Source organism: Taudactylus pleione, unplaced genomic scaffold, assembly GCF_031769625.1.
Source record: "Taudactylus pleione unplaced genomic scaffold, aTauple2 ptg001314l, whole genome shotgun sequence".
Taxonomy (NCBI): domain Eukaryota; kingdom Metazoa; phylum Chordata; class Amphibia; order Anura; family Myobatrachidae; genus Taudactylus; species Taudactylus pleione.
This window is the reverse complement of record NW_028285714.1, coordinates 9783477-9855565: the sequence shown is the minus strand read 5'-3', so window position 1 is coordinate 9855565 and position 72089 is coordinate 9783477.

Sequence of the window (72089 nt, the reverse complement as noted above, 5' to 3'; positions counted from 1 at the left end):
TATATTTACATTTATACAATTGTACTTTTATTGTGAGATTCATTATGAATAAATCTGATAGTGTTTTACATATATTTACCTTGGTGCAATACATTTTTATATATTCAATTCCTTACACACAATATTTCTCATTTTTATTTTTATTGTTTTCTATCTTCTAGTGGGAATTAGAAATCCTGGGGGATATTTATCAAAGTTTGGAGAGAGGTAAAGTGGAAAGTGATAAAGTACCAACCAATCAGCTTTTAACTGTCATTTCACAGGCAGTGCTTTAAAAATGATAGGAGCTGAATAGTTGGTACATTATCTCTCTTCACTTTATCTCTCTCTAACTTTTGATAAATATCCCCCATATTTCTCTAACTTCTATATGTTTCTTCATATTTGCTATAGCTTTGGGTGTTATTGTCTGGTGGACCTTAGGTGGCACAGTGTTTCCTCTCTTTTCAATGAAGGTGACAATGACTGTGTATCTTATATGGTGGAAGAGATTGGGCATATTAAGTGTCTTCCTCCATGTTCTTGATCAGTAGTGTTGGTTAATATGTACTGGTGATCACCAGACAATAACCAATAAAGGGCCATTACATGACCACTGTGTTTTTTGTAGCCAGTGTGGGAAAGCTATTCCTCCATCCATGAACTTTACAATAATAATAATAATAATAATAATAATAATAATTAATTATTATTATTATTAATGAACTGCAATATGATCATGCATGCTCATTACAGAATAAATTCTCAGGGGTCTTCTCAGTTGAAAAATGGGACTATCAAACAACCAGACTGTTGAATTTATGAATGCCAGAATGGGGAGATAGATCGCTTTTATTACTTTCACATTTTCTGTTTTTGGAAAGGTCTACAGTATAGAGGCTAAAGTAGGGATGTGTGCTGGACCATTTTTGCTGGCTATGGATTTGGATTTGTCTCTGATTCATCGTCCGGATTTGGATTTGCAAAACCGGCAGTGATTGCTTTGGATTTGGATTTTTACAAAAATTTACAAAAAAAGCTAAAATCACATAATTTGGGCTTTTTGTGTTCCTATAGTATTATTAACCTCAATAACATTTATTTCCAGTCATTTACAGTCAATTTAGGCCATCTCACAGCTTATAATATTGTTTTCACCATTATTGGCCAAAATTTGCAGTGAGCTGACTGGTTACTAAGCGACAGAGCAGCAGCACAGCAGCACATACACCACAGTTTAAAGCACATCTATGAAACATTGCCACACAGCAGTGGCAGAAATGTAAGGTAGTGCAAGATGGAATTGTCCTTGTACCCTCCCTAATGTTGGATATTAAAAAGGACATGTACACTTTAACAAACCAAGTACTTCAGCGACAGGGACTGACACTTTTGTGGCTAAAGTGTTTGGATTGTTTGGGCCCCCACCAAATAAGCCGCCAATCGGCTTAAGGCAACAACTCTACAGTGGCAAGATATCATCATCATTGCCATCCCCACCCTCATCAGTGTTTATATCATCCTCACACAATATTAATTCATCCCCACTAGAAACCACCATTATAGAAGACTCTGTACTGTGACGTAATTGCTGGAAAAGGTCTTCCTCATGGAATTTCCTGTTCATTATGATAAACATCTTTTCCACATTTTGAGGAAGTAGCCTCCTACGCCATTTGCTTACAAGGTTCCCAGCTGTGCTGAAAACTCTCTCTGAGTACACATTGGAGGGTGGGCAGCTTAAGTAATGCAAAGCCAGTTCATACAAGGGCCTCCAAATTGCCTTTTTTTCCTTCCAGTACTTGAAGTTACTCTGTGATTTGTCTATTTTTATGGTGTCATGAAAATAACCCTCCACCATTCTTTGGATGGTGATCGTATCAGATGGAGTTATGGTAGAGGTGTCAGTAATGTTGGGCAATTCTTTTAGACCTGACCAGATGTCAAAATGTTGTTGTAGTGCTTGTGACACTTGCCAACTGATCACCAGTAGCTATTTGCATATTTTAAGATCTGGGTCAGTTGGAAAGAAAGACACAGTACACGACTTAAACCTAGTATCAAGCACAGTTGCTAAAATGTAGTGATCAGATTTCAAGATCATGGCCACCCATGGATCCTGGTGAAGCAAATAAAGGACTTGATCTACAAGTCCAACATACTTTGCAGATTCGCTTTGTTTAATCTCCTCCTTGAATTTTCCAGCTGATTTTTCAAAAGCCTAATTAGGGGAATCACCTTACTCAAGCTAGCAGTGTCAGTACTCACTTCACATGTGGCTACTTCAAATGGTTCGAACACCTTGCACAAGACAGAAAGTACTCTCCAATGTGTTCGGCTAAGGTACATACGCCCTCCTCTCCCAATGTCATGGCTTGTTGTATAGCTATGGATTGCTTTTTGCTGTTCCTCCATCCGCTGACGCATATAAAGGGTGGAGTTCCATTTTGTTACTACCTCTTGCTTTAGTTGATGACACGGCAAATTAAACTGTTCTTGCAGGTGCTGTAATCTCCTGCATGCTGTTGCTGAATGCCAAAAATGTCCCAACATTTTTTGGGCCACAGATAGCATCTCCTGCATGCCCCTGTCATTTTTTTAAAAAGCCTGCACCGCTAAGTTGATTGTGTGAGCAAAACAGGGGATGTGTTGAAATTCACCCAACTGTAATGCTTTCACAATATTTGTGGCATTACCAGAAATCACAAATCCTAATGAGAGTCCAAGTGGGGTAAGCCATGTTTCTATGACATCTCTTAGTTTTTCTAAGAGGTTGTCAGCGGTATGCCTTTTATTGAATCCAGTGATGCACAGAGTAGCCTGCCTCAGAATGAGCTGGCGTTGTTTGTTAGATACTGCTTCTGCTGCTGTGGAAGGCAATTCACCCACCCAGTGGGCTGTCACAGTCATGTAATCTTTAGTTTGCCCACTACCGCTTGTCCACATATCTGTGGTTAAGTAGACAGTTGTTACAATGGCATTTTGTAGGGGAATAAATAGGTTCTTTTTAGCATCCTGGTACAGCCAAGGAATGGCTTTTTGGGTAAAGTGAAACCAAGATGGAATTTGGTACCGGGGACACAGGACCTCAATTAACTTTGTAAAACATATTGCATTAATTGTGGATATTGGACTCAGGTCTAATATCAGCATAGCTGTTATGGTGTCATTTATCTGTTGTACGACTGGGTGAGAGCTTTCAAACTTGTTTCCCCTTGCAAGAGATTCTTTAACAGTTAATTGTTTTGTTAAGCTACTACTATTAATCTTCTTGGTATACTTCTGGGAGGAAGATCCACCCCCAGCAGCAGCAGCAGTAGCAGCAGGCCTAGCACTCAAGGATTCTCTTAGGAGTCCTGGAAATGAGATGAGTCACCTAGCAAATTGGATGCTGGAGTACCTCTGATCATTACTGAGGATATTGTGGATGAGGGTGTGGGCATTGGGGAATGCAGATTCTTGGATCTAGTAGAGAGAAGGTAGCTAGCTGATGCTGGACTGCTTATTGTTATTTTTTTAGCACCAGTTTCTGATGTTATAGAATACTTATCATGAGCTTGCTGCAGATGACATAATAATGTGGACATTCCTAGATGCTTAATGTCCCTACCTCTACTTACTGTGGTTCCACAAATTACAAATGGCTTGACAAATTTAGTCAGGATTTGGGAAAAATAATTCCAGACATAAGAGGTGGGTTGGTCCTATGCCCAGGCATGACAATGGCCTTCTTCTTATCATGGCCTAGAGCTGCTTCCATCGGTGCCTGACTTACACAAACAATATCCTCATCCTCAATATCCTCATTAGTGCCAGCATCTGCTATGGAAATATCCCCCTCATTATCCTGCAATAACATGTTGGCATCCTCAATTTCTATGTCATCAGCAATATGCTGCTCATCCCCACAAATACAGAGGGAGCAGAAACTGTGGAAGGCAGCTCCTCTGAAAGGTCATGTGCTTACATAGCACTCATGGACACACTCCTCAGGGATTTCTGACATTTGTGTTTCTGAACGCACAGTTTGATCTACTGCCTTAGTGGTTTTTTTAGTTTTTTACACTTCTTCTAAAAGGTCTTTCATTGTCATCATGAGAGGCAGAAGATGCCTCACTGACAGGTGCAGAACCACCACTAAGAAATAAATGCCAAGGCCTGAGCCTTTCCTTGCCACTGCATTTGGTGAATGGTATATTGCCAATTTTCTGTTTTTCTGCGCTAACCTTTAGAGTTTTTTTTGTGTTTACCTGTGTGAAATCTCAATTTCTTTTATTTCAGATACCCTAATTTTTTAAAGCATCTACGCCCTTGAGCATCAGCTTTAGATGATAGTGAATGACTAGTATCATCATCATGACTGGTTCCAGCAGCTGCACTGCTAGTATTTACTTGCTGCTTCTGCTTTACACTCAGTTGGCTGTCATGATCCATATTGATGAAAATTGAAAATACACTGTGGGCTACTGCTCAATTATTCACGGTGCTTACACACACTGAGGGCTACTGCCCAAGGATCACAATGCTTTTATACACAGAGGGCTACTGCACAAGGAGTCACAGTGCTTTTGTACACAGAGGGCTAAGGCCCAAGGAGTCATGTTGCTTTTATACACAGAGGGCTAAGGCCCAAGAAGTCACAGTGCTTTTATACACAGAGGGCTACTGCCCAAGGAGTCACGGTGCTTGTATACACAGTGGGCTAAAGCCCAAAGAGTTACAGTGCTTGTATACCAGAGGGCTATGGCCCAAGGAGTCACAGTGCTTTTATACACAGAGGGCTAAGGCCCAAGGAGTCACAGTGTTTTTATATCTAGATGGCTAAGGCCCACGGAGGCCTCATGGTGCCTGTATACACGGTGTGGTACAGCACCAAAAAATAAGTTTTTCTTTTCTTTTTAAACTGTTAACTTTGTTGAAAGTTTTGTTTATTTTTGTAAACTTTTTTTGTATGCACAGCCACTTGTGAGTCTTGACACTTTAACCAGCAGAGTATAGCACAGCATACATCAGTGTGCAGTGTGTTCCCTATACACAGTCACTTTGCCAGCACAGCCACTTGTAAGTCTGGACACAGTCACTTTAATCAGCAGAGTATAGTGCAGCATACATTAGTGTGCAGTGTGCCCCCTATACAGTCACTTTACCAGTACAGCTACTTGTGAGTCTCTGGACACAGACACTTAATCAGCAGAGTATAGCGCAGCATACATCAGCGTGCAGTGTGCCTCCTTACACAATCACTTTGACAGCACAGCCACTTGTGAGTCCCTGTACACAGCAGCTATCAGTAGAGTATAGCACAGCATACACCAGGGTAACCCCTTACATTGTCACTTTGCCAGCACAGCCACTTGTGAATCCCTATACACAGCAGTGTCTTATGTCTTACCCCTTGTGATACAATCTTGTCTAACCCCAAATTATGCACCCATAGACAATAATTAATTATAGCCAACCTTGGATTATTGCAGGTGAAGGTGGTATCTATCTTTTCTAAATTTTCCCTAAAAAATAGGTCCTCTCTAATTTTCTGAAGATACTTGACAAGACTTTTAGATTGGTGTGAGTCCACAGGTCATGGTCGATTTTAGGACCCTTATATTTTCTATGAAAGGTTCTCACTAAGACAGTAATTCTGTCTTGTGGTTCTCTATGGTTCCTAGTTGTAATGTGAGTCACACAGTAGAGCAGAGATTGTACTTATGTCTGTATTCTGGTCTACACTAAACTGAGCCATTGTCTTTTGCATCCTGAGGACCTTTGTACCACTAGTAATTTTTAGTTCTACTGTATGAAGGAGATTTCTTCCTAGACTTGGGACACTGGTGACTACTCTACATGCAATTTCATACAAGCACTAATAAAAAAATAGATTTTTGTAAAGAGTAAACACATTTCTCATTGAGTCACAAGCTCCTACTAAACTTTCTCATTTTATAGTCTATACCTGGTCAGTGAGAACACTTCTTTAACTGAGCACATTAAATAACGTTTCTCAATTTATCTGCTTGTCCTCTATGATTAAGCATGGTAACTTAAATAACTACATGCATCAAACAAAAACCCTTATAACTCATGAATAGTTAATTCCGCTTCCACAGCAAAACAGTAAAATAACTAACAGTTTCTATAGTTGGAGACATACTATAACCCAATACAGTGCAAAATGTGATCATCTGAGGTACTGGGTATATTGTAGTGGTAGGACCTTGTTAAACATGTATAAGAAAAAGAGGAGTTTTTGGTTGAATTCAATATTAAATTGGAAAACCCCTTAATGTTTTCCCATTTTAATAACATTACATGAATATGTAGTTTGCAATATGCCAATTTTCATATTTGTGAAAATAACAGAATGAGAGTCACACAGGGAGTTTTTAAGCATAGCATTTACTTGCTAAAGCTCTGGGCCATAGTAAAGAACTGAATTAATGGTCGAAATAAGAGCTTGGACTGTTTTGCTATGTGACTGGTTGAGCAATTGCACACCATGCTTAAAAGACCTGCTCTTATGACTTTACCTTAATAGTCATAATTTGAAATTAGATTTTTGAATCTAATTAGTGGCAACATTAAATGTAACAAACCTTGTACAGATTAATAACATAAAGTCAAATTGAAGGTTGGAGTAATGCCTGATGTAACCTTTGCCTAGCAATGCAATAACCATATTTTTTATTCTATTCAGTAAACATGCATTGCTGTAGCACTTTTTCCATTTCTGAGATAATTGCTTGTGCATTAACATGTTCTTTATTTTCAAATGAGTTGTTATTTTGTATGCTTGCTGACCTCCTCCCAATTTCAGGAAATTTACTTATAGTTCAACAATGCATTGTGTAAGGTGTTCAGGATTCAGTGCACAGGCTTACAACAACTAATAGCTTCCCTTGATAATCAGTGGCTCAGTTTGTGGCAACCAATTAAGCATATCCTAAAACTATGCTCAATATTCTGTTTTTTTTATTGCTTTTTAGATTAATTCAAAGGGATGTGTTGCATATTCTCTTAGTGGAAATAAAAAAAAAGAAAAAACTATTATTGTTACAGATTATTAGTGCAACAGAAACAAAACCTCAGGTGTAAATATGATGAATATTTCTAAATCCTAAACTAGTAGTGTACTTGTAGTCTGATGAGTAGATACTTGCTGCTTCATGGTGTTTGGGTGGAAAGTGCCACCAGTCACAGTACAGGGATAAGCATGTTATCCCAACCAAGACAAAGTAATAAGAAATGTATTATTTAAAAGAGGAAGCTTTTATTCTAGATGTGGGATAGAAGAAGATGGCAAAAGTGCAGTTCAGCAGATGGGGTTGTTATTAATAATAATACAGTTACAGTATGTCATTAGTTGGATATTGGAGCATTATTAATAACAAAGAATATTGACTTTTGCTCTCCTTTTTATCTTTTAGCACACTTTTAAATGTGAAAATCCCTTTTTTGTAGCTAACAAAACCAATCAAACATTCAATATCTGAAGTCTATCTTTCACCAGTCCGGTAATTACTGCTCTCTAAATAACTGTGTTGTTAAATACGTAAGCTATGTGTTATCTTGCATGCTTACAGCCACGTTCGATCTATGCATACATTTTATATATATATATATATATCAGAAATTGGCCATCATATGTTGCTGTAAGTTCAAGAAGTACAAGTGAAGAAATAAAAGCTGCACACATATTATTTTCTATTACTTTACAATGTTCACTGTAGAGTCAGCTTTTCAGGATCTACATCTGTTTCAGGGTTTTCACTTGTAGAAATGACTCCATATGAAATCTGTCACACTTTAAAATTCTTAGATGACAAGTATATAAAGAGTGTAATTTTATAATAGTTTTTAATGTTGAGAGAAGAAAATGGATGTGAGATGTAAAGGTAATTATTCTGTCACTTACAGTTTAACAAATTATATAATTAGATATTCTGAAACATAACAAATTTGTTTTTATTAAGAATATCATTGAGCCATTTTAATAACGTTTACTCTAAAACCATTCTTTATGGCTGAATCAATGTCCATTTTGGCAATTTGTTTTTTAACCTGCTGGATCATGTTGTGCATCTTTAGAGAATGTATCATTAGAAGACCACATGAAAAATCCTAAGGAGGTCAATATCTGATTGGATTTTATAGCTCTGCAGTTAGTAATTTTATCAAATAGATATTATCGATGGTCAGCAGTCTTTTTGAAACTATATACTGTAAGTTTAACAGCCATTTAAGTCTAAAATAACCAAAATGGAACCCTAGCATCCATGGAGTGCAGGTTGGGAACACCTCTTCTAAAATTGCACTTTTTGCTAATTACATTTTGCTTACTCTCACTCAACTACTGATCTCTTTGCCCAACCTTTATACTCTACTGGACCGCTATGGTGTATTTTCCGTATACAAAACCAACTACTGTAGTCTAATTCGGAGGCCATGCTCCTCCACAACCCCCACTGGGATGCCGAAACCCTTAAGTCCTACTACAACTTTAAATGGCAACATAAAAAATCAAATATATTGGGATCTTCCTGACATCTGGATATGATTTATTATACCAGAAATAATTTTCAACAGCTGTTTATGAAGCTTTTAGGTGAATTTGGCCTTCTGGAAATGACTTATAATCTTATGGCAGGACAGGATCATCGCAATAAAGTAGAATATTCTGTCTAAATGGTTCTACCTCTTCTAGACCCTCCCAGTAGCAGTTCCCCTTACCCTCCTCCACAACTTTCAGAAATCTATCAACCATTTAATTTGCCAATGTGACAACCCCCCGGTTTTCCTCGACTATCCTTAAAAACCTATATCCAGGGGGGGCAGAGGACTCCCTGATTTTAAGTTATAATACCAGGCCTCATACTTTTCCCAAATTTTTTCTGCCTACTCCACCCATTGGAATGACCTTGATATTGAATCCAACTATATCAACTCCCCAGACCACTCTTCCCTGTGGGGCCTACAAAGGAACCATCATCCTCCAACCTCCCTCTAACCATTAAATTCCTTTTATGCATATGGACTTTATATTCATTTAAATTTGATATTACCTCCCTATATCCGCATCACCAATCAGCAAGTCCCTGCACACACCTGCACCACATTACCTTTCAAACACATCATTGGCCCATTATGATTACACTTATCACTCCAGCTAGTTCCTGCACACACCTGCACCGCATCACCATTCAGCAAGTCCCTGCACACACCTGCACCACATTACCTTTCAAACACACCATTGGCCCCATGAGTCACCTGATCACACCCCCACCCCCAGAAGTGCCCTACATAAGAACCTCAGAAGCATTGATCCTCTCACACCTCCTTGAAGAAGGCACCTGTGCCGAAATGCATTGGAGACCCTCACATCAAACCCGACACCGATCCAGGCTGACCTCCACTAAAGATCCCCATCCCCACCAGGGACCACCAGTGCAGAAAGCTCTCAGCCCACCCGCCTGCTGGTCCGCACCGCTCACACCTCCAGTGACCGGCTCCACCCCAGACCAGCCCCTCTCCCTCCCTGCTCCCAGGCGTGCTCAGCAACTCACTCCTGGCCAGGGGTGTCTCCACTGTCGATCCCCATTTCCACGAGCGACCGTCAGTGATAAGAGCATCCCGCACATCCGGCCGCAAGTCTGCCCAGCCAACATCGCCAGTGACCAGCTCCATCCCGGTCACACTTTGCACATGCCCCCTCCTCCCTGGCTTTTTTTGAATCAGTATCCCGGGCAGACCACCCCCCAGGGGTGGTCCAAGCACACATGCTGCAACCCAGCCTCCCAGTAGCTCACCCATCCACACCTCTGGCTCCGCACCACCTGCGGCACGACCAAGAGCCAATTTCAGCTGCATACTACGGTCGCTGACCTCCGCAGACCAATCAGAACAGCCATGCACTTGCAGCACACCAGCAACATGCTGATCCAGCTCACCAACAAACCTGCAGCTTCCAACCTATCTGCAACGGCTGCAACGTCGACCTACATCACCATAACAAAAAACCTACTGGTAGGTAAGTACTGCCAAGACTCACACCAACACGCGGGATGCTGCACAGGTGTTCCAACCCACTCTGCAAATCCCCCCACCCCCCGAGACTTCCTAGACTGTCGACCATAGGTCCAGCAGGGGTGACGTGCAAGGTCACTGAACCGCACGGGAAGGAGCCCCATAAAAGGGTCCACCTACCTCCCCAGTCTCATCACCACTCATCACTGAACCCCACCCACCTGCCCGGGATCTTAACAGAGCAGCATTGTGACTACTCAATAAAAGATTTTGCCCAAAATTACTGTGTCTCGCTGGCCTCATTTTGATCCTATTCCATTCCCCTTTTCACATTACTCCAAACTACACTCCATACCCAATCACACCCTCCTCACTCCCAAAACATCACCACCACCAGAAGAAACATTCTAATTAACACCACTCACAAACACACACAAGTCATCACCATTACTAGGAGGAAGAGCGCACTTTACCCCCCCTCCCCTATATCCCCTCTAACCCCAATATGGCATAATCCCATTTTCCCCCCAGATTACCATGTGGCCCGCATGAAGTCGTGGATAACAGTGTTCCTTAAATTTCCTGCTGATTTTAGCTCACAGGGGGGGCTCTGGCTTTCTCTCTCACACCTATTATTGCAATCTCCAACTGAACCCCTAAATCCCTTTGAATACTTCCAAATACAGCACTTTTTAGGCTACTTACCACAGGCTCCACTTCTCCACGACCACACCCACTTTGAATGACTCTGTAAACATTGCCCCATGTCTAAAGGGATGATCTCTCATATCTTTGACATGCTCATCGATGTAGCTCTACCTAATAATAATCCTCCTGGGAAATAGTTCTCGGCCCCCCACATGAGGAGGAGGCTTGGGACGACATGGGGCGGGCAATTGGTAAAACTTCTATCTCTACTCGCCTTAAAGAAACTTCTTTCAAATTATACATCTGCTGTTACTATACCCCAGTATGACTTTCCCATATGTTCCCCTATGCTTCACCCCTCTGTTGGAGAAACTGTGGCCTTTGGTGTACCCTAGCCCATATCTAGTGGACCTGCCCAGTCCTTAAACCTCTTTGAACCTTGGTTCATCTGAATATTATATTTGAGGTCCCGATTGCAAAGGACCCAAGGACCTTGCTTTTAGTTATCCCCCTCCTGATCTTAGTAAGAACTCTGTTAAATTGTTATCCCATATCTTAGTCGCTGCTAGAAGTTTGATTGCTCGCAACTAGAAAAACCCTCTCCCACCTTTCCTCCCTGCCCTAAAGTCACAAATCTGGCATATAGCGGAGATGGAAATTTCCACCTACTATCTTTACTACACAGGCCATATGTTTTTTCAGGTGTGGGCTCCATGCTTTTTGTATGATGGCACTTTGACATCTGTGATATCCACACTTACTACCCATGTTTTACTCATGCGCTTTGGATGGGCCTCCTCCCCTTGCTCTTACTCTTCCTTGACAAACCTTCCTAACTAGATACTTTCTTTAGTTGTTCTCTTCATCTTTCCAATACATATTGCCCAGGATCTGGTATTATTTATGGTACCTTGCTTAACTTGGTAGTCATGTACCCCCCTCTACAAACTCTTTGATATGCTTTTTTTTCTGTTCAACTTCTATGTTTTGGTTAATTGCCAACTATTTGATTTACACATTTATTTTAGTTAATCTATTATTTTAAATCATTAATGATATTAAGGATAATGTAAAGACCTTTTTAATGGTCAGAGAGCCCCATGTCCAGCCCTTGAAATGTATCATGTTGCACAACACTGTCCTAGATAGTATTAGAGAATAGACATAAATTTACTGGAACAAGAATTGAGCCTATCCCTCTTTCTGTCCAGTGTACAGTATCCTGTGTGACCTATGCATACTGTATGTATGTGTCCTTTTATAATTTGCAGAATCAAACAGTTATCTCCAACAACTATAAGTTTACCCACAGCAGTATTCACTTTACTCATAATTCATTTATTGTTGGCCCACACAGTGGATCATGACAGTTTTTTCCTGGGTACCATATTATCTTTGTGTTTTGCCATTCCCTCTTGACTGCCCAAATATCTGATTTAATGCTTGAAATGAAATTTATAAATTTCTTCTTCCCCATATTATTCTCCCCAAGGTGAATGAGAATAATGTCAGATACCCCACAATTTAAAGGCACCATTCTGGAAACTGTCCCTTCTAATTTCCCTTATGCTCAGCTTTTGGATATTCTTCAAGTCGGAGTGTGTTGTGTCAATGGATTCTTGCCTCTACTGTGAAAATAAAAATGACCCACTATTAAAGCATTTCAGGTATTGACCCTGCCACAAACAAATCACATCAGCATCTTAACACTGTGACCTAAGGATAAGCAAAGCATTGCCTAGCAAGGAAGGGAAGAGATGATCCCGGAGAAGATAGAATCCTAACAATGGTTAGACAAAAGTCTAATAAAGGCCAAAAGAAGAGAAATGTGTTAAAATCACTTGCAGATCCAACTAGCAACATTGCAGATATACTGTATTGGGTCCACCAAGATCCATGCACATTATGCAGTAACTCCTGCAATAACCTACAAGGGTTGGAAACTGTCACAGTCACTTAAGAACAATATATTACTGTCTCAATATTACTAAGAAGGCATTTTTACTCTGCACTGAGCTAAGAATAAGTAAGTATCAGTATAATTTGACCAAAATATATATAATTATATGGGAGAAGGTTTCTTCTCACATGATATTACAGTTGGTGGTGCATCCAGGAGCCGAATACAGTCTTTAGATAAAAAGGAAAGGGAAAAAGAAGGCTCTTTTTGTGGGGCACTCTTTTTTCTCATAATATGTATTAAAATATAACTTTTATTATGTATTTTAAAAAATAATGGTACCTTAGGGTAAATGAAAAAGTATGCCCAATGAGTGGGACTTTTACTTAGTATGCAGACATGTGACATGAACATACATGAAACACATAAATGGTATTATCACCAAAGAGTGGCAAGATACTTTTCAATATAATTAGAAAATAGGAATTCTCATGCAGGGTACATTCTTTAAATGCCTTAATTGGCACTTCAAAAATATATAGCAACAACACAGATGTTACATCCTCTGTACATAATTCCAAAATAATACACAGACATGTGACATAGACATACATAAAACATATAAATGGTTTTGTTCACTGAAAAATGGCAAAATATTTTTCAATATAATTGGAGAATAGAAATTCTCATGCAGGGTATATTCCTACTCTATGTAGGTAAATTGTGTATCAGTTATATATTACATCCATGTGTTATCATATATCTAAGGTTAATCATATCTACAATAGTAGGATCATTATCTACAATAATAGGATCGTTAAATCAACTGTGTAGGACTCCCACAAAGAAATTTTCAAGATTGGAGATATTATCTAGGTCATGCACAGTATTCTATGCCATCCATAATCTCAGGTTTATCACCTATATATATTAAATGCCTTTCTTGGCACCTCAAAAAAGTCTTATCCAGGTTTATAGCAACAGAGATGTTGTGTCCTCTGTACACAATGCCAAAATAAATGAGTAACTCAAATGAGAACAGAACTCATATAACAAAGGTTAAACCTTCAGTCATAAACCTTATGTGTGTATATAAGTGAACATGAGAAAAACACAAAACATCTTGTGTGTATAGATTGCAGTTATAGTCCACGCTCAGGTAGCATAGCACAGAGAGAGACACATATGAGGACAGAACTCATATGACAGAAGTTAAACCTTCAATCATAAGCCTTATGTGTGTATGTAAGTGAGCATGAAAAAAACACAAAACCTCTTGTGAGTGTAGATTGCAATTATAATCCACGCTTAGGTAACACAGCACAAAGAGAGACACATATGAGCTATGAGTGTATAGGGAGTCCCACATGGGGAAGATACATATTACCACATTAGTAGATCAATGAGAAAGGAAGTGGAGGTCAGCGAGTGCACCCGCCGAAGTGATCCATCCATCACCGCTGCATTGCTTGTGGAGATTGGGACGCACGTTTCGCCTATTAAGCTTCATCACCCGCACATGGCCAGAGAGTCTCCGCTCTCTGTTTAAGTACTGTTTGTTGGGAATAGTTCCCGGTTTAATGAAAGTGAAAGAGGATATTGTATTGGTTGTTCGGGACACGTAATGTGTCCCTAATGTTATCTACCTGCCTATTGGAGAATCAGATCACATGATGTAAATATTGTTGCAGGACAGTGGGAAGTGTAGTAAAAGTGGCAAGTATATTAAATATGTGTCAGCGCTATTGTCAATACGATCTATATAGGTAAGTAATATTTGATCACAATGGAAAAATTAAACATTAAAAGGAAAAGAGAAAGGTAAATTGAAAGGACACTGAAGAGTCATGGGTAAAATCAATTGGAGTTGAACCCAGTGGTGCTTATGCAGGACAGACAAGCACATAGGACCTTATTGCAGGACAGACAAGCACATAGGATGTTTTGCCAGTGCGCATGCGCACGAGGGAGCCGGCTCCCTCGTGCGCATGCGTGAGACCCACTACGACCAACAGCACAGGTCGTAGCGGGTCTCTTTCCAAAGGGGGCGAGCTGACAATGGTGATTGACAGTTCGCCCCGTTTGGAAGGCGGGCCGGGGGGGTGGCAGCCCAAACGGAGGCATTCCTATGGGAACGCCTGCCATTTGGGGGAGGCCCCACTGACATCACTAGTGATGTCAGTGGAGAGCTTCTGGCTCTGACAGAGCCAGAAGCTCTCCAGGGCTAACGACAAGTGAGACCCTACCCTAGGGTCTCGTCGTAAGCCCCGATGGTCGCGACCTTCACCCGACCATCGCGACCTTCACCCGAGCGGTCATTAGACCTGTGGGTGTTAATCCACAGCCTAATGACCGCAACAGAGGTGGGCGGTCAGGATGCAAGTGGCCGCCCAGTTTCTGAGCGACCGCTTGCATCCTCCGACCGCCTCTGAATGAGGCCCATAGACCTGTGTACGGTCTAACTATTTATGTTGGTAAGTATCAATAATTATTGAACTCTTGTTCAAAGCATAGAAGATAGAAAGAAAGGAAAATAAATGAGAAAGATTACTTGAGGAGTCATAAATAACATCAATTGGTATATATCCCATTGTTGTTTAGACATATGTGCGACAGATAAACACACAGACATGACAATTGTCCTTGATAGCAGGTAGATATAGCACATGCTGATGTAGATATTATATCCAATGCATATATGATAAAGAGGAATATGAAAATAAGGTATCTCTGCACATTGCCTATAACTACAGCTGCTGCATGTCATCTTGTAGTGTTAGTATTTAGGTATAAGTGAAACAGATAAACATACTGACATGAGAATTATTCTTAATTCAGCTGGTGGATGTAGCACGTGCTGATATTGATCTTACATTAACCAAAGCATATGTGGTGTAGAAGGAAAGTAGACAAGTCTAAAATTAGGGTATCTCTACATATTGCTTATGACTGCAGCTGCTGCATGTCATCATGTATATCATAGGATGAAATGTGAGCGTACAGACTTAGCATGGTAGGGAATGAATAAGTAAGATGAGCATCTACTGTTACATTGTATCAGCAGGATGGATCCTGATAAATGAATTTCAGGAAATTTCCCTGAAAGTCTGTAATGAGAGTGCTCAGGATTGAGAACAGTAAATAGATGAATCATCACAGGGGCGGAAACCTGTGCTACTGCTAATCATGTGTCATTCGATATTGATGAAGAGTGAGCATTCGGGCCATGCTTGGGATGATTCAGAAATCAGATGAAGAAGCCGTGATAATAGCAGTACTGACAGATGTACTTGCTCTGTTGCAATTGCATTGCAGAGCAATATACCCATCCACTTCCTGCGTGATCACATGCTTGAAATCCAAGAAACATGAGAAGAACAAGGATAATGCTGTTCAATTCAAATATGTAGTACTCCGTCATAACAAACATGTATGTTTGAATAACATAGCCATTATAATTTTCTACTAATCAAAATACCTGTATGTTTGTAGTTAGAGATAAATTGACACTAATATCTGTAGATATATTTTCCAATTGAGACTATCTATTCTAGTTAACTACACATGTTAACTTGACAATGGTATCTGTAAATGTACATTCCCATTGAGACCATCTATTCTATTTCCCCCACATATGTGCAGGCAGTAAGTTTACTGCTATTGATTAAGTGTGAGCATGTAAACCATGCATAAGATGATAGATAAAGTCTACAATATACTGGTACTCATATAGAGGTTTGTTGCGAAAGCATTGTACAAATGTGAGAATTCCGCCTCCTATGATGGTAGGTATTGAGATAAGAATACACAGCTGAAATAATGCAACTGAGTACGGATATCAGGTGTTCTCACATATCCTATATAACCTAAAAGGTATGCTTATATACCTATTGTATGTAGTGGTAAAAATCCGGAATTGTCCCTATCATATCTCCACTAATCAGAGAGGATAAGGAAAGCCGCAAAATAAATATAAATGAAAGTCAAATATGACTAAAATTACGTATTAATATATATACATATATATATACATACATACACGTATATATATATATATATATATATATATATACATGCATATACACATACACATATATATATATATATATATATGTGGAATTGGACTGTTCGGTGTTCCTACGCAAACGTGAATAATTAATGTGGTCATACAAGTATGTGTATGACCGTGCTAATTGTGTAGGGTCTGTAAGAGAAATAGACAATATAGAAGAGTGCATGTGTTATATAATCCATGTATACAGTGTGGTGAAATTCGCTTCGAAAAATTGTGAGTGTAGTGTATTAATAATGTGTGTAAAATAAAGCAGTTTAATATCTGGCTGATTAATATACGTGTAGTAGAAAAGGAAAAATGTGAGTGGGGAAGGAAAATGTTTGAGTAATAGCATAGACAAAATTGTAAGATAAGTGTATTAGTATAAAGAAACTAAGTGGTAATTAATGTGAGGTGAGGTATCAAAAAGGATATCAAGAGTTGTCACCCAGTTGAAGAGTAGATACAGTCTTATCCAGATAAAGTATAACTTGTAGATCAAAGTCTATTAGGATGTAAAGTTAATACATATCCTTATAGGAATAAATTGTAATTGATGTATTCGTTGAGTCCACCAGGTGTTAATGATCCAAGTTTGAAGGTCCAGGCACTTTCTCTTTTCAACAATTCTTGAGTTAGATCACCCCCACGTATTCCTAGATTTACTTTCTCCAGACCAAAGATCTTAAATTCTTTGTTTAACCCTTGATGATATTTAAGGAAATGTCTGGATACTGAGGTCAGTTTTTTGTGTTTGCTTAAGTCTGTGGAGGCATTTCTGATAGAACCAATATGTTCAAGTATGCGATGTTTGAAGGCATGAGATGTCATTCCCACGTATTTCATGTTACAACTACACGTACTACAGTAAATTAATCCTACTGCATTGCAGTTCATGAAGTTCTTAATTGGAATTATCTGTCCATATTTGTCTTCCACCTTATTTGTTTTAAAGATTAAAGGGCATACCTTGCAAGTGCCACATGGAAAGGTACCCGTGAGTTTGGCCTCTTGGTGGATTTTTAACAAAGTGGCTCTTTACCAATTCATCGTTTAAATTCCTTGACCGTCTCCAACTCATGGAGACTTTGTTTTCTAAGATTTTGGATAAATCTTTGTCCAAAAGGAGTGTGTGCCAGTGTTTTTGCACGATATTCTTTATCTCCCTCCATTCTTAACAGAAGTCACCCACAAAACTTAAATTGTCCATTTTCTCTGTATTGTCTTTTCTTGGGAATATGAGTGATTCTCTCGGAATATCTGCCGTGAGTTTCTTTGCTCTTCTGATTGAGTGTTTGCTATAGCCTCTTTCAAGGAGTCTTTCAGCCAGTTCACAACTTTTCTTTTCAAATATTGTTTTATCAGAGCAATTACGCCTCAATCTAAGAAATTCTCCTTTGGGCAGATTTTCTATAGTTCGTGGAAAGTGTGAGCTTGTCTGGTGTAGGAGATTGTTAGTTGCTGTTTCTTTACGGAATAGTTCCGTTTGAATCAGGCCTAAGGGATCTTTGTAAATTGTGAGATCAAGAAATGGTACTGATTGATGACTAACATAGTGTGTCAGTTTCAGATTTATCGAGTTGTTATTAAGTTTATTGATGAATGTCATCAAAGATTCTTCATTACCGTCCCAGATCATCATAATATCATCGATATATCTCCACCATGCGGAGATATATTTAGTGAGGTTCTCATTCTCCACATGGAATACTGTTTCCCTCTCCTACCACCCAAGAAAAAGGTTTGCATTTGTGGGGGCACACGCTGCCCCCATTGCCGTACCTCTTATTTGTAGGTAGTGGTGATCTCCAAAAGTAAAGTTGCTTTTCGTGAGTATGAATTCAAGGAGTTCCAAGATGAATTTATGAAATTCATTGAATCCTTCCATCATAAGGAAATATTTAACCGCATGAAGTCCCAACTTGTGTTCAATACTCATGTATAGGGATTCAACATCCAGAGTTACTAATATCTGATTCTCATCTAGTTTGATGTCGTGTAACTTGCATAATATGTCCGCTGTATCTTGGATGTATGAAGGTAGACTCAACACGTGATGTCTTAAGTGGAGATCTACAAACTTCCCTAGCTTTTCTGAGATCCCTCCAATTCCTGAGACAATGGGTCTTCTCGGAGGTTCCCTTAGGTTCTTATGTAACTTTGGTAGTAGATAAAAGGCAGGTGTTTTGGGGTGTGGTGTTGAGAGGTAGTCATATTCCTATTTGAGGATCATCCCATTAGATAAGGCCTTTTTCAGTATCAGGTTTAAGATAATATTGGAGTTATCCGTGGGATTAAAAAATATCCTTTTGTACCATTTTTCATCTCCTAATTGTCGCATAGCTTCTTTGACATACATGTCAGTGGGCCAAACTACAATGTTCCCACCTTTATCTGAGGGTTTAATTACTACATCATGCCACTTTTTCATTGATCTCAGTGTTATTTCCCTCTGGGTCAAGTTACCACATCGAATTTTGTTTTTTCTTTTGTTCTTTTTTTGTAGCCTGTCCAAGTTACATGATACAAGTTCTTGAAATATCATGACCTCAGGGCATATGTGTTCATGTGGAAAGAAATCCGATTTCTTCTTACACAGAGGTCTACCTGATGATATATTTGGAAGAGTACTCTCTTCTTCAAGGTCTTCTAAAATTTTTAATGCTGCAAGATCTTCTTCTTCAAGGGATGGTAAAGATAGTCCTGTGATAGATGTAATATCTTCCATCTCCTCTACGTTTCTACTCTTATTGCAAAAAAACTTTTTTAGGAGTAGTTTACTTCCAAAGAGTTTGAGATCTTCTTCCCATAAGAATGTATTAAAATTTTTAGTAAGTGAAAAAGTCAGTCCTTTCTCAAGGATTTTGATTTCAGTCTCAGTCAGTGACCTTTGTGATAGATTGATTATCTTAAGGCTTTGATTGTTGGTGTTTAATTGCCTTTCCGTGTTCTTGTAATGTACCTTGGTGTTAATTGAGGGTCCCAACCTACCTCTGTGGGGTTTCTTCCTCCCCCTCCTTGTCTTCCTCTTGGACGTCATCTGCTTCTGTTGCCTCTCCCAGCCCCTAAAAATGGGACAGATGAATTATTATTATAATTGTCTCCTCTATATACCGAAATATTGGGTCTAATATCCTCTGAGTAGTCTTCTCCTCCAGCTCATAAGTGTCTCTCTTTGTGCTGTGTTACCTAAGCGTGGATTATAATTGCAATCTACACACACAAGAGGTTTTGTGTTTTTTTCATGCTCACTTACATACACACATAAGGCTTATGATTGAAGGTTTAACCTCTGTCATATGAGTTCTGTCCTCATATGTGTCTCTCTCTGTGCTATGCTACCTGAGCGTGGACTATAACTGCAATCTATACACACAAGATGTTTTGTGTTTTTCTCATGTTCACTTATATACACACATAAGGTTTATGACTGAAGGTTTAACCTTTGTTATATGAGTTCTGTTCTCATTTGAGTTACTCATTTATTTTGGCATTGTGTACAGAGGACACAACATCTCTGTTGCTACTATAAACCTGGATAAGACTTTTTTGAGGTGCCAAGAAAGGCATTTAATATACATAAGTGATAAACCTGAGATTATGGATGGCATAGAATACTGTGCATGACCTAGATAATATCTCCTATCTTGACCTAGATAATATCTCCAATCTTGAAAATTTCTTTGTGGGAGTCCTACACAGTTGATTTAACGATCCTATTATTGTAGATAATGATCCTACAATTGTAGATATGATTAACCTTAGATATATGATAACACATGGATGTAATATATCACTGATACACAATTTACCTACATAGAGTAGGAATATACCCTGCATGAGAATTTCAATTCTCCAATTATATTGAAAAATATTTTGCCATTTTTCAGTGAACAAAACCATTTATATGTTTTATGTTTGTCTATGTCACATGTCTGTGTATTATTTTGGAATTATGTACAGAGGATGTAACATCTGTGTTGTTGCTATATATTTTTGAAGTGCCAATTAAGGCATTTAAAGAATGTACCCTGCATGAGAATTCCTATTTTCTAATTATATTGAAAAGTATCTTGCCACTCTTTGGTGATAATACCATTTATGTGTTTCATGTATGTTCATGTCACATGTCTGCATACTAAGTAAAAGTCCCACTCATTGGGCATACTTTTTCATTTACCCTAAGGTACCATTATTTTTTAAAATACATAATAAAAGTTATATTTTAATACATATTATGAGAAAAAAGAGTGCCCCACAAAAAGAGCCTTCTTTTTCCCTTTCCTTTTTGTCTCAATATTACACCCTAGTGGTAGCATCATGTAATAAAAATCATTGTGAGCAACTGTTTAATGTAATAGTGTTGCTCCTATGTTCAGAGAATGCATAGTGGTACTTGTGGACAGGAAGTCTGTATGAAGCACAAGCTCTGATGATGTGACCAATCAGGGTAAAAGATAATCAAGAAAGGGATGTAGTTGACATTCCGGCAGTTGGGATGCTGGCACTCAGAATGCTGCCACCAATCAGAATCACAGTGTTGGCATCCCAAACACTGATATCCTGATGGTAAGTATTGGGGTTTAGATGAGGGTTAGGATTAACCTGCAGAGGGGTGAGGGTTAAGTTTAGGCTGCAGGAAGGGAGGGTTATGTTTAGGGGTAGGGTTAGGTTACTTACCGGCAGGTGTCGGTATTCTAACCCTGTTAGGATGGTGGTATCAAAATTCTCACCACTGGGATCCTGAGCACTTGCAGTCCCATACCCAACCCTCAAGTACAGCAATAATTCAAACTGCAGCACACCTATTATTCAGCACATTGAAAGTCCATAACACAAGTCAGGTCAGATCACCCAAAGTCTATTCACAAGCCAGGTTGGTACACTTGTGGGTAAATTTACTAAAGTGAGAGTTTTTAGAAGTGGAGATGTTTCCCATAGCAACCAGTCAGATTCTACTTAACATTTAACTAGCATTAGAAGATAATAGCTAGAATCTGATGGTTGCTATGGGCAACATCTCCACTTCTACAAACTCTCACTTTAGTAAATTTACCCTTGTTATCAGATGTCCCAAAGCATAGATACAAACCGGGGTGGCACACAGGTGATCACATATGAGCCGGTTGTTGCAAAGGATCACATCAATCATGGAGGGAGAACAGAACTAAATGTCAAACACTTAGAAGCCAGTTTCATCACAATATCTGAGAATGGATTTTAAATATCTAAAATTTTTTAAGGGGAGATTTTTTTAAACTTGGAGAGCGATAACGGATCAACCAATCAGCTCCTAGATGTCATTTTTCAAATACAGCCTGTAAAATGATAGGAGCTGATTGGCTAGTCTCTTATCTCTCTCCAAACTTTAATAAATCTCCCCCTTAGTGTCATATGATTTCTCCATATAAGGGTAAAACAGGTGTGTCTATAAGTCTGGAAAGGTCTCCTACATGAGTGCATGTGCAGTTTGTAAACAATAAAGTTAAGAGCTTTTTCGGCATTTGCTGGTTCATCTGATTTTGTCAGAGGCTTAAGAGCAAAATATTGTTTGGCCAGTTTTCCAAAGAATGCACTCATTGTTCTTAAAGAGCATGCCAATACTGTGAAACACAATGCAGAATGTGACAACAACAATGATTAGGAGGATTGACAACATGGGGTTCCCACAATCAATGGTGTCAGCCCTTACGCAAACAAGTGTTGGTGCAGGTCATAAACATTATAAAAGTGACCAACCTTATATATGGAAATGCATGGGCAATTTCTTGTCACCCTGGTGCAGAGTTTTCTAAGTAAAAAGGCCCCAAAAAGTGTCAATTATGCAATCTTTACTATAACATCATACAACTATCCACTGAAAATACAAATTGCAAATACAAACCTACCTTTTATTCTTATCTCGCTTAATTTTCTTGTGCTATTTAGCTTCTGTCCTTTTATCTGTGTTTTTGTCCTTTTTGTCTTCTTTTTAATTTATTTCAACTGCAGTGTCCTTGATTCTCAGATTAGTATCTCTATATACTATTTATAGCTCCGATTAGTTGAATGATTTCATGGTGGGAAAGAAAAAAATCGAATTTTTTTCTCATTTTTATTCAATCAAAGAGAGCTTGGAGGGGATCCTGCTTAAAAGACTCTCCTCTGGCAAGCTATTAAGTCTGTGCTGTTCTGTCACAAAGGAGAGGGGGAAAAAGTTTTTTTTTTAATTATTATTATTTATTATGATTGTAATTATTATGAATATGCTATGGTAGGCACTCAAGTGAGAGTGTTATACAATATTTGTTTATAATCAAGTTTACTATTTAGTATAGTAGAAAAAAAAAGGAAGAGCCCCAGCACTAAGCTTCATCTGAGGCTTTAAATTGCTCTGCACCCACAACACCATTAGGTAGAGAAGACAGACACACTCCACAAGGGAAATGGATGGTCATTTTTTTCCCTGCTACAGTACTGCACCAGGAGGTTCCAGATAGAGGGGAGAATTTATGAAGCAGCAGCTTCTGAAAGCTGCTGCTTCCTAGCGTGTTGCATGTGAGTTTTTAAAACGGCACTCGCAGGTAGTGTTAAGTACGATGGGCTTTACACTGACTGCTGGTGCCATTTTACATATACACCCACAAGCCACTGCTTCATAAATTCTCCCCAGTCTCTCTTTATATTATGCAAAATTGATACTTCAGCGCAGGATTGCTAGGCATAATTTCTCTGGTCCCAAGAAGGGCCTAGGAATTAATAATGTAATCCACCCACCCAGGGCAATAACTATTTTATTTCTCTTTTTTTTATTTAGACATCAGTTGATTCTATGTGAACAAAAAGTTAGCTACTAAAGCACTCCACACTCCTACATTAAATATTTTCATTCAGCAATATTAAGCTTCAATGTCATCAATGTCATATTCTCACTAGCCTTAGCAGCTTAGCTGGATGAAATGCAATGCCAGTGCTTATCATATTGATATCTACATTTTAGTAATAGAGCTTTGTATACACTGGGCAGGACATAACTGAATGGAACATAATCCTCATCAATGATAAAAGACTGCACTTTTACTGGACATGTTAAGAATTAGATTGGATACAATAGGTAATGATTAAATACTGTACTGAATTTAACCCAATGAAAGTTGAAAATCTGCTATTAATTAAAATAACATATATAAATTGCTCTAGAGGATGATAAAATCTAAACTTATCCAGAACCTGCTTCGTCAAATGTCATCCTATTCAATGAGTCGAAGGAGCGATTGTTGGACTTAACAACCATAAGACAGAAATGGTATATGTATGAAATATTCTGTGATTGCAGGCAGCTAATTCCCCTTTTTCACTGTTGCAATAACCCAGGTTATTGCTGGGTTTTCCCGGGTAGCGGCTCAATGAAAAAAGGTCTCTGACCTGGGAATCCAACCCAGGTAGCTACCAAGGTTGGAGCATATGGGAAAGATTTCTGGACTGCACAACCTGACTATATATATGATGGGAGGTGCTACCTGATTAGACTAATTGCAGGCACAGAAACAGACAAATCTCAGGTGCACAACTCCAAATTATTATTAATAATATATGTAAATGCAATACAATTTTGCAATCAATAGAGGTTTTTAGCATAATAATGGCCAAGGTTATGGGCCCACCCACCATATCCAGGTAACCTCTTTCGGGTAGGTCCCTAACATACTAGGGTTCAAATCCAGAGCACAGGACCCCCAAAAACTGGCCCAGCCAAGCCGCCCCAGGGCACCACTATATTAAGAAAAGTGCAGTGTGAAGAGATAGTTAAGAGCAGCTACAGCTGCATATAAAGAATGAAAATAAAACAGTGAAGTACATATATATTAAACACACACAGTGAAGGGTTAAAATGTGTTAAAAAGGAAAATGTGTTATAATGCGGTACCCTAAAACCGATTAACCAATGCAATCCAGGGGGACCCACACCCCAAAAATGAACCAAAGTTGCACTACAGTATATAACTTGTAGGACTTATCTAGAATTGTGCCTAATACAGTGTGCATATACATTACCATACTCCATGCTTTAAAACCAATAAGGAAGGGTGCTAGCCTTGAATGAGGGCATCTCTTTTCCCTCAGAAGTGCAATAAAGCACATTAAATGGAGCATATGGGAAAGATTTCTGGACTGCACAACCTGGCTATATATATGATGGGAGGTGCTACCTGATGAGATTAATTGCAGGCACAGAAACAGACAAATCTCAGGTGCACAACTCCAAATTATTAATAATATATATAAATGCAATACAATTTTGCAATCAATAGAGGTTTTTAGCATAATCATGGCCAAGGTTATGGGCCCACCCACCATATCCAGAGTGCACCTGAGATTTGTCTGTTTCTGTAGCTACCAGGTGTGGACCTGGGATAGACCTGGGTAATGGTGCTGTGTATATGGCGTGACCCGGGTTATCCTACATGGGTCATGCCTAAAATTAGCTGATTGGTGGTTCTGGAGCAGTCACCTCCCACTTTTTATGACCTCACAAGTTCAGCAGGGCAGACCCAGGTTCAGTATGAACGAGGCTGACATAGGAATAACCCGGAACAAAGGTGCAGTATAAACAGGGTCTGACCTGGGTTGGAACCATGTCCAAAACCCCAGGTCAGACCTGATTTTTGGTGAAAAATGGATATTAGAGATGTTGACAATTTAACTATTAGATTTCAATAGGTCATTTTTTATTTAAATAATGGTGATATCTCACAGCTGTCTATATATCACAGGCTTTTACCTCTGTTGTAAATTGATCTTTGATTTTCTTACATCTAATTCCTATAGGCCTTCTTTTTCTGAGTAGTTAATTAAAGTCATTGCCCTCAGTATTTATCAGATGTAACTTCAGTGTATGTTCATTGAAGCTCCTGATCCTATTTTGATCTGAGGTAGCTTAGTTGGGGTATTTAATGTTATCTGGTATCACTCTGCTGCAAGTAGTACAGAAGAGAATCTCCTGCAATAGCCTGGGCTTATTTATTATACCGTCTATTTATAATGCAGAAGTGTGCATTCACTAGACAGTACAAATTTTCTCGCTCCCTCACAAGAATTATTAGAAAACAATAATCTAGAAGTACAGTCATTTTTGCAGATTGTATCTGTAGAGACTATTCTTGTTAATTGAAATATATTATATGTGGAGTTTATTTTAAATGGAAGAAGTAAAACGGCTGTAAACTTTTTAATGTTTTTATTAAATTTTTGTACTTTTTAAAATTTTTCAATCTTTCATGCTTAACTTGAAGACAAGTTTTGATGGGTCTTCTCTTTGTGCCAACACTAAGGGATTCAGGGCCTGATTCAGAGCTGGACGCAATTAGCGCTCGCTCGTCCAGAAAATAGGGGTGGCTATTCAAATCAACCGTTCGCTCTTTGCGGTCTGTTCACGCCTCTAGGTCTGAACGAGCGAACCAAACTTGCAGTCGTTTTTTAAAAAATACACCCCCTAGCCGCTCGCATACTACGTCATGTCCGCTATTTATTAGATTAATCGAGTACATCGACCAGGGTTTTTCCTACCACAATTTTGCGAGCAGTTCTGGCTATAAAATAACCCAGTGACATGGTCAATGACGCTGCTGTTTTAATTATGCACACCCATAAAACGCCCGTTTTAACCTTTAAGCACGCCTGCGTTCGGATCTCCACTCCCCGTTTTCAAGCACCTTCCCCTGTTACCACCCACATACGCCTCTTTCTGTCACTCAAATTATCAGGCATTCGCTATTTTGTGAGCACATGAATTTCGACCGCACTGACTGGTTCGCGCATGCGTATAACGATCCGTACGCATGCGCAGTTGGGCAAACATCGCTCAGAGCAAATGAGCGGCCGCTTACGAGCGGCTCTGAATCAGGCCCTCAGTGTAAACTGAATTTAATAGTAATGTAAAAAAATAAGTTGTCACTGGTGCTTAACCGTTGATGCACAGCTGCTGTTAATTATAAGAAGGCAAACCTTCACAATAAAATAGTACTGGAAGAATATTAACTGTGCTAGTGCATATTTGTATCTTATAAAAACAATAACCCAAACACTCTAGCAAACTTATGATGCTTTTGGTGCTGGTAAATTAAATACAGTATAGCGGGAAGACACTGATGTAACAAGCTTGTGGCGCTTGCTTTTGTAAATGGTAAGTGACGTGCAGCCTACGTCTGCATATGTCTGATCGGAATATGTATCAAATACCGCTCTGGTTCTCTGCTGATAAAATACACATGCCGGCTGGTTAGGTCTGCATATGTCTGACCAGAGTAAGTAACAGATGCCGGTTGGGTCTTCCACTGTTAGTTTTCACATGCAGGCTGAGATCCCTGCATTATGTCAGCCGGTCCCTGTAGAGCTTAAAGTGCAGGTGTTGCAGACCTCTCTTCAGATTTCGGCGGAGGTAGGGTATAATGATACAAACTTTACAATTTTCACAGATAAGCCAGTAAAAACAAGGGGGTATATACAGGGAGAATAATAAAAAATACTCAGAGAAAAAGTGAACTGCTTAACACACTTCAGTGCACTGTGCTCCTTCATCAGAAGAATGTGCATGTGAGATCTAATAGCAGAGGAACCGACTGGCACCTGTTACTTACTCACAGACATATGTAGACAGGCCCGGCCAATGGGGCGTTCCAAGGCTACAATGGTCCCAGGCTCCAAGGTTCAGCAGGGCCCCAAGGTTCAGAGGGGACATGGCACCTATTTGTGATTAATTAAATTAATTAATTAAAGGCTGCCCATTGGGCAATGCACAAATAAAAAATTGATCGCTCCAGTTACCTCTTTCAGTGACCCCCATCGCCTCGTCTGGCCAGCCGTGAAGTTGATGCAATGTCTGAATGACACATTACGCTGCACCAGCCAATCCCTTCCCTGGTCTGTCTCTGCCACTGTGGCCAATGAGAGAAGCAAGGAAAGGCAGCCTGGCATGCAAGAGCAGAACGGAACTGCTGCCCGTTGCCGGGTACAATGTCAACAGCAAGGCACCAATCCCTTTACAGACTCCCTTTCTAGTCCCACCTACCAGTATGAGGCAGACTCAGAGTGATACTGACTGGCAGCAAGTAAGTGACAGTGCATTTTTTGCTGTTGTGTTGCTGCTGCTTATATATGTGTGTTTCCAAATTCTGGCACTCAAATTGCTCCCAATGGCTGGCCCGGGCACACGCCATAGGAACAACTCAGTGGCTGTAGCAATATACAGTATAGATGAATGGTGGCACTCCAGTTAAATGATGTCTCACTAGCATTAGTGATAATTCAACGTTTCTGTGCTTTAATTGCACCTTCATCAGGAAAACAGTATTATAAATGTTACAATTTAAAGCTCTTACCTATATGCTATCTCACCAGACTTGCTGTGCTCAGCTGCCCATCCTCCAAACAGTGTGGACATCGCAGGTAAGTGACATCAGCAATGTTCTCCCCATTGCTTAGTAACCCCTTGATACGTGTAAACAAATAAAGAGGAAAGAAAAAAGGAAAGGACCAATAAAATGCATGACATTCATCAATAAGAAACACTGTATACATAGACTATGTGCTGTCATTATATGTAAATAACTATATGTTAAAGTATGTCTCAGTAAGCAAATCGATAGACTCAAATTCTAATATGGGGGCCTATGCTAGATATTAGAGCAACAAATCAATATATAAATAACCTGTAGTAATCAGGGTAATAAAGCTCAATATGGTTTATAATAAGCTGTAAAAGGGGTAAAGAAACAATTGGTTGACCCAGTAAAGGGGTAAAGAAAGCAAAGTAGACCCAGAGTCTCATTGAGTCCAATCGGTGCCATTGTCCCCAGTCTATCAATCCATTTTGCTTCCAGCTGTAAGAGCAATTTGCCTCTGTCACCCCCCCTAGTTAGTTCTGGAACCTGGTCTATGATCCAATATTTAAGTGTTGAAAGATTATGTTTTGCCTGGGCAAAATGTCGCGCCAAAGGCTGTTCGCTTGTACCTTTAGTTATGGCAGATCGTATTTCTGAGTGAAGGAGCATCATGTGCTCCTTGAATTGGTGCTCCATTTTGCTCACATATTGTCAGGCACATGGACATGTTATTGTATATACTACGAATTTGCTGGTACAAGTCAGATGTTGGCATATTCTACACTTCTTTCCTGATGATGGGTGATGGAATATGTTGCCTTCTTGAATATATCTGAATGTCAGGCAATTTGGGCACTGAAAGCATCCTACTCTGGGTGTTCAACCTGTTTTTTTCTGTTTCTTACCCCTGTTAGTAATGTCTGTGTGGACAACTTGGTCCTTTATATTTTTACCTCTGCGATAACAAGACATTAAAGATTTCTGTTTTGAGAGATTTTAGTTCAGGATCAGATGTCAAAATGTGCCATAAGTTCTTTGCTGATTTATTGATGTGGATCCTATATGGTTAAATGAGTTAACCCACGTCAATTTTTCTGCTTTGTCTTTTTTAGTTTTAAAGGTAAGTATTTTGTGTGGAGGAATAGCCATAGCTTTTTCTTTTTGTTTAATAAGATTTTCCATCTTGTAACCTCTCTCTAAAAATTTGGCAACAAGGTTATCAATTTGCTCAATCGCTGAATCCATATGGCTGGATATGCACAAAACTCGTAAAAATTGCGAGTATGGTAGTCCTGCCTTAAGGGGTTCTGGATGTGCACTGTTAGCATGAAGTAAGTTGTTTCTATCTGTGGGTTTGGAATATAGGGATGTAATAAGTTGGCTATGTGTTAAATTGATGGATACATCTAAGAAGTTAACTTTTGTACTGTCTATTTGGTATGTAAATTTCACTGGACTATCAGACTTATGTTCCTCAATCAATGTTTTAAACTCAACCTGTGAGCCCCTCCACAAGATTAATATATTGTCAATATAATGGTAATAGGCTAAGATGTTATTAGCTGTATGGCTGTTTGTAAATAAAACATCTTGTTCCATAAAGGCATTTGCATATGATGGGGCCACATTGGACCCCATCACACGTCCCAATGTTTGCATATAGAAATGCACATGAAAAAAGAAGTAGTTTAATTCCAAATATGTTAGAAAAAGGTCTAAATTAGGACCTCAGTAGTGTGTGTTATTTGTCAATAATAATTTTGTGGCATTCATGCCTACATTGTGGGATATACAACAGTATAAATTACACACATCAACAGAACATAGGAGGCAGTCTTTCGGGATAATAGGTAATGTCCACAATGATGTTAGTAGAGCGTTGGTATTCTTGAGGTATGTGGGTCTTATCTGGATGCAAGGTTGTAGATAGGCATCTAAATATATTGATATCGGATGGAAGCGTGAGCCTTGTGCCGATATTATGGGTCGGCCTGGGGGCTTGTTGGGATGTTTATGTATATTAGGCATGGAATATAGTACTGGCCTAATTGGATGAGCCACTTCTAGACTTTTTCTCACTTGTTCCGTGATCATGAGGTTTATACAGGCTTGATTTAAAAGTTCATCCAATTCCTTTTTGAACTGTATTGTTGGATCTTGAATTAAGGCTCTGTAAGTATTGGCATCTGCCAATTGCCTATAAATTTCATCATGATAGTCCTCCAGGTTTTGTATAACTATAGAGCCTCCCATGTCTGCTTGTCTTATAATTATATTCTCACAGGAGCTTAAATTTTTCAGTGCTTGGCGTTCTTCAGTTCACATATTGTAATATTTTGGTTTGATGTTATCAGGATGTTGTGACACACTTTGATCTAGTAATCTTGAGTATGTTTTGATCGAGAAATTCATACTATTTGGGTCAAATGTAGATCTCTTTTGTATAGCCGCCAATTGCGATGGTATTTCTCCTGTAGATTTTTGGTCTCCTGTGGTAGAAAAATATTCTTAAAGTTTAAGGCTTCTGTTTAATTTAAACAGTTCTACCTTCCACTAAAACTTATCAAAATGAACCGATGGCACAAAAGATAATCCACATTCTAAAACTTGGTTCTCTACTGGAGTGCATATACGGTTTGATAAATTAAAGACTATGCTTTGCGCTGGATCGGGTTTTCTTTGCTCCTCGTCCTCTGCTGCATGTGTTGCCCACCTCATCCGTGTGTACTGTTGCTTGGGCTCGAAACTTGAGCTCTGGTACGAACACCTAAAGGGTGTCTACCTGAGTGTATACTTGAGGGTTGTGTTTGTGAGTCATTGTCGCTGAATGAAGTAGCCGAGTCTCCTGTCTCACCCCTCTGTCTGCATTGATGTGATCTCCTGTATTGTGGGCATCTGTCTCCTTGTGGAGTAGCTCCGGTTAACCAGGGCTATACTTTTTGATGTTCATAATCCAAATCCACTTTGATCTTTTTTTCTTCTTATGAGGTTGCTCCTGTATTTCTCAATTTGTGTGGTTAGTTTTGTTATCCAATCTTCTGTTTTATCAGATGTCAATTGCGCTATAAGAGTGACCTCAGAAGTTACTATTTTTTCTTTAGCTATTGTTATGTCATGTTTGAATTCTTCCATGAATAACAAAAGTAAGTCAAAAGAACATTTTTTTAATATGGAGGTCTACTTTTTACAAAACTCCACATTAAAAAGGACTATCGTGGGCAAATTTTTTATTCTAAATCACCAGGGTATTTTTTTGTCCTTATAATATTTGATAGTGTCAAACCATGGTAGAAATAATCAAGTTCACGTCTGTTTAGTTTCATCAAATCTCTGAAGATTTAATTGGAACTAGCAATGCCTGTGTGGTCTTTCAAGTCATCTGTAAACAAAATAGATTTAGCTTACGATTCTGAATAGCTGAAGGTTTCTCCTGTAGTCACAGTAATTCTTTGATGTAATCCTTCCAGTGCTTCCCCTGTATAAGTAGACATACTAAAGTATACTATAGATGATAAACTAATTAAACAATTGTAACTGATCCTGAACTAAAATCTCTCAAACAGAAATCTTTAATGTCTTGTTATCGCAGAGGTAAAAATATAAAGGACAAAGTTGTCCACACAGAAATTTCTAACAGGGGTAAGAAACAGAAAAAAACAGGTTGGACACCCAGAGTAGGTTGCTTTCAGTGCCCAAATTGCCTGACATTCAGATATATGCAGGAAGGCAACATATTCCGTCACCCATCATCAGGAAAGAAATGTAGAATATGCCAACATCTGACTTTTACCAGCAAATTCATATTATATACAATAACATGTCCATGTGCCTGACAATATGTGGGCAAAACAGAGCACCAATTCAAGGAGCGTCTGACGCTCCATTGCTCGGCTATATGATCGTCCATTACTAAAGTTACACGCGAACAGCCTGTGGCGCGATATTTTGCCCAGGCTAAACATTATCTTTCAACAATTAAATATTGGATCATAGACCAGGTCCCAGATCTAACTAGGGGGGGTGACAGAGGCAAATTGCTCTTACAGCTGGAAGCAAAATGGATTGATAGACTGGGGACAATGTCACCGATTGGACTCAATGAGACACTGGGTCTACATTGCTTTCTTTAAGTCAACCAATTGTTTCTTTAACCCTTTTACAGCTTATTTTATACCATCTTGAGCATTATTACCCTGATTACCAAGGGGTTACTAAGCAACGGGGAGAACATTGCAGATGTCACTAAATCACTTAAAAAATTTTAATTGTCATCATAAACTCTAGTGGTTTTTTTGAACGGATGGACTCAAAAGGTCTTTCCCATTTGATTGGTACAATATCCCAAATTATTTTGCACTTTTCAGATAAATTCCATTCATACTAATCTCATATTAAATTTGGTTTGTTCTAGGGGTGAGCTGATTCGGTTCTACTCGGTTCCGTTCGGATTTAAAAACCGAATCTTATTGGGTATCAGCTGTCACGAGTTTTGGATAGCCAATAAGATTCGGTTTTTAAATCCGAATGGAACCGAGTAGAACCGAATCCGCTCACCCCTAGTTTATACACACTTGCACATATATAAAAAGATATACTGTACAGCAGGAAACCAGCACACCACCATTTAGTTTGACATTTTTTTACCATGGCCACCCATTAGTGTTTGTTTATAATATACACATGTTTACAGCACTGTGCACCCTTCAGATAAATTCACCCACTCTCCTCTGTTTTTTCTCTGCCAGGTTGCATTCACCGGAAGTTTGGCCGATGTATTGTCACCCTGCTCCTTTGTTTTATTGAAGAACGTTTAACGGGGCCATTGGCACATGCAGTGGAGGGATGTGTGGGTTTGGGGGTTGATTGTTGAGTTGGGGGGCCCTAGAGCTTTCAGTGTACTGGACCCCAAGATTTCTGTTGCCTGCTCTGGAGGTAAGCAGACCTAGGCTGCATGCCACTTGCCATTTACAAGAGCAAGCACCACAAGCTTGTTTCCTCAGTGTCCACCCACCTTACTGTATTCAATTTACCAGCACCAAAAGCCTTTTAAATTTGTCAGAGAAGTATGGCAACAGAGGATCACACTGACAATCCTCCCAGCACTCTAGCCAAGTGCTCGGCCATTTGCATACTACACCAGCAAACAGGTCAGTGTTTTTTGATATTATTATTATTATTATTATTATTATCCTTTATTCATATGGTGCCACAAGGGTTCTGCAGTGCCTTACAAAGTACATGAACAAATGAGCACAAAAGAAAAACAGTTAACAGTACAAACAAAGCAGGACAAATACATGATTTCTAAACATTGCTGCATAACACTTAAATAGGCAGCAGGGTTTCAGCAACCAACTGATAGGTGCCATTGTGAAGAGTTAGCAGTAAATGAAAGTATAAGTAAAACAAGGAGAAGCACGTGAGGGAAGAGGGCCCTGCTCGTGAGAGCTTACATTGTAAAGGGGATGAGTATCTTACATTCTAAAGGGGAGAGATATCTAGAAGTTATCATACTATTTGCCTGCACCAATTATATAAAGACCTTTTAAGTCCAGGACACACTTACAATCATTATGTGGGCAATGCAGGTATAAAACTGACTGTAACCGATGGAGAGCTGTATTTTGAGACAGTGGGCCTGATTCAGAGCTGAACGCTCTGACCAGAGCGCTCACTCTGAATCAGGGCCCTCCTACCTTTTTTTGGAGTGTCCTCATGGACGCTTTCATAGCTGTGGGTTACCACCCACAGCTATAGCGAGCATCCATGATGATGGTCGCGATGGTCTTGACCATCATGACCATCGGGCTTGCGACAGAGACCCTGCAGTAGGGTCTCGCTGCCGCAAGCCCTGGAGTGATTTTTGCTCTATCAGGGCCAAAATCACTCCCACTGACATCACTAGTGATGTCAGTGGGGCTGGCTTGAGACGGTAGGCGTTACCATGGGACCCCAGCACGCCCACCAAGGGGGGCGTGCTGTCAATCAACATCAACAGCACGCCCCCTTTGGTGCGAGACCCGGAGCGATGGTGAGCCCGTCGCTCGCTGGGTCTCGCGCATGCGCATGACGGAGCTCCCTCCGTCATGTGCATGCGCAGTGGGAAACATCAACCCGCTTGCGAGCATCCTGTCGCTCGCGAGCGGGTCTGAATGAACCTCAGTGTTGCCAAATAGGAAAATACATTGTTTCATTTGATCCCAGCCATACAAAATCTGCATTGAAAGAGTGTATCCACTACGCGACCCAGGGAAGACAGTACGATTACGACATCGTGATCGTAAAGTCGTTCCCCATCCCCTGCATGCCTACATTGAACAATTAGTCGTTTAGTGTAGGCACCCTTCGTCACCCTTGAACATGGTCAATCTGTCGTTATCGGCAGATTAACCGGCATGTTCAGCCGAAGATTGATGTCAGAAACGACCAGCAGGAGTGCTCATCACTGGTCTTTTCAAACATTATTTTGCATGATTTGTGTATGATTAATGGATGACTGATTGATGTCGTTATCGTTCAGTCATCCATTAATATCGAGTAGTGGATACGCACCTTTACAGAGTACCACAATAAAGAATCTGTCAACTGGAACTAGAAAACTATTACTTTTACTGGATTTTTTCACCATTTGTTTGCTGCAATAATAAAATGTCTCGGTACCTAGTACATAAGTACTGAAATATATGATTCTTATTTTCACAAGATATATTCCATTTTTTACAATTCCTTATGAAGTTATTACTGTTCATTGATATGTTTATGAATTTTTATGCTGCAATTATTATTAAAGAGAATATTTTCTAATGCTTGTTTTGGGGTAATTGTTTATAAAAGATACAAATATGCACTAGCGCAGTTAATATTCTTCCAGTACTGAATTGAATAGAGATACTAAGTGTGCCCTTGGTAGGTAAACACTATAGATAAGCAAAATTTTTAAAACTGATCTGCATAATATTACTTTATTCTACATTTTATTCTTCATTATGTCACCAAATTGGGTATGATTCACCAGGGGTAGGTGTCCTAAAGTGCTTTTAGCATCACCTCAACAACACCACACTGCAGAAATAATTGCCCATCATTGTCCAACTTCTGTTCATAAACTGTAAACTCTGTGAAATATGAATTCCTTGAAATGATTAAACAAAAGCAGAACTGAAATTTTACATTACTTATTGCATTTCTGCAAAACAGCCTCTTCCACCTCAAAACTGAATTTGTGCAACATTTCAAAAACATTTAACACCTCTTTCAAGAAAAAGCAGGTGGTACTGTAAAACTGTGAGTATACTAATCAACCAAGGTCCAGGACAGGATGAACTACTATGTAAAAGGCAAGTTTTTGCTGTGATTTTTATATATATATATATATATATATATATATATATACCTGTATATTATTTCAATATGTTATATTTATTACCAGTTATTTATATAGCGCACACAAATTCTGCAGCACTTTACAGAGAATATTTGGCCATTCACATCAGTCCCTGCCCCAGTGGAGCTTACAATCTATATTCCCTACCATATGCTTGCACACACACGATGGTTAATTTTTTTTGTTGAGAGTCAATTAGCCTAACAGTATATTTTTGGAGTGTGGGAGGAAACCGGAGTACCCGAAGGAAACCCACGCAAGCACAGGGAGAATATACAAACTCCACACTATTAAGGGCCATGGTGGGAATCAAACCCACGACCTCAGTGCTGTGAGGCAGTAATGTTAACCAGGGCTGCCATCAGAAATTGTTGGGCCTGGTACTGACAAAATAGGCAGGGCCCCCCAGGGGGGAATGGGGCAAAGGTGGGTGGAGTTCCACTGGGGGGGGACGGGATACATCAATTGTTGCATAAACCAGTATAAAATTCTCAGTGTTTGGGCTGTGGTTATTATAACTTGTCAAACTATCATATAATATAATATATGAAACTACACAAGAGAAAACTGCTGTAAGTTTATACACAAAACCAAAATCTATAATAAATGTATATAGGGAAAGCAAAGTTGATTCTACATACATATATACACACATTATATATATATATATATATATATATATATATAGTGCAGGGACCACATAACATACATTGAAACAGCCAGAACCACATATAAAACATCAAATAAGCCAGATACACATAAAATACACTGGAATGTCAGATCTACATAAAAAGCAAGAAGGGAAGAGCAGGACAGAGAGAGCTGCACCTATTGGGGGGCACAGAGATGGCTAGACATGGTTAGGGGGAAGGGGTGACACACAGGACAGGGAAGGCTGTCTGGACTAGGGTACACAGGGCTAGGAAGGCTGTCTGTACTCAGGGGAGGGGGGCAGGGAAAGCTGTCTGGATTGGGGGGAGGCACAGGGCAGGGAAGGCTAGCTAGATTAGGGTGGGACAGGGCAGGGAAAGCTGTCTGGAGTTGGGGGAAAATGGAAGGCTGGCTGATTGGGGGGCACAGTGTAAATTCAAGGACTAGGTAGTACCTGGTTTAGTCTTTTTACTTTCTTCAGCTGGTCCAGCCAGGTGAAAACAGAGCCGATGGTTCACTCACTGGCCTTTCCCCTCCTCCTGCTTTCCCAGTCAGTCCTAGCCAGCAGCAATCCAGCTATGAATGCATGTCAAATATGGCGCCGGCCACGAGCCAATCACAGCTCGCGGACCGGCAACCAATCAGGAGCGGCTGCCGGCCCGCGAGCTCTGGATGTCTCGCTGCTGGCGTTCTGTCACTTTTCCCTGGCTGCTGGTGGAGTACCGCCTCCACCTGGGCCCCTCTCTCTCTCTGTTCCCTCCGGGTCTGGGACTCGAGGCCCGGCGGACCCCCCCTGATGGCGGCCCTGATGTTACCTACTACACCATCTGTGCTGCCCACCATGTTATACAAATGATTCCATCTATTGGGTATATATTGTGCCATCACAGCTGGACCTAGTTTATAAACATAACTTTATTGATACTACAGATCTTAGGTGATACTTACCTGCTCTCCTGGAATGTTTGGCAGACTACAAAATATCTCACAAGCTCCAGGGAGATTTAACTTTTATTAGTATATCGCTAAAAGCTTATACATGTAGAATGTTAAGCATAAGATATCAAAATATATTCTATACATAAACAACAGACAAACATGGAACAACAGACAAACATTACACATGAAATATTAAATCTGGCCACAATAATATTTTTTGATATCTTATGCTTAACATTCTACATGTATAAGCTTTTAGCGATATACTAATAAAAGTTACATTTTATGATTACATGCAATAGGTAGGTAGAGTGCCCCACAAAAAGAGAGTACTTCTTCTCTCGTGTACATGTCCAATATAACTCTCATGGGTGCACCTCCATAGAAGAGATTATCACACAGATATTGTCCTTTATTTTATAGAATTTGGAATACACCTACCTTTATATCCATATTTTTTGTGTGTTCATTATCAGTGCATGGGATATCCCCAACTCCCTTTCCCTTTTTTGCTTAAGTTCCAGGGAGAGTAAACTACTCTCCCGGGTACTACACACTTGTTTAGAAAAGTAAGTGTGGCTGAAATGACACAATTTGCAGTGCCACACACCCCTGCACCTCCTATCCAGACTAGTAAGTGTGATCTTCAATCACCTAATTTAATTGAATTAAAGTATATAGCAGAAGTTAAACTACACTATAATTTCACATCATTGGCTTGAATTGGTTAATTCCATATAAAAAAAGAAATAGAAAATAAAACGTATTGTAACAAAATAGAAATATACAGCAGGAAAAATATAATGGCACCTTGGATGTTTTCCAAAACGTACTGTCAGTAAGAGACATGTGAAACTCAATTTATCTTTTCTTTCAAACTCTGCTTTCTGCATCTGACAGCTTCAGATGAACATGAAATATATTCCATAAACACTTTAATCAGTGTGTGACCATTTGCACATAACAAAGACTTTGGATTTTTCAAAGTGCTTCTAATAGACATTGAAATAAATCTGGAGAGATTGGTTATGCTCAAGTGAAGCTTATATTGATCTTCAAACATTATAAAGATATGGATAGTATTTGAAAATAATACTAAAATATACACTGTTTTAATAAAGTCAAAACTTCAAAACCTACTGATTTCACTAAGTAAGAAAAGGGACATTTTCTTACGGCTACTGATCTTGTGTGTTTTGTATTTCATATTAAAGTTCTGCCCTTCTTTATAGGGTGCCATTTAACACAGACCTGAGGCAAAGGGTGTGGGACCTGTGAGGCACTAAGAAACACCATTAAGAGGAGTGGATTGGATCAATGTGTTAAAGGGGCACTGTATGTGTAAAGGCACTGTGGACTTTGGATTACAGCACTGTGAGGCACTAAAAAATGCCATTAGGAAGAGTTGACTGGAGCACTGTGGTAAAGCCTAAAGGGGCACATTGTCATTAAAAAAAAAATAAACACCATTACGATAAGGGCACTGTGTTTAACTAAAGGAGCAAAGTTGTCATTTAAAAAAACACAGTTAGAGCTGGATCACTGTGTTTAACTTAAATGGTCACTTCACTGTGTAAAAGATAAAAATCCCACAGGAGAGCTGTGAGTCACTGTGTTGTGTGTTCAGGCACTGTAAGCAAAACTTTAAATATTAAAACTTGTGTTATAAAAATTTAACGTCATTAGGGTGCCACCCTTATACTAGGAGAACTGTAAGGCACTGTGTTGTGTGTTCAGGCACTGATATCAAAAATGAAAATGATAAAGCTTGTGTTAAAAAAATATTATGTCATTAGGGTGCCAAAATTACTAGGAGCACTGTGAGTCAATATGGATCAGTCGATAGAAGAGCAGGAGCTGCAAACCAATACTAATGCTAATCATGATAGTTCTTCAACATCTAATAAAGGTGGTTCCGGGGAAATAAAGTTTAAGAAAGGTCACCTAAAATCTAAACAATATTTCACAATGTTAAAGAAAATGTCACCTCTAATAATAAAGGGTAACTTTACATCCGGAAAATATAAAACTGCCAACATTGACACCTCTACTATGACTCAATCTAATACACTAAGGGGTACATTTACAAAGAATCATGTCTTATCGAGTTTTGTTTTTCTCAAACTCAATTTGCATAGCTGAAACTCAGGTGATTTGAGGCTTATGAAACTCTCAAATTTACCATGAAGCGTGTTTAGCTGAAATCGAGTTTTCCGATGGTCTATCAGGTCGAGGTTTTTCACACGAGTTGCAAGTGTCTGACCACAGCCAAACACTCCTGAACAAGCAACCTGCACATATCAGTGAGCTATGTAAAGGCTGCTTATGTGTTTTTACTGTAAAAAGGGTTCAATGTTTTAAAAAAATGATGTAGGGTTCTACCCAAAAAGCATAACCAGCCCTGGACTTCTCAGCCAGTCCTTGCTCCTAAAAATACAGGGAAAAAATGAGCAGGGTTCCATCATATTTTAGGAACCAGCACTGGGCTGCTGATCCAGTCCTGGTTTTAAAAATAGGGCAAAAATTGCGTAGTGGTCCCCATATTTTAAAAACCAGCACTAGGCTCAAATCCAGCAGGGGTGTAATACCACAGCCAGCGGACCCTTTCACCGGGTCTCCCTGGCCAAAGCATTATCATCCCAAGCTGGTTAGCCCAAGCAGGAGATCTCAGTAGAGGTGGGGATCACCCAAACAAAGGGGTCCTCTCTCTCCCAAGCAGCCCAGGCTTAAGCTGAAGCCCAGGGCTCTTGCCCGCACCCCTTCGCTGTGGGTGCAGGGTTAATAGTGTTGAAAATATCATTAAACTGTTGTTTTTTACAGTGGAACTTCAGTTGCCAGCTTGCCTGCCCTTTGGCATTTGTGGAACTATAAAAGTCAGGAGACGACCAGCACCCATACCCCCACTGTAAAAATAAACTGTTAGATAGACACACACACTGTATTAAGTAAAATGTTGTGTATATATATATATATATATATACATATATATATATATATATATATATATATAGAAGTCCATGAGACTGGCACTCAGTGAGAGACATTCATGAATAAGAATAATATATTACTTGCCTGGGTGCCCTCCCCGGGTAGAATAGACTACTCGATACACAGAAAAAGAGGTTGCGGCGGCACTCAGCAGGACTCGTGAAAAAAGACTCACTATGGAGGTAAGGTTTCCAACGTTTCAATCTCTTTAGTGTGAGATTTTTATCAGGGAACAGTAAATAAGTGAATACAAACAGCATATTAATACATACAGGGCAATTACTCACCCATGTGTTGTGCATAACACGATCCGATTGCCAGGTGACATCATCACAATGCGTACACCCCACGTACCAAGGGTGAGTAATTGCCCTGTATGTATAAATATGCTGTTTGTATTCACTTATTTACTGTTTACTGTTCCCTGATGAAAATCTCACACTAAAGAGATTGAAACGTTGGAAACCATACCTCCGTAGTGAGTCTTTTTTCACGAGTCCTGCTGAGTGCCGCCGCAACTTCTTTTTCTATATATATATATATATATATATATATACAGAGAAAAACAGCAGCACTCACAGGACTTAAAATAAATAAGACTCACAACTCCAAAGGATCTGCGTTCAACGTTTCAGTCGGTGTGTCTTTTATAATTTTATATATATATATATATAAGCCAGCATGCATGCATGTGTATATATATATATATATATATATATATATATGTGTGTGTGTGTGTGTGTGTGAACATTTCCACAATATCTCACATTTACCTACTTTTGATATTATCACAATTTCATTTTTGCATATTATTAATAATGTAAGCTCCTAGGAGCAGGGTCCTACTCCCCACTGTCTCACAGCCTTCTTCTCTAGCACTTCTGTGACAGCCTTCACCTTCCCAGCTGTATTGTGTATGGAGAATTGTGTTGCTAATTGTTACTTGTGCTCTGTTTATAAGTTGGTTACTGTATTGTAATGTAATGTTCTGTGTACCCTGTACTGTATGTACGGCACTGCAGACTGCTTGTGGTGCCCTATAAATAAAATGTAATAATAATAATAATAATAATAATTTTTATCTAGATTGTAATTGTGTTCTATTGTCATATTATTCATAATGATTAATATGTCTTATTGCAATCATATTAATAATGGCATATTATATTAATATTGTCATATTATTTGCAGGATGCAAGCAACAGAGGCAAAGTTCACCTCAACCTCACTCTCCTCCAGAAGTTGGGTCACCTCCTGTAAGATAGCCCGCAACCCCTCCTGCCTCCACTCCACCTGCCTCACCCTCACCTGCCAGTGTTCATCACTCCAGCCTACGATAGAGCCCAGTATCCTCCCCACCAACTCTTGCTGTGGGGAGCCCACAGTGTTCTATGGTGGGTCTGGTGGATGATGGCTCTCCTCCCCCCCCAAAAAAAAATCTTACTTTCCTCTCCTGGACCCTCTCCCAGTCCCAATTTTCCATCCCCGCCCAGCCCAAGATCCCTTTCATAATTTATTTTTGAAGCAGAAGTGGAAGAAGTCTCCATTTAAGGTATGTAGTGAAATTATTTTGGTAAAGGCTTATGTTTAATACTCTTACAGTATATGACATGTACACTTATATTCTATCCACAGAATCTCCATGTTCAAGAAATCTGGAGGCCAAAGCATTAAACCTGACTATCAGCACAGGCCAGGGATCCCTTGGGTGGTGGGGACCCCCCAATAAAGGGGTCCCCCTCTCCTGGGCAACCCTGACTTTAGATGCCCCACAACTTAGATGCAAATCAACAGTCTGGTGAATGTAAATAATTTTATATGTGAGTATATTCTAAGTGTTGCCATTCATGTGTAACACATACATGTGTTACTGTAATCCTCAAGTCTAACTATACTTTTGTGGCCCCCATATCAAAAGGAACATCCCCTATGTAACACCCTATGGTGATTATTTTAAATATAACATCAAACTTTGTCTAGAAAGGTGGTCCCACAACAGCTGTGTTGCCCATATCAGATGCACTCCTTACATTTATATTAGTTATGCTGTAATCTGCAAACTAAGGGCCTGATTCAGAGCCCGACGCTATTTGCGCTCGCTCGTTCAGAAAAAGGGGCCGGCTATTTAAATTGAGTGCTCGCTCTTTGCGGTCTATTGACGCCTCTATGTCTGAGCGAGCGAATGAAACATGTGCTCGCTATTTTGTAAAGACGCCCCCTGGCCGCTCGCATCCTACGTCATCACCGCTATTTATTAGATTAATCGAGTACATCGAAAGGCGTCTGAACTGCTCGCACTGCTTGTGGTAGGATTTTCCTACCACAATCATGCGAACAGTTCAGGCTAAGAGACAACCAAGTGACGTGGTCGATAACGCTGCTTTGTTAATTATGCACACCCTTAAAACGCCCGTTTTGACCGTTTGGCATGCCTGCGTTCGGATCACCACTCCCCGTTTTCAAGCACCTTCCCCTGTTACCACCCACAAACGCCTCATCCTGTCACTCAAATTAGCAGGCACTCGCTTTTTTGTGAGCACTCCATTTCTGACCACAAAGACTGGTTGGCGCATGCGCATTACGATCCATATGCATGCGCAGTTGTGCGAACATCACTTGGAGCGAACGAGCGGCCGCTTACGAGCAGTAACCACCCACAGCTATAGCGAGTGGCTAGGAAGATGGTCGCGATGGTCAGACCATCGGGACCATCGGGCTTGCGATGAGACCCTTGTGGTAGGGGCTTGTTGCCGCAAGCCCTAGAGTGCTTTCAGCTCTAACAGAACTGAAAGCACTCCCACTGACATCACTTGTGATGTCAGTGGGGCCGGCCCCAGACTGTAGGCGTTCCCATGGGAAAGCCTCCGTCTGGGCAGCCATGCCCCTGGCCCACCCACCAAAGGGGGCGTGCTGGTTCTCAACATCAACAGCACGCCACTTTGGTACGAGACCCGGAGCGACGGTTTGCCCGTCGCTATCCGGGTCTCGTGCATGCGCACTTGGCCACCATCGACCCACTTGCGAGCACATAGCGCTCGCGAGCAGGTCTGAGTCAAGCCCTAAGTTCACTTGTTCTCAAATGACCAGTGTTTATTTGTCTACTACATATCATTTTCACATTTTAATAATTATTTGTTGTTTTTCACAGCACTACAAAAGAAAAGAAAAAACCATGCCCACAAAGTTCCACCATGATGAGAATTCATGTAAATGTTATTTGAACATGTGAATATTGTTTTGTCCTGTTTAACACTTTAGACAATGTAGACATTTTTAATAAAAATAAAAAAACCTTCTATAGGTACCTTAAGGGAAGTAGCAGCTCCTTCATCAAGAACAACAGTTCAGCTTGAACAGAATGCTTATCCTCCATAGCATTGACACACCCAGTACAGCTCCCGTGCAGGCTATTGGTGAGTTTCTGAAGGAAAAAAACATTATTCCAACAATTTCTTACAATAAAAGGAAACTGAAGGGAGTTTTTTCCTTACTCATACTGTTTTCACGTTTTATTTTATTTTTGTGCTAAAACCATCTAAACATTTGACAGTTGATATTTGGATTTTTGTAATTTTTAATCCACTATTGATGTTTGCATGCAGCTGTGTATTTCCTATCATTTTAAAACTACATGTGCATTAACATTATTTGTTCTCAACACACCATTATGCACTAGTACAGTTTTAAAAGGTTACAAACCATTTAGCACAAGCACATAAATACCTGCATTGGTTAAAAACATATTCCACAGATATCATGACACCTGAGCCAACTGTTATCCTTGATGAAAGGCCTGCACAAAGAGAGGTAGAAAACATCATAAGCTTGCACTTAGAAATATAGAAACATAGAATTTGACGGCAGATAAGAACCACTTATTTCCGCTATCGCCACTGACATAAGCAAGTCAAGAGGCACCAATTCATCAACCACAAAAACCAACTCAAACACCTGATACAGATCCTGCTACTCAATTGATGGCTGCTATTGATGCATTTGAAAAAAGGTGGATCTTATGGGTACACAAATAAGACAAATTAATTACATGTCAAGACAAATGAAAACATGAACAGATTGTCCACAGCATAGAAACTCAAACTACTGCACAAAATAGAATGCATGTTGTCACCATTAGGATGCAAGAGGCCAAAATTAATGCATATATTAAAATACAAGAGTCCCAAACTGTGCATTTGGGAAATTAAGTACTACTGTATTTTGATACTAAGGGCTCAAATGACAACACACCTACCAGAGACCCATATGACTAAATTGCAATCAGCACTCCATAAACTAGTTCTGCACCACTGTATCACCACCATATCTGCCCAGGCATCGCCTCTGCACTTGAGGTAGCTATGCATAGAAAGTCCTGAACAACACACCTCTATTCCATAACCTGAAAGGAGAAAATATTGTAACTGAGTCACTACTAATTTGCATCAACCACACACATTTATAGTTACCTGCATTGCTTTTTCCTGTACATGGAACTTATATATTATATTTAACTGTTTTGTAATATCCACACACATTTATACTTGCTTACACTTTTTTTTACATTTATATTTCACTATGTTCCACTATTATGTAGAACTCAATTTTATAGTGTATTAACATTTGAAAAATGGCACATGTTTTTTGTTACATGACATATACAAAAGAAAGTGCTATCAACTGTATGTAATGGGTTAAGTTATGTTTAACGACACAAAAGAAAAATTGTGTACGTTAAGGTTGTTAACAATTGATTGTAAAAAATACATTATGGTAATGTCAATTTCATTGCAATCTCCTACACATTTGTAACATAATAGCACATATTTCTTAAAATGTAATTTCAGCATACACTATGTGCTATGACATTATGCAAGAAGAGTATGCACAATAGGAATATGCATACTTGTACAAATGACACCTTTTTATCATGTAATGTGTAGTCACAGGAAAATAATACATATAGTTGGTGGGTTTTTATAACAATACTTTAGGCACTTATGGTTTTATTGAGTATTTGTCATGGTGCGAACACATACTAGTGAAATAGTTAACAATTAGTATCTGTCTAACCTGGCTCCCACTTTCTAAAGCTAGGTACACACTGACGGATACATTGGTCGATCAATTGATTGGCCTATGTATCTGCTGGCCATCGCCCAGTGTGTACCCACGATATGTCAGTGAACAGCGACGTCAACCACATATCGCATTGGCTGTGCTGCACAGCCGATGGACAGATATGTCTGCAGACATATCTGTCCATCGGCAGTTGTGTATAGGCGGTCTGCAGACTGCCTGTACACACAGCGGCAGTAGCGAGGAGAGGGATATGCCCCCCGCCCACCATGACACACCCTCGACACTCCCCTTGGTCACCGGGACCCGCAGCAAGACACAGATGATGGCCTTTCAGTGTGTATGAACGACCATCATCTGCAGATATATCTGCAGATCACTCAATCTGCAGATATATCTGTATAGTGTGTACCCACCTTAAGAGTTGCTTGATGATAAAAACAACCCTATCTTCTCACTCTCTATTGTATAATCTGGGGGAGAAGGTTGATGTAATACCAGCCTAGGCAATAGACAGCTGTGGATCATAATATCTGAGACATTTGATGAACTATATAACAATACACCACCAGAGTTATCAAGACACCTGAACCTAGATTTTACAAATCCAAAAGTGTGCTCTATCACTAATCTAGTGAATTTATGGGCCTTATTAAAATTATGTTCAGAAAAAGCAATAAAGGAGTCAGAAGCCAGAAGCAACATCTATAGCCAAATTCAATATGTGTGTCAGTTTTGAAGGAGTTTTCCTAAATAAAGGTATGCACATTCAGTAGCCATGCCTCTGGTAATTATTTCACCTAAAATTTTACATGGATGCATGTCTGCCTGAGGATAAAGACATCATGATACAAGCCAGGATAGCTAGCTACAACACTCATGATTTTTTGTTTTGCATAACACACCACCTGAGCATTCATTGATTAGGCATGGTTCCTATAGATATAGATTTTGGCCCATTTTTAGGTGATTGCAGACCAATGTATGTGCAGTCTATGGCTCCCAAGATATAAGGGATCCCAGCAAGACTATAGAAAGCTACCCTTACAAATCCACTGTGACTCATGTCTGCAGAAACAGAAGTGTAGGAGATGTCTTCGAGGCTGCCATTCCCTGGATGAGATGGCATGAAAAAATTGCCTGTGTTATGCCCACCACTCTAGATGTTACTGACTGGAAGGAACCAGTGACAAAAAAATGCAAAGCAGCCAGCAACTTGTGAAGGTGAATAAATTCAGAAAACTTAGCACTTAACAGTAACAAGAGTTGTTGTGCACATGCAGCTAGTATAAAAAGGGGGATTTGTAACCCAACACTATAAACAAGGAAATTTGTAATAGAAATGTATTAGCACATATACTGTATAGCTGTTACAGTGTGCATATTAATATCACCATATATAGACTAATTATTAATCAATCAATATGCTTATATGAATATTACATGATTATACAATTCTAGCCACATAATATGAACATTATTCATTATAGTCAGATAAAAGCATAGCCCAGAACTGGTCTTTCCAGATCACTTAACATATCCATAGATAGAGCCAGATATCACACTACAAACTAATTAGCATTTCAACACATATGGCTCTGGCCTTTTGTTGTAATCCCACTAGTTCCAACTGACCAAGGGTTTCAGTTGACCATTAGGCTATTTCTTCTTGAAACCACACCTCACAGGTGATAGCAGGGGGGTTGGAAACCAAAAGAGAGCAGGCACTCAGGACACAGACAATGACACTCATGCTTCTGCAGCCATAGTAGAAAGATGGAATATCAACACTGAATATGGCTTCTTACCCACCTGGTGGATAAGTATCTGTCCTTCACCCCACACATGGCTTACAGGGAAAATATAGTTGAAACCATGAGTTCTGACGGTGATGGTTTAATGACTTGCTTAATAATGTAGTGATTTGTTACAGTAGTTAGCCATATGTGTAAGTCTGTAATGACTGGTGTTAGCATACAGTAGATGATGTACTGTGCTGTAGTCTGTTTTGCAAAGAGAGTAATGTTCATAGTGGAGTTTTTGTCTATCCATATATTAGTTTTATATATGGATGGATTTCTGGGGTATTGTGTTCTGTAGTTAAAGATGTCCGATTTCATGCTATCCTACCCCATACCATGTGCATTGAACAATAATGAGGCATGAAAATGTTGAGTCTGTTAATGCTGACTGGGTTCTGAAGGGAATGTGTAGTTAGAGTTGGGATGGAACTGTTTGCCGTAGAATATATATTTCAGTTTGATGTCAGCTGGTAATTGTAGTTTGTAATGTGATAAGGTGCTTGGCTCAATGAGGATTGTGAATTGCTAATGTAGTGATCATAGTTATAATTCTAGACTTGAATTTGTGTTGTAAATTTCAAATAGGTTTGTTATAGTTATTATAATTATGATCATTGATGGATGTCAGTGTTGTAGGATGATTTAAAGATATATAGCCTCATGAGAGTTTTCCTCACATTCAAAATAGAGTTTATCTCTGAACCATGAGGCCTGTAAACAATAGGATCCATGCGGTCTCCCATCCCCCTTTCATTTCTCTGCATATCTGTATACACACACCCACACACACACACACAAACACACACTAAAGTGTTACATTAAATAAATGTACTTCACCAATCATTTATAGATATAGTATCTGCATATTGCAAGAATAATTCTTATCACCTATAAACATGCATAATCAAAATACGACATACATACCTACCACCATGCTGTTAATAAAAGAATAAAAATAGAATATTTGCTTCAGACATATGAAATGAAAACAGGCAACTGCATGTCCAAACAAACAAACAAATGTAGGAAGGAAAAAAAAACATAAAAATAGCTATATGCACTGAAACACCACTATACAAAAAATACTGCGCTGGTGATGGGGATTGCTACAGAAAAGCAATTTATTTATATATGAAAGTAGCCAAAGTTTTAAACAAAACATACAAGAAAAAATACATAAACATACATTGTATCAATTATTTGTATCCATAAGAACTATTTGTATTTTAGTGGTATTTTGCTGCATATAACTATGTATTCTCTGATTACATTTCTATTACAAATTGATTCCTAGTAACTTATGCAGGCCTAATATAGCTCATGATCTTGCTGGGTCTGACTCTAAATAATCCCTGACAAGGTCATACAGGTTAATTAAATTGTTAGGATTGAGGCAGAGCATCTGTATGTGACCTCACCATCAGGCACAGCATTAAAATCCACAGAAGAACTTATGCCTTCATATAAAACTACTGATCTTTCTGTGGGTTTGCATCCTGGGTCCTTTCAGTCACCTGGTTGAGTTGTGTATATCTCATGTAAGTGGTTAGCAGTGGAAAAGCCTGATTCAGCCACATTTCCTATAGCTATATTTTTGCACCTGCTTCTGTCCCTTTTTATAGGCATCATGCTTTGATGAATAGTACAGTATCTCTTTTGACATACAAACACACCTCTTAGTTGCTAGTATATTGTTATATTTTTACATCGGATTTTGGGTGGCATCTATCAGTTTTTGAAACCTATACTTAGTAAATCTGAAGTTTCTATACTGTACTATTAATGGGCTAAATATTAATTGCTAATCTGATGGTTTATTGACTTCTAAAGTCTGTAATTTGGTCGAATTCCTTTCAGATTTGGCATTAGTAAATCTGTTGAATGCAAACCTGCTGGTAATCTGCCAAAAAAAATCAAAACTGATTCTTTGTAAATATACATAGTAGTCAAAATTTTAACTAAAATATTTTAGATTTTACCTCTGAAAAATCAGTACTCTACAATTTCACAAACTTTTTTTTCAAGGAAATCTCTTATTTAGTAAAGGATCCTCAAAAAATTGTAAGAAAAAAATACATGCACATAACAGTTTCAAAATTCCAGGAGGAACATTTTTCCACAAAATAGACATGAAATCATTCCATTAACTCTGTTTGTTTCTAGTTTAGCTCACTGTTGGTGCTTGAAGTGCACAAAGCAGAAAAATACATCCTTAAGTACCCCCTCAAGGGCTGTGTGCAATATTAAACTTACCAGAGTATTAAATTGAATAAACATGACAGTATGGAGTGTGGGGAAAACTTTGTCACTTTTCACAAGTGTCTCTTTAGAATATGATTATATTATTACTGTCTAAAGCTTTTTGTTTTATCTTGCTTGCTATAATGAGCTGATGTTGTTAAATGTTCATTTAAATTAAAGTAACTGCATTTAGAATATTAAAGTATATTAAACATTTCTGTGTTTTATATTCATGGGTAGAATGCACTGTTAGTCTTAAAAATGGGGAAGCAATACTAGGTACTCCAGCTGTTGCAAACTTACAACAATATCTTCAGGCCATAAATGGAAGAGCATTTTGGGATTTAAGAAATTCAGCAACATCTGGTTAAAGAAACTTTAACTAAAGGTGCCTGAGCCTAGCTGCATTCACTCATTAAGTCACCCATAGTTTTATTATTTTAAACACCACTCTTATGCTCAACTTAACTAATAAATAAGACACAGACAACTGTATAGAATTTGAAATAAGAGGTCACAGCCAAATTTATTTAGATTGAATTAGAATTTAATTAATTAATCCTGGTGGTGAAAAAGCAGTGCTACCTCGGTCTACAGCTCATAATAATTGTTTGCTTTACCAAGAATGGGGTGGAGTTTTCCACCCTGTGCACAAACCATTCTTGGTAGTACCACCTTCCCTTAACTAGCACAGTGCTGGTCCCTTCCTAGGATGAAGACCTGGTTCTCCCCTAAAGTAGTAACTGACTCACCTCTCTCATTGCTAAATTGAGCCGTCGAGCACTGCTTTCCGCCAACGACGTGGATAAAAATAACCATGTAAACCACGAAAGAAAACCTAGATCCTCCAAACTATTCCAATGAAGCAAGGATATCTGAGACAAAAAACTCAAATCTTTCCTTGGTGAGGTGCACTCCATCTGGCCAATATAAATGTGCCTCCTCATAGTGAAGACAAGGGTGCTTGATAACATGCCCATCTAAACAAACCACAAACCTAGACACTGCAGTGTTCAGCTTCCTCCTAACTCTGTCTAAGGCTGCCCCACCTTGGGTACTGCACCAGAACCTCCTCGGAATTATTTCAGACCAACAAAGCATAACCTGTGGCAAGCGCTCTGCTATCAACCTCAAATCCCTCTTAATGGTGATTATCAGTTCAACTCCCTTACACGTGCCAAGGTCATCACCACCTAAGTGCACAACTAAACAGTCAGGGGTCCCCCACTTGCTCTCAGACTACCAAAGCAGGTCCAAAAGGCCACTCCAACTAAAACCTCTCAACCCAATCCAATGGACCTTAAAAAGGGCTAATCTGGTGCAGTGATGCCTGCTAGCCCAGTACACAAAAGAATGCCCAACAATCCACACCCGGCACTCTTTCCTCAAAAAACTGTGATGGGGAATAATTATATAACATAAACATTAATAGAATATAATAATAAAGAATCTAACAAAGAACAAAAAAAAGGGGGAAAACTGAGTTGTTTGGGTGACCAAGATGGAGGTGAACGACACAAAACCTCTTCTGTCTAAAAGTGAATAGAACTCCAATCTCCCCTAGTGGCAGGTAGCATAAGGCCCTGGGTTTCCCAAAGAACAAACTCACCAGGAGCGGCACTGCTTCTGCAATTTATCACCCCTAATATAACTCTTGTAAGCCGAAGACTCCCATCTACCTAAGTACTTGATTGCCTCCGTGGAAGAACCTGATGCTGCTGTGCAAGTTGCTGCCCCAATCCTAAATGAACGGGTGCCGTACTCCTCAGTCGGCATGTCAAAGCTTTCAGGCATCTATTGAACACACTTGTAAACTGGAACTTAGATAGAGGGGAAAGAGCTTCATGAATAAGCCATTGAGGCCCCCCCTATTGGATGTTGCTGATTATACCTGTTAGCTAGGTTTACTTGGCAGATTCTTGGCTCTGGATGCAAGGAAACAGAAATCCAATCCACCCTACCTATTTCCATTTTTGATCTCTGTATTTTTAACAAGTTTAAACTAGCTTTAACCACAACATTATCCACTAGCAACCCTGTGTTGGCTGATTTCTTATTTGCTGCTGCTAACTTCCCTACCCGTAAAGTGCCAAAAAATGCCAGCGCAAAAAAAGACAGACTGAACAAAACCACTTCAAAGTTACCCTTAGCTATGCCTGAGACTTCCAAAACCAAATCCTTTAACATACCCATGTCTATTGGCCTGCACAAATCACCTGAAGTCACCTGCTTCCTCGCCCAACCTCTCAGTGCTTTAGAAATAATAAATAATTTTGTAGAGATCAATCAAACCATTCAGACCAGAGAAATAGGAAGTGCCAGTTAAAGGGCAAGACATAGACACCTTTGAACGCCCACTCTCATGCCCTTGCCATACAAACTCAGACATACTGATATGATGATCCTTACCTGCCTCTGTCTTTGCCAGAGAAACCTGCCACTCATTCCAGGCTGCAAAATAGGACCTCAATCTACCTGGAGCAATTGCCCTCAAAGCAAGTCCCTCAATGCTGGATTTATGGTCTGATAGACAGAATCGGGAGAAATCAAACCATGAATCCTAGCTGACGGGGCCAATAACCTAAACCTATCCCATTGGAAATGAGACAACGCATCTGCAATCTGGTTCTCAACACCCGAGACATGCTTGGCTGTAAAATCAATATTCCCCAGCAGACAGACAAAAACTAAATGTCTAAGTAGCCTTAGCACTTGGGGCAGACCGACCTCTGATTATTAATAGCTTGAACCACCCCAAAGTTATCGCACCAAAATACGATTTTCTGGTTGCTAAGCCTCGAAGCCCAAAGTTCAACTGCTAGCACAATTGGAAATAGTTCCAAAAGGAGTAAGTTACGTGTCAAACCCTCTGAATTTCACAAATTGGGCCAAGCCTCTGCGCACCATTCACTCTCAAAAAATGCTCCAAAATCTAATGCCCCTGATGCATGAACAACTGAAGTTCGTGATAAGCCACAGACAAAGCGAGCCTGATGCAAACACCATTAAATTCCTGAAGGAATCTCAATCAAACCTTAAAATCCTCCTTCATACCCGCCGAAAGGTGAATTATATGGTGAGTCTTCTTGACGCCCATGGAGGCTCGCTCCAGTCAGAGAAAAAAAACCTTACCCATGGGAATGATGCGACAAGCAAAATTTAGCAAACCTAGCATTGACTGCGCTGTTTCAAAGATATTTTCCTGGCTGAAACTAAAATCAATAAAAATTTGCTAATCTTCTTCATCTGTTCAATGGTGAGTCTACACAAAACCAAATCAGTATCAATTTCAATACCTAGGTAAGACAACTTAATAACTGGTCCCTCTGTCTTTTTGTGCGCAATGGGAACTCCCATTGACCCAAAAAATGCTTGGATCAAAAACAGCAGTTCACTACAAATTGCGCTATCGTCTGGCCCTATCAAAGGAGAGTCTTCAAGATGAGTGACTCCTGACAGGCCAGTACCCGTTTGAATACAACACTGTAAAAAAGAGCTGAAATACTCAAAAAAGGAACAAGAAATAGAACAGCCCATAGATAGAAACTTATCTACGTAAAATGAACCATCTGCCTTAAAACCCATGTACCAAGTCCCTTCCCCAAAATACTGCAAGATACCAAGTGCATCCTCAAATGACTGGTAATAGATACTACAATTCAACTACAATTCAACTAGTTCTAAAGCACTATTTGCTGACTCTCCTTCCAGGTAAGACAGGTGTTGTATCACCCTGAATTTTCCTTGTTCCTTCTTGAGTACCACGTCTAGCGGTAAGATGCAAAAATCTTCCACTGGAGGTGCCACACATATGCCCCAAACTCAGCTCCACATCTATTTTCCGTGCCACAACCTCTGGAAAATCCCTTGCTGACTTTGAATTCCTTTAGCTAAAACTAAAACCGAACAAACCAACGGTAACTTAAAACCCTCTTTAAAACCTTGTAATAGGAAGGCCGCTTCCTTCCTAAGAGGATAACGCTTCAACCAACACTCTAATACCTCCACTTTTATTGGAGACACAGCTTTACTTAGAACCTTTTTGCTGATCCCCCTTTCCTGCTGCATGACCCCCGGGACGACTGCAGTCCTTCGCTGGGTGACTACCCCAAAAAAGCATGCAGACATCCCAGTAGTGGCAGCTAGCCCCTCTGTTACACTGGGCATTATTAAACACTGGGCATTATTAAAAACATTATTAAACACTCCCCTTTCCACTGGTATTAAATCCTGGACTGGCTGGAAAGGGATGTTTACGCCCAACAGTAGGTTAGACAGTTGTTCGGTCCTGCTGTGTAACTTCCAGCCACACTTCCACATCCTTAAAACCAAAGCTAAAAACTTTCTGGCCATCTTGCTTTTTCCTATAAAGCTCATCGTACTGCCTCCAAACGTTATGCCTAGCTGAAACCTACATGCCCTGCACTAAATGTAAATACTTTAACACAATCATACACTCAGCCAGGCGTGTCCCAATGTAGTACACTGCAAACACATACATCCCAGTAAGCCAATTCTGATAGCTCCTCCTAGCTTCCTCAACTGCCAATCCCCCCTACTTTGCTGCATCTATGCCTTTTTAGCATCATGTGTGATTGTGAACATGTTGACATATCAACCTTTTGTAATTCACTCTCTATTCTTGGACCTAACGCCCCTCAATATCGCCATGTTGGAGCAATGGAACACATCCCCTGAAGCATCCGGAACCGAACTGGCTGCTACACTACCTGCTCTTTTAGGACTTTTGCCATTACCCTTCAACTGTTGCACAAAGTATTTCATAAGCTTGCATGGCCTTTCCCACGAACTAGATGAATCGGAAGAATTGTCAGAATGTGACAGCAGAGCAATTGTAGGTACTGCAAGACTTATCTCACCTGATCCAGACACCAACGGGATCACAGGAGAGTCCTTGGAAGTGGAAGCTTGTCCCTCATTGTGTGATGACATTCCCGGAAGTTGATGCAGCTGAACCAAAGAAACCTGTGGGCTTGATACACTAGCATTAGGCACAGGAGCTGAAGGTGCACATATAGAAACGAGCATGGGTGGGGAGCTCTACAGTAAGGGGTTAATGGCTGCTGCTGTGATGGGGTGGGACTAGCGGCTTGGGAAGCCCAGGGCACTGTTCCATTAAGTGCTGGAGAGCTGAACAGGTGGGGAGTGCTGTGCCCGCTTGCTGAACCCCTCACCAGCCAAACCTGGAGGGGTGAGCATGCTGGGGTCACCCACTGCTGCCATGGTGGACGGGGGATGAGAGCAATTGTGTGCGCGGCAGCCAAGGAGACTCTTGTAGAGACTCTATTAGGGGGAAAGATGATTAGTTCGGTTTTGTCCATGTTGAGCTTCAGATAGCACTTGGACATCCAGGAAGAGTTGGTGGAGAGGCAACTGGTTACCTGAGAGAGGATTTAAAAGGAGAGGAGAGGTATAGTTGCATGTCATTTGCATAGAGGTGGTATTGGAGGCCAAAGGAGCTGAAAAGTTCTCCTAGTTTAGAAGTGTACAGGGAGAAGTGGGCCCAGGACAGAACCCTGTGAGACACCAACGGAAAGGTTGGAAGAGGGGGGGAGTGGAGCCAGAGGCAGACACAGAGAAGAAGCGGGTGGTTAGGTAAGAATTGAACCAGGCATGGGCGGTGTTAGAGATTCCAAAGATCTGAAGGGTGCGATGGAGGAGAGTATGATCCACAGTATTGAAGGCTGCAGAGAAGTTCAGGAGGATGAGCAGAGAGAAGTGGCCCCTGGATTTGGCTGCAAGCAGGTCATTGGTGACTTTGGCCAGGGCAGTTTCAGTGGAGTGGCATTGGCAAAAGCCAGATTGGAGAGGATCAAGGATGGAGTTGTCAGAGAGATTGCTGGTGATGCGGCTGTAGACAAGCCGCTCAAGTAGTTTGGAGGCAAAAGGGAGAAGAGAAATGGGGTGGTAATTGGCAGGTGAGGATGGGTAGAGGTTGTTTTTTTTAAGTATAGGTGTGACAAGAGCATGTTTGAATGATGAGGGAAAGATGCTGGTGGAGAGAGATAAGTTGAAAAGTTGAGCAAGGTGGGAGCAGGTAGTGGAGAAGAGGGAGCGTAGAAGGCAAGAAGGGAGGGGTTCATGGAGGCAGGTGTTGGGGGAGAGGACAAGATGAGGGAGTGGACCACATCACCTGTGGTGGGGCTGAAGGAGCACAAGATGTGCTGGCCAGTAGGTGCAGATAGTGGGGGAGGTGTGGATGCAGCAGGGAGATTGGAGGATATACTATGACGAATTGCCTGCTTCTTCTCTTCCAAAATTGAGGCAAAGTCAAATTCAGTGAGGGAGGATGGAAGGGGTGGAGGTGGGGGGCAGAGGAGAGTGTTGAAAGTACCAAAGAGGCAGTGGGGATTGGAGGACTGAGAGGAGATGAGCAACTGGAAGAAGGATTGCTTGGCATGGGAGAGGGCTGAGCATTAGGAAGAGAGGATAAACTTGAAATGAAGGAAGTCTGCCAGAGAGCGAGATTTCCTCCAGAGGCGCTCGGCTGTGTGCGAGCATTTTTGGAGAAACTGGGTCAGTTTGGAGTGCTAGGCCTGGGGTTTGGACTGACGAGGGGGACAGAGGAGGTGGGGGCAGTGGAGTCAAGTGCAGAAGTGAGGGTGATGTTGTAGAAGGAGGCTGCCTGGAAGGGCAGACCATGGTTGATAGAGGAGAAAGTAGAGTATCAAGTGAGGAAGACAGAACAGCAGGGTCAAGAGACTCAAGATTGCATCTGGTGATGGTGGCTTTGGGTGAGGGGAGGAGTAGAGGACTTGAGAGAGTGAATGAGAGTAGATGGTGGTCAGAGAGGGGGAAGGGAGAGTTGGAGAAGTCAGAGAGAGCACACAGATGGGTGAAGACAGTCCGGGATCACAAACTGGAAATAAGAAGATGACTACTCCTCCAGCCCTAATATACTACTGCTAAACCCTGCCTTGATGGGGCAGCAAATAGGCTAACATATAATGACTGGCAACTGACCTCTACTAATTATAAACTATCAACAAAAACTAGCTCTAACTAGTAATGTACCAAATAAAAAACAGTGTGTTTATATGTTCTCAAGCTTATTCAAGCATTTGAATATTTTTTCTCCTCCTGTGAGTTTGCACTTGCAGTAGGGATATATGATTACTATGGAGAAAAGCACCACTATACCCAAAGATGTATATTCAATGTGTACTCATATACCTAGCCCAATATGCCATGGCATGAGTGAGATGCACCGAGAGGTGTTTTGTCTTTTTTGCTCAAATGTGTCTCATTCGCAATGCAACAAAACTGCTTCATGAGACTGAACTGATAAATTTGATACAGTATGTAACACTTGTATATCTGTATGAGACTGAATCTGCATCTGTACAATGAAACTTAAAGTGAAAAAAAGCAGTGCCTGTATATAGGTTCAGACTCAGTTGTACACAGAAATACAAATGTTGCATATCAAATTAATCAGTGCAGTCTTGTGAGGCAGTTTTTCCACATCAACTAAGACACACATCAGAGTGAAATATATGCCTAGTTGAGTCACACGGGAGCTGGCGTGACGAATAGGGCTGTTTAATATCAAATGTGGCAATAGTGTACGAGGACACACCTGTAATGAACATATGATGTACAATGTACAAAATAAAATATCTCACTCTGCTTCCATCATTATTCTATTTTATTGTTAATAATGGGATTTTACCCTTAGGGAAAAATTATCTTTAAAGTACAGTTCAGCCTCTGTTTGTGCTGTGCTGGCTGGATGCAGTGGAACTGAGGCTACCATAAAGTATCTGTGCACATATGCCTTTAATCTGCCTTACTGTAAATCAAATTAACAAGTCCAGGTAAATAGACCTATGTACTTTTTTTTGCAATTAAGATGTTTTATGCTTTAGCTGCTGCAAAGAACAGACTATTAAGATAAAACACTATCACACCCACCAGGAAGCAAGTGGACCTCATTCTTGCTGCTGCCACACACCATTAATAATACTGTATAAGTGAATAAAAGACAAAAATCACAGGATCTCCATCCATGTTATTCATTAAGTCACAAGGACATTAATCACCGCAAGAAGATATGTAAGGTCAACGTTATATGTAGTAAATAATTGCACTAAATGCAATATACAATGCCTTTTGACCCACAAAGAAGTTCAAAATGAATCTAACAGGATTTTCGGTCAATTTCACGCACATCTTCCTCTGGATCTAAACAAATAAAACTGCTCATGCAGCTATTCCAAATACTCAAAACAGAGTACCATACAAATGACATTGTACAGTTGGAATCAAATAATAAACACAATTAACAGAACACATTAACAATAAATAGTTTGCCAAAGAACATGCAGCTAATTAAGTACATCAGTATTCATGTACATGGTGAAGATCAAAGATCATGTAGATAAAATGGTTATCTGAAGAGAATAGAAAACATAAAATAAAACATTTCGTATTCACAGCAGCATTTAAACACTTAAATACAAAATCCAACAAATGCCCCAGTAATAGTTTAAGGAAGGGGGAATTCTCTTGGTAGGGTGTGGTTTGTAATGTCGACATTGACACCATAATGTTGTCATGGTCTGAATGTCAACATTCAGAGTGCCGCTAGGTCCCGTGAGATTCATTTAATGCCGTTTTTTTGTGCATCTTTGATTGCCAAAAATGTGCCTAAGTCGCAATGAGATGTGACTAGGATGCAGCAGGAGACTGCACTAATTAATGTTATATGAAACATTTGTATATCAGCGTGTGACTGAGTCTATAAATGGTATTTGGCGTGGAAAAAAGCCGCCACAGCTGCATTGTAGTGCATCATACTGCTACAGTTTTTCCAGGAAACCCTGCGTAAAACCCCAAAGCTCAAGGACAAGACCTTCTGCCACTAACAGCCACCTATTGTTCCCTTAGAACTAGGAACATTCACCGGTATTTAGGCCTGGACTTAAACTGAAAGTAATAAGAGTTTACGCAGAGCACTCAGGAGTACCAGAATAAAAGATGACACAAATAATAACAGGTAGCTGAGATGCGGCTAGTGCAGTGCTGGTGGAAAGGATGTGGCTAATAAGGCACTGGCGGTAAAGATGCAGGTAATCCAGCACTGATGGTATAGAACTAGTAGCTGAGATGTGGCTTGTGTGGTGCTAATGGAAAAGATGCAGCAAAAAATGCACTGGTGGTATATATGTGGTTAATGATACACTGGTGGTATAGATGCGGTTTATGCAGCACTGTTTGTATAGATGCGGCAGTTGCCGCTGGCGAATTAAAAGCTGCTGGTATAGTCTTTGGAATAGATACAGCTTATAGCTGGAGGATTAGAGATGGCAGGTATCATCTGTTGAATTGATGAAGCTAGTAGCTGGTAGAATTGATTTGGCTGGTATAGCCTGTAGACATGATATAGCAAGTAGCTAGAAGAATTGATGTGGCTGGTATAGCCTGTAGAATTGATGCAGCTAGTAGTTGGTAGAATTGATGTGGCTGGTATAGTGTGTAGGATTGATGCAGCAAGTAGCTGGTAGGATTTATGTGGCTGGTATAGCCTGTAGAATTGATGCAGTGAGCAGCTGGTAGAATTGATGTGGCTGGTATAGCCTGTAGGATTGATGCAGCAAATAACTGGTAGAATTTATGTGGCTGAATGCCGACGAGCAACTTGATTAGCCATGGTGTGGCTACAAGAGCCGGAGGATTTGATGCGGCCTAATGACCAGGATGCGGCTTGATTAGCTGTGGTTTGCTATGAGAGCCAGAGGATTTAATGCAGTCTGATGACTGAGATGTGGCTTGATTAGCCATAGTGTGGCTATGAGAGCTGGAGGATTTGATGCAGACTGATGACCAAGCTGCGGCTTAATTAGCTTTAGTGTGGCTACGAGAGACGGAGGATTTGGTGCGGCCTAAGGACCAAGGTGCGGCTTGATTAGCTGTGGAGTGGTTACAAGAGCTGAAGGATTTGGTGTGGCCTAAGGACTGAGGTGCATCTTGGTTAGCCGTGGAGTGGCTATGAGTGCCGGAGGATTAGGTGCGGGCTAAATACCAAGGTACAATATGGAGAGATGCAGGAACAGAGTCCAGAAGCAGGAACCGGAAGGCACTTATGGAGACACTATAGCTGGCGAGGCCATGAAGATGCTGTTAGATATTTAAACAGATGGAAAACAAATCAAAATAATGGAAGATCCTTCAGTGTTCAGTAACACGTGATGTCATCTTGCATCCAGATCGCCTAGCAACAGAGGGTGCAGTAACAGTACAGCAGGCAGAAGTAGAAGGAGTATCCATCAAAAAGCTGGAAGGTAGACAGTCGCGTCGGCAACTTGTAACAGTACCCCCCCTTGATGAAGGATCAGGGAACCCTTAGAACCTGGTTTATCAGAGAAGTCTTTGAAAAATAATTTCTTCATTCTTGGAGCATGTAAAGACTTCTCCAGAACCCAAAACCTTTCCTCTGGACCATACCCCTCCCAATGGATCAGGCATTGCAACTGCCCTCGAGAGAACCTAAAATCTAAAGTCTTCCCCACCAAGAATTCCTGTTGTCTTTGAACCACGATTGATCTAAGCGGACACCTGAACTTAAATCTTGAGGAATAGAAAACGGATTTCAACGAGGAACAGTGGAAACTGTTGTTAATGCTTAAAGATTTAGGCAGTTTGAGTGGAAATGCGACAGTATTAACCTGAGAAATAATTTGGAAAAGGCTAATAAACGAGGGCCCAACTTATGTGTGGGTTGTTGCACCTTAATGTTCTTCATAGCCAGCCAAACCCAATCTCCAACCTTAAATTTGCATGGTTTCCAATGTTATTCTGCAAGGTTCTTGGAGCACATAGAAGTTTTAAGGAGACACTGTTGAACATTGTTCCAAATGGAGAGCAACTGTGAAACTGAGGCTGGTGATGTAGATTCCCTAGCATTGGGTTCAAAGGGATTTGCTCTAGGACATTGTCCGGTGACACAGTAGAATGGTGAAACTGAGGAAGCAGAATGGCAAGAATTATTAAAAGCAAACTCCGCTAAGTGCACATGAGTAACCCAATCATTATGACATTTCAAAACAAAACAATGGAGGTACTGTTCCAGAGACTGATTAATAATAATAATAATAATAATAATAATAATAATAATAATAATAGTATTATAAAGTGCTTTTCTCTCACAGGACTCAAAGTCGCTTTACAGACATCAGAAAACATGGTACATTGTTCAAGGATTAGGTGTTGCAGAAAATAGAAAGCCACACGGAGATAATAAAAAACAACCAGAACCTAAAGAGCACAATAAGCATATTGCAGGATTGGTGCAGGCATTTTCCGAAAGAACTTCCATGGGTTATATATTTCACCAACAAAAGGTACCAGATGAGGCAGCCATCTTGGGCGCATTACGTAGGATTACCTTGGGTGGAATAGGTTATGTACAGGAGCACAACTCCAACACCACCAACCATATACAACACACCATGCAATAGAATTTTGCAATACATAGAACTTCTATGTATTGCAAAATTCTACCGCACAATGCGCCACATACAATCAGCAATGCTGGAGCTGTGCACCTGTTATTTTTTTCTTCTTGTGCTTGCAACAATAGTCTCCTCAGGTAGCACCTCCCATTATATATATTCAGGGTGTGCAGTCTAGGGCCCCCTTTTCCCCTTTGTGGAATAGATTATGCCAAGAAGAGATGACACAAAATGAGTGGTTGCAGCATCCTAATGCTAGGAGTAGGGTCCCACCATAATCATCAGGTCCATGTAATTTTCATCCCATACCAGGTGAGGCAGTCATGTTGGGTGAACTACAAAGGTTACAATATGGGAGATAAGCTGTACAAGGACCTATATGGGGGAAAAACTGACAAGTGTGTGGCAGTATGATATACCCAGTATGAATAGATCCATGTGAAGTACATACCGCCTATGGTGGATGCACTTCATTGGAGATATAACACGCAGGCATATCATACAGTGAGGCGGAAGTACATGGCTCAAAACAGGGAGTGGCAAATACTGCAAACAGTGACGCTGTTTGGGCATGATGTTTATAGGTGACTGAAACATTTGTAATATAATGCATCCTGACTGAATAGATCCACGTGTTTGTTCATCCTGCTAAGAAATAACCATGCAGGCAGCCATCTGGGGCACACTGTGTAGGTTATATCAGGCAGGGTGTGCAAGAAGTGGAAGTATAACATCCAGGCGGAGAGAAAATAAAAATAATGAATGAGAGGCTAAATACAAAGGTATAAAAAGGCCATCTTAAAAGAATAGCAACAGCATTATAAGGTAAAAACCATGTTAAAGTTAATCAGAAATTAAAAATAATGGTGTAAACTGTAACAGGTAACATGACTGCAACAAGCATTTCCCTCGTTCGAGTGTGATAGTTTGATGCATCCAGAAGTTTGTTGAGTGCGATTGGGATGCAGCATGAGACCCAGTCTAAGTGGGGGGGGTGAATTGAAGGTGGAGTGGTAGCATTCCCAAGCTGCAGTGTTTGAGAAATTGTTCCATTTTGGTTTAGAAAATAGTGCAAAGTCCAAATCAAGTTCATACTTTGATTCTAACTTCATGCTTCTGATGGCATGCTTACGGTGCCGGCTATAGTGGCAGGCCAAGCCTTTGCAGGCTTTTAAATGATTCCCCTTTGTAGGAGATGCTGGGTCAGCTGGTACAGGGGGAGGGAGTGTTTGAGCAATTTGTTCAGCAAACTAATGGTGGGAGATGTTTGCAGACCCACAATTGCAAAACAAACTTGCAATACAGACTATTCTTGCAATTAAAAGCATCAGTTATGGAGGATGGCATTAATTTACCTGAAAAATTGATGAGATGAGAGATGGTATTAAAACTCAACTCTGGTTCTAACGTCATGCTTCTGATGACATGCTTCCGAAGCAGGCTATGGCACATTCAGTCTGACCATTGGACTGAGGGTAATACCCAGAGAAAAGATTCAGGTCAATACCAAAAGAGGCACAACAATTCTTTCAAAATTGAGCAATGAACTGAGTTCCCCGATCGGACACATTATCTAAAGGCAATCCATGCAGACGAAAGATATGTTTAAGAAACAAACAGGAAAGTTCTTTGGTAGTGGGAAGTTTGAGTAGAGGAACAAAATGTGCCATCTTAATAAAGTGATCCACCAATGTCCAAATCACAGAACACTGGAAAGAGACAGGGAGGTCAACAATGAAGTCCATGGCAATGTGCGTCCATGGTCTCCTGGATAAGGACAAAGGTAGAAGGAGGCCAGAAGGAGTAACTTGTGGAGTCTTCTGAGCACAAATATCACAGGCTAGAACAGACTTATGGACATCTCTAGGCAACGAAGGCCACCACTCTGAACAAGAAATGAATTCCATCATCCTGGAAATACCTGGATGACCTATGGTCTTCTGAGAATAAAAGTCCAACAGAACTGCCTTCTGGAGTCTTTTTGGAATGAACAATAGTCTGGCAGGTTTTCCAGATGAGGCTTCCGATTGAAAGGCTTCAAGGGAATCAGACAAGTTGCGTGCCAGGGCCAGATGGATATGTGAAGCAAGAATAATAGGATCATCTAAACTCATAGACTGTTGAGCAGGTAAAAAACTCTTGGACAGGACATCCACCTTGACGTTCCTAGATCCCGGATGGAAAGAGATGATGTAGTTGAAGTAGGTAAAAAATAATGCCCAGCATGCCTGTCTGGAATTAAGTCGTTTAGCAGATTCAATATATGCCAAATTCTTATGATCATTAAGAATGGTGACCTGAAATGTAGCTCCCTCTAACCAGTGCCTCCAATCCTCTAAAGCCCATTTAATTGCAAGTAACTCACGATTGCCCACATCATAGTTTCTTTCTGCTGAGGCGAACTTATGGGAAAAAAAGTGCACAAATGCAACTTATTGTCTTGAGGATCTTTCTGGGAAAGGATGGTTCCTGCTCCAACTTCTGAGGCATCCACTTCCACGACAAAGGGGAAATCTGGATTCAGGTGTCGGAGAAATGAGGCATTGGTGAAAGCAGCTTTTAGGTTGTTAAATGCTTGCATGGCCTCAGAAGACCATTAAGAGTGTCTGCTCGCTTTTTAGTCAACTCTACTATTGGGGCCACAATGGAGAAGAAGGAGTTGATGAAGCTCCTATAATAACTGGTGAGCCTGAGAAAGCATTGGATGGCTTTAAGGGTCGTGGGCTGCAACCAGACCAAGATAGCAGTGACCTTACTTGGATCCATAGAGAATCCCTGAGAGGAGATTATATATCCTAGGAAGGAAACGTCTGTCACTTCGAATTTGCATTTCTTGAGTTTGGCAAAGAGATGAATTTCACACAGTTTTTGTAAAATCTGTCAGACATGTAGACCATGTAGATCCAGGGACTGGGAGTAGATCAAGATATTGTCCAGATATACCAAATCAAATGTGACGAGAAATTTGTGGAGAACATCGTTAATCAGATCCTGGAAGACAGCTGGGGCATTAGAAAGCTTGAAAGGCATGACCAGATACTCAAAAACTGGATTTTGGTACTTAACGATAAATCCCTTTCTCCAATTCTATAGTGGACACTGGGGGCTTCATGACAGTGGGGTGTAGACAGAGCTAAGTTGGAGCTTAAATTTTAGAAGTGTGACTAGTTCCTCTACCTTTGTACCCCCTACAAGCCCAGTATTAGGAAACTGTGCCCGAGTAGAACTGGAAGAAACAAACATAAGAGGAGGAGGTGAAGCAAGTACACATAACATCAACAACATGGAACATGTAGAAAGTTTGAAATAACAGTACACCAAGAAAAACATCAACCAGTCATAACTTATAATAACTATAACCATGGCAGGAAGAAACAGCACAGGGTGGGCATCCAGTGTCCCCTATGGAATCAGAGAAAGGGATTTATCGGTAAGTACCAAAATCCTGTTTTCTCCTTCATCCACTAGGGGACACTGGAGGCTCCATGACAGTGTGGACGTCCCAGAGCTCCCATTATGGGTAGGAAAGCACTGAGAACCCAGCAAAACAGCATAGCCATACTGCACTGCAGAGGACGCAAATGTGTGAAATCTGTAAAATTGGATAAAGGTATGCTGGGCTGACCAAGTGTCCTCCCAGCAAAGCAACTTTATGAAAACCCCATGAGCAGCCATCCATGAGAAATCCACTGAGTGAGTAGAATGCACAGTAATAGAAAAAGGAGGCTCCTTGGAGGAGGCCACATATGCCTGACAGATGGTCATACGAATCCAGCCTGCAAGCATCTGTTTGGAGGCTGGCCAACCAGGAAAAGCGGCATCGTATAAGACAAACAAAGCATCTTTTTTACGCATAGCTGCAATCCGTTTCACATAGATCTGAAGAGCTCTAATGACATCCAACGATCTTAAAGATGGTGAATCCTGTGGAAGAATCGATACAACAATAGGTTGATTGATGTAGAAAGCTGAAACCACTTTGGGAAGGAATTCCATTCTCGTATGGAGTTCTGCCCTATCCGAGTGAAATACCAAGTATGGAGGATGACAGGATAGGACTCCAAGCTCCAACACCCATCTGGCTGAGGCCAGCATGAGAAGAAGTACCACCTTCCATGAAGGTATTTAAACTCCACAGTCTCCAAAGGTTCAAACAGAGGAGATTGTAAGAAGGAAAGGACCAGATCCAGATCCCATGGTGCTGTAGGAGGCACAAAGGGTGGTTGTAACTATATAACTTCTTGCAGAAAGGTCTGAACATCCGGAATTAAGGCCAGCTTCTTCTGGAAAAATACTGACAGTGCCGAAATTTTAACTTTTACAGAACCCAGGCATAGTCCGGCCGAGAAGCCTGCTTGCAGAAAAAGCAGGAGTCTGATTAGACTATAATGGTGTGAAAGGCGAAAGTCGCCTTCTACAGGTTAAACATAAGCCTTCCAAATATGGTGACAATGTTTTGAAGTAACTTCTTTCCGGGCTCAAAGCATGGTAGGGATTACCCTGGATAGGATTACTCTTTGCCATAATATGGCCCTTTCAACAGCCATGCCATCAAACTTAGCCACCTTAAGTCTTAATAGACTAAATGACCCTGTTGTAAGAGATCTTCTCTCAGAGGTAGGGGCCATGGATTGTCAATCAGCAGAAGGCAGTTGTTATAATAACAAGCTCAGCTAGGCCAATCTGGAGCCAATAAGAGAACCTTGGACCTCTCCCTCTTGAAGCAATGTAGAATCCAAGGGACAAGAGGAAAAGGAGGGAACAGATAGACAAAATGGAACTTTCATTGTGTTGACAGTGTGTTCACTGCAACTGCTTCCGGGTCTTTCGTCCAAGAGCAGTACAGAGGCAGTTGATGATGTTGTCTGGATGCCATGAAGTCAACCTGTGGTAGGCCCCACAGGTCAAAACACCTGAGGATGGAGCACCCATTCCCCTGGGTGCACTTCCTGCCTGCTGAGTTAGTCTGCCTCCCAATTGTCGATGTCTGGAATGAAAATTGCTGAAATCGCAACTGCAAACTTTTCTGCCCAGAGTAGGATGCGGTTTACTTCCTTCATTGCCGCCCAACTTCAGGTGCTGCCCTTTCGGTTTATTTATGCCACAGCAGTGGCATTGTCTGACTGGACTCTGACTACTCGGCCCCATAACAGGTGATGTGCTGGTTGAACAGTGTAGAACACTGGCCATAATTCCAGAATGTTTATCGGCAGATTCGCTTCCTGTGAGGTCCAGCAGCCTTGGAAGTGGTGTTCCCAAATCACTGCACCCACCCTCTCATACTCATGTCTGTGGTGAGTAGCATTCAATCCCACACTCCAAATCTCTTGCCCTCCAAAAGGTGTGACAAGGTCTGCCACCAGAGAAGGGATATCCAAGTTCTGGGACTTAACCTCACATGTTGGTGGTGGAAAAGATGGGATCCTGAACAATGGGAGAGGAGGTCATGCTGAAATGTTCTGGAGTGGAAACATCCGTAAGGAATGGCCTCAAATGCCGCCACCATTTTTCCCAGGAGTCGAATGCAGACATGCACCTGATGATGTTGGACCATGGAGGCTGCCTTTTCCTGGGGAAGCAAAACCCACTGACATAGAGTGTCCAGAATCATTCCTAGAAACTGGAGCCTCTGTGTCAGTTGCAGATGAGACCTGGGAAAGTTCAGGATCCACCCATGACCTTTGAGGAGCTTGTGAGTCACAGTGATGTTCTGCAGTAATTGTTCTCTGGAATATGCCTTCAGATGGAGATCGACCAGGTAAGGGTTAATCGTGAACCCTTGTTTCCAAAGGAGACCCATCATCACTGCCATGACCTTGGTGAATCCCTGGGGGGCTGATGATAAGCCAAAGAGTAAGGCCTGAAACTGGAAATGGGATTTCCAAATGGTGAATCTCAGAAATGCCTGGTGAGGTGGCCAGATAGGGATGTGAAGGTAGGCATCTTTGATATCTAGAGATACCATGAATTCTCCTTCCTCCAGTCCCACATTAACCAACTGGAGGGACTCCATCTTGAACTTTAAAATATTCAGGTAGGGATTGAGATTCTTCATGTTCAGAATAGGTCTGACCAAGCCATTGTCCTGGTTCAGAACCACAAACAAACTGGAGTAGAAACCTTGTCTTGTCTAATGCCTGAGAACCTGGATTAAAACCCTCGCGGACAGAAGTTTGTCTATCACCTGTTGTAATATGACACTCCTGTCATTGATAACTAGCAAACCTGTTTTGAAAAACTGAGGGGGAGGTTAAAACTGAAAATTGAGTTTGTATCCCTGGGTGATGAGGTCCTGAACCCAAGCATACAAGATTCTGTCCATACTTCTCTGAAATCCTAAAGATGTGCTCCCAAGCTGGGGTCCTACAGGTGAGAGGGAAGCCCTTCATGCACTAGGTTTGGTAGTGGACTTACTCTCTATTGTTGAGCAGTAGGTGCTGCAAATCTACCACAACCTCTCGAACCACGGGAAGTAGCAGGTCATCCTGTGGTATGACCACGGATATGACATGGGGAACCAAAGGACCGAAATGAGGGCCCTGAGTAGGGCCTTCTAGGTGGAGTGGCTGATGGAAGATAAGTGGATTTACCCCCAGTAGCCTGAGAAATCCACTTATCAAGTTCCGCTCCAAATAAGACACTTCTCGTGAAGGGATGAACTTCCACAGCTTTTTTGTTTCGTGTCCGCCTGCCATTGATAAAGCCAAAGCACCCTGCATGCTGAAACAGCCAGAGCTCAAGTTCTGGAGGTGAGATTACAAACATCCTTGGACACCTCTCCAAGGTAGGCTGCAGCTTCCTCTATGTATTCTGCTAGATGAATAATTTCCTCCACCAGGAGATGGTCTCTCATCACATCAGCTAACCATTTTGCCCAAACCTCAATAGCTTTGTTAGTCCAGCAGCTTACAATAACAGGATGCAAAGTACCCCAGCAGCTATATAAATGGACTTGAGAGTATTCTCCAGTCTCCTGTCCAATGTCTCTCTCAAACGAGGCTCCAGCTGTTGGTAGAATAACCATTTTTGATAGACGAGAGACCAAAGGATCTACAGTAGGAGGAGTCTCAAAAGATTTTCTGCTATCTTCAGGAAAAGAATAGGAAAATAACAACAGCCAAGATGTCTGAAATTTTTTATTTGAATGTTCCTAAGCTCATACCAGAAGAGAATCTTGTTCTTCTGAATTGGAAAAGAAGTAACCTACCTATGCTTTGTTAAAAAGAAAATTGGCAGTGCAGGCCCGTTTTCCTCATCTTCTTTATGCAATACTTGTCAAATTGCAGAATTTAATCCTTCTATCCCTTGGGACACAGGCTCAGGTTCCTCTTGGAGCTCCTCAGGTGAATCCTGAGTATATTTGCCCTCCTCTAAAGCCAGCATTTCCTCTTTTCCTATGCCAGTTCTTCTATAGTTGCAGATCTAGAATATCTCTCTCTTTAAGAGAAACCTCCAGCCCAGCAGAGAGATGTGAATTAACAGATGCAAACTATTGTGCCCAAGATGGCAGTTCTGTCATCCATGGAAACTCCTGCTGTGGATTACACTTGGCACAGAATGTGAGGCTAGATGACTGCCCCTGTGTATACTTTTCTGCATATTTTGCACAGGTAAATGACTTCTGAGAAGCCTTCGAGCCCCTTCCAGCCATGGCACACACAAAACCCACTCAAACAACAGTAAAGTGTAGTGGAGAGGGTTAACAGGTAAAGATTGAGATATGCAGAGGTAGGAGAAAAGGGCAGAAAAGGAGTATCAGACTTGCCCCCAAAAGCACTTCCAGCAATGCTAAAAATGCTAGGCACTATAAACAAGTAACTAATTGAGAATAAAATAGTTACTCTCTGCCTTAATGCTCTTCTAACACTGTGCACTTACAGGACAGGTCTGGCTCTCAGTCTCAGCACTGCATCAGCAGCATACAGTGTCCTCAGTGTAATGGCCACCAGCACACTTCAGAGAAGAGCTGGGGCTGCTGGGAGGAAGGAGCAGGACTCCAGAGTTAGGCACCCCCCCCCACGCTTTGGTGCTCACTTCAGTGTAGAAAGCACATGGTGTGAGGGAGACCACATATAGCAACTACTGTATGCACTTTTCTGCCCAGATCTGGCTTCATTAATTGGAGCCACTGCTGTTTATAAAAATACTGCCTGTGATGTTTAACCTGGCAACCTCACTTATTGAGGTACCTAGTGCATACTTACAGACTGTCTGGCTGCCGGTGGTGGTTAGACTAATGATGGACCTCTCTGCATGCTGCATGCACCAGCATGCACCAGCATGCAGTACCTCCAGAGACAGTGGTCTCATCTGTATTCAGGGACCCCAAGCGAACTGCAAGCAGTTGCAAAAGGGTCTCTCTTGACAGCTTGCAATGGAGCAGACAGGCAGGAGAAAATGCTGCCTGTCATTCTTCATAGCTTGCCAGCTTCAGCGCAGCAGCCCTATTATAAAACTCTTAAAACCCATAGGAGAATGTGGTAACACTACCCGCTCTTCTTGGGCACAATCTAAGACTGGGCTTGTAGGGGGGTATAGAGGGGGAGGAGCTAGTCACACTTTTAAAATTTAAAGTGCCAGCTCCCACTTAGCACCTTATAAACCCCACTGTAATGAAGCTTCCAGTGTTCCCTAGTGGATGAAGGAGAAATGGACAGAATGAGTATTAAAGGTTGTCTTCCACTCATCTACTCTTCTTATCCGGATCAAGTTATAGGCTCCATGGACAACGATTTTTGATGATCGTTGCCTCATGCAGTTGATCAAATAGTACCAAAATTTACGGCAGTGGATAGGAATTTTTAACAGTGATGTTGTTAAGACCCCTGTAATCAATCCAAGGCCTAAGAGAACTGCCTTGTTTTTCAACATAAAAGAATCCTGCTCCAGCAGGAGACTTGGATGGGGGGATGAATCCTTTGGCCAATGCATCTTTGATGTATTCCCCTTTAGCCTTATTCTCTGGAATCGACAAGGCATATAAGCATCCTTTAGGCAATTTAGCACCAAGTTGATTGCACAATCATATGGTCGATGAGGAGGAAGAATGTCGGCATTAAGTTTGGAAAACACATCAGAAAAATCATGGTACTGAGGAGGAATCTCAGAGGAAGGTTTAAATGCAGATGGTCGAACAGGTACTGTGAGACAGTGGACATGACATTGGTAGCTCCACTTGGTAATTTCACTGGTTTTCCAATCTATAACAGGATTGTGATCTCTGAGCCAGAGGAGGTCCAGGATGATGGGTGCCAGAGGACAATGTATAAGAAGAAAATTTCTTCGGAATGTAACAATCCCCCAGACAGACAGATGGATGGTGTCTGGAAAGCTACAACACCATCAGGAAATGTTCAGCCATCTAAACCACAAATGGAAATAGATTGATCCAAAGGTACAGCAGGGATTCCCAGAGTCTTGAAAAAGGACCAAGAAACTGCCAACCACACCACTGTTGAGGAATGCGGTGGTAATACATTTTTCCCAGGATATCCAAAAAATAGCAGGAACCGAAACAGAATTTTTTTATGAAATTGGTGCGAGGCCTCAATGTAATTTCCACAGAACATTTAGGCCTTCCCTTTTACTGGATTGTTTGGGCAGTTATTAAATGTGTGACCTTTGTCAATGCAATACATGCACAGACCTAAGGAGCACCTCCTGTGCTCTTCCTCAGGTGGCAGACAAAAGGCTCCTACCTGGAACTTTTCTTCAAAGTCAGTAGGAGGACCCCAGGAGGGACCCCTAGGAGTTATAGTTGGCAGATTCCTCTCATGTATGCGTTCACAAAGATGATGGTCAATGCAGATGAAAAGAGGACTGAATTAAAGCTCCTGGCAAGCGCTGTGTGCTTGCAAGCGGCCTGATGGTTGCCCACTGTGCATGCCCCGCATCCAGCGTGCACGAGCCCCGCTGATTGACTGAAGTTCAGTAACTACAGGGCTCACAACAAGACATGGCAGCTGTTGATGTTGATTGACAGCTCGCCCCATTTTGTGGGTGGGTAGGGGGTGTGGCCGGACAAACGCATGCATTCCTTCATTTCCTTATGAATGCCTGGCATTTTTAGGAGGGCTGACTGACATCACTACTGATGTCAGTAGTGGACTTCCTGCTCTATAAGAGCAGGAAGTCCACTCGGGCTTGCAGCAGCTAGACCCTGCTCAAGGGTCTCGTCGCAAGTCCGATAGTTGCTATAATCATGATGATCTCCTGGCCACTCACGCAAGCTGTGGGTGGTCTCCCACAAGTTTGCTAGTGGCCAGAGTAAAAAAAAATGCTCACATTCAGAGCGAGCACCCACCAGCAGCGAGCAGCTCTGAATCAGGGCCAAGATGCATAAAATCATCTAGAGACTCTGAAACAGGGTACTGAGCCAAAATGTCTTTTATAGGCTCAGAGAGACCTAGGCAGAACTGGTTAAGAAGAACAGGGTAATTCCATCCAGAGTCCACTGCCCACCTACAAAACTCTGTGCAGTAATCTTCTGCTGCCCTCAGTCCTTGTTTAAGAGACCGTAGTTTAGTCTCAACCATTGCGGTCTTATCTGGGTCGCCATACAGGAGGCCTAATGCATTGAAAAAAACTTCTATGAAAAGAAGGGCACTATGAGTAGAGGGTAGTCCAAAAGCCAAGGTCTGCAGATCTCCTTGGAGGAGAGAAATGACAAGACCAACACAGGTTGCCTGAGTTTCGGAGGAAATGGGACGGAATTTAAAATAGAGCTTACAACTGTTCCGGAAATTGAGAAATTCCCTGCAATCACTGAGAATCGGTCAGAGAGATGCGTTTTGGGTTCCCTGAAACTCATGTGGGCAGAAGTGGAATGGACATCGCCTACCCTGAGGGAGAGTTCCTGCACCTTCTGGGTAAGAATTTTGATCTGTTTCACCAGAACCTGAGCTGGATTTTGTAAAGGCTCCATTTGTGTCACTACTGTATGGGCCGGCTATAATGTTACGGTTTTTCCAGGAAACCCTGCGTAAACCCCCAAACTCAAGGATGAGATCTTCTGCCACTAACAGCCACCCGTTGTTCCTTTAGAACTGGGAACACTCACCGGTACTTAGGTGGCCGCCTGGACTTAAACTCAAAGTAAAAAGGGTTTATGCAGAGCACTCAGGAGTACCAGAATAAAAGATGTCACAAATGAGAACTGGTAGCTGAGATGTGGCTAGTGTAGTGCTGGTGGAAAAGATGAGGTTAACAAAGCACTGGTGGTATAAATACGGTTAATGCAGCACTGGTGGTATAGATGCATCTAATGCAGCACTGATGGTATAGAACCAGTAGCTGAGATGCGGCTTGTGTGGCACTGGTAGAAAAGATGCAGCAAATAAGGCACTGGTGTTTTAGATGTGGTTTATGCAGCACTGGTGATATAGATGCAGTTAATGCCACACTGGTGGTATAGATGCAGTTTATGCAGCACTGGTTGTATAGATGCAGCAGTTGCCGCTGGTGAAATAAAAGCTGCTGGTATAGTCTGTGAAATAAATACAGCTTATAGCTGGAGGATTAGAGATGGCATATAACACCTGTTGAATTAATGAAGCAAGTGGCTGGTAGAATTGATG